This window comes from Poecilia formosa, unplaced genomic scaffold (assembly GCF_000485575.1).
Source record: "Poecilia formosa unplaced genomic scaffold, Poecilia_formosa-5.1.2 Scaffold43, whole genome shotgun sequence".
NCBI lineage: Eukaryota > Metazoa > Chordata > Actinopteri > Cyprinodontiformes > Poeciliidae > Poecilia > Poecilia formosa.
In genome coordinates this window covers 592305-662957 of record NW_006799982.1, presented here as the reverse complement: position 1 = coordinate 662957, position 70653 = coordinate 592305, and the positions used below count along the sequence as shown (strand labels likewise).

The window sequence follows — 70653 nt, the reverse complement described above, 5'->3', positions numbered from 1 at the left end:
TGTAACAACATTAACGTCAGAGTTGCTTTAATAGTAATTTCTTATTGTGTGAAACCTCTCAGAGACGTTGGCAATGTTTTATGCCATTTACTCTTCGTGAAATGGCATAAAACAGAACCAGACACCTGAGGAGGTGACGCGACGCATCGTCGTCAGGTGTGTCCCGTGATGTCCTCTGTGTCTGTGTCTGGGCCCCACCACCATGCAGGTTTAGTCATAAGCATTCCAGGACGGCATTGCTCACAACATATTGAAATAAACAATCAGTCACAAAAGAAATCAGCAGATGAGTCCTCTGTCTACCATTCCCTTTTACATACTCTGCGGTCTGTAATTATTCTGACTTGCTCACGTCATCTTTCTCTCTAAAAGGTAACACCTGCGACTTCAGTGCAACACTCCAAGTCTGCATGTTCACACTGGTTGACAAGCCTCTCTTGGTGTGTTTGCTTGTCAACATATATGACGAGAAAATGCCCCTACCATGACAATCCAATCATCAAAAATGCTAGATGTGAACAGATCAATGATAATGTTCAGAAAAACCTTCCTGTAAACACAGAATAAAGACATCATTCAAAAGAAAAAAGAGAAAAAAAATCTCATAAAAGACTATTTTTGCTGGAAGTCGAGCCGCAGGGCATCTAGCAAGTCACAAGTCTGTTTTGTTTTTGTTTTTTTTAACCAAAGTTCAGCTCGTAATCATTTTTTAAATTAATCTTGCAACACATTCAAGGTTTCTGTTATCACAAAGTGGTTGTGTACGTGACATGACTGCAGACTTGGGCCTGCTGACACAAAGATATACAGTTTAGACAAGTATAAGTAAGCCAGCATGAGGAAATTCCCGAGAAAGAGTTCCTCACTAATTACTAAGGATGTTCTCAATATATCAAAGCTTTCCCAGTAACTAAGCTACATTTCTCTCATTCAGTAACATTCTCCTATTTGAATGTGTGTTCATTTAAATTAGCTTTAACAAAGCCTTTTAAGGCTTTTCTTCTGAATTATTAACATATGTGGCCTGAAGATATTAGATATTTGACAACTGCCATTTGTGTGCTGTAACAGTTTAATGCTAACATGGCAGGTTTAATCTTTTATGGTAGATCGAGTGTCTTGAATGTGACACCTTGACTTGTCTTGATTTAAATGCGAGAGATCAGGAAACACATGGCAAACCAAAATAATCCAAATAAGAGTGAAAATCAAAAACAGAAGAGTGCTGTACACCCAGATCAAGTTAACTCAGTAAAGTTTTGGTCATTTTCATTAAAACTTTTTAACACTTAATCTATATAAACAAGTCAAAGCTCCAGACAGATCTTTTGTTTAGGTACATAAGATATTATGTTTCCTTGCTGTCAGCAGTTTGTAACTTTAAATTCTCCACATCAGACCTTTCCTGTGCAAATGTCAAAGGTCAGCATGCCAAAGAGGTGTCAGGCTGTTCCTCAAAGACATGAAGGTCAACTTAAGCATGTACGAGCAGATGTTTCGTTGAATGTTCACGGAATTAAACGAACAGTTCACTTTTATGGGCTGCTTTCTTCCCAGGAGGTCAGCTGAAATCGAAAAAGTTGATAAGTAGCTGCCGTACTACAAAATTTGTATTATGCTTCTCTGTTAAACTGTGAAGCCTTAAGAATTGGATGTAAGTGTGAAGAGTGTGGTTGGTCTAATTAAATTAAATGCCTCTTGATGATTAATGCGAAACCGTAGGCTGGGAGGATGTATGCCAGTTACACAGTCTGAACTCCCTCCTGACACCGTGACTCCCTTTCAGCTTATGATTATTCGTTTTCTCCTCCTTACTCCCATTCTGACGCCATGCTATTTATTGCTCTATGCAGGGACCTTTGCTGGAAAACCCCATTTAAGGAACAGGATTCCACATGTATCTGTAAAACGCTGCTATCATTTTTTATTTTTTTTGTTAATTGCAGATCTCCACTGCATGTATTTTTTTTTAGGTAGCTATAAAACTGATACCATATACAAATTTTTAACGACTTATTTCAAGCCTCCTCTGAACCTTTATAGAAATCCTCCTTCCCATATGTGCAAATCATTACATTTCTACGTGATGCTTGGTTGTTATCTCTCCCTGTAGATTCCTTAGCAGCTAAATTTGTATGCACCTCATAAAACAGTCAAATACACTTGGAAATACTTAATCTTCCCAGTGGTTCTTAAACATCTATATCAAGTCCCCACTAAGTAAATATAAATGTTTCAAAGCAGCACCATTTTAAAAACTGTAATACTTCTCGGCTTGTTATGTTTATGCAAAAACATGAAAAGAAGAGGAAAAAAATACAGTTATTGTTTATTAACTCAACTCTGCACATTAAGTTTTCCCTTGTAAGTCAAAATGTGCTTAGGTGGAAATATAGCTAGGAAATCTGCTGAAATCAAATTTGCATAGAAGAAACTCAGAGGATTCTCCCTAACATGGCCTTAAAATCCAATATGGCTGCCACATGTTTATAGAGTTAGTGCACATTTCATTAATTCTCAAACACACAGTGTGGTGGAACTTTTGTTAGTGAACATGTGCCAAATTTAGACTCCACAAAAGAAACATGACTCAATTTGAATCAAATGTAAGTAATTCTTGGTTTTCAGAAAATTTGTTGTTTTTTTTTTTAAGTTCCTTGAGCTTGTAAAAAAAATGACTCCTTATTAAACAGGCTCCATGTGTATGGAATGACTTCCAGGATAAACTTGTATTGAATTAATTACTGTAAGATATTAGCTTTAACCACCAGTTTAATTAAAGTTTTTGTTGAAAGCTTTCCGTCTTGAGCACCATATTTGTTTTCGATTATGGCAGTCACTGTGTTTGTATTTTGGCTTTGTGTATTTGTGCGTACAATTCTTTTTAACACTGATCTCAATGAGGACTCTCCAGTAGGGACATTCCTGGATAAATAAAGAAAGGAAAACAAACAGGTTTGAGAACCTTAGATGACTCAGGACAATTTGCGATTAAATTTGCCCAGAGAATGAAAGGAAACAGGAGATTTAGACTTTCTATGTGCTCACATAGAAAGTGTGTGGGTGACTATATCCATGTGTGGAGTTCAGTGGGTTCTGTCTGTGTGAGGTAAATCACTCTTAGGGGAGGAATCTTGCTGCCCCGCACCTACACACCACACCGCACTCTGGCTGACTAACACTCACACCGCGGCATGGGCCCGATGGTCTCCACACATCTTTGCTTCCTGTGTTTTCTTTCAGACTAGATCTCATTGTTCCTCCCAAACGTGAGCTTTGGCTGTACCTCGCATCCCAGAATGGTGAACGCCCAGCCCTGAGAAAGGGAGTAAAGGAAGCACAGACCAGAAGAAGACAGGGAATGCTCATAAAAAGTGGGAAAAAAACGAGAGCTGAGTGAAAGAGTTGGCCTCCGATTCTGTGACGCGTTGCACTCGCCAACCCAAAACCCACAAGGAATGAGATCGGAGGCAAAAGGGAGGAAGGGATAGAGAGGAAGGGGTAGAGGGGCTTATGAGACAGGCTACGGATGCAGGGAGTCTCTAATAAGCAGAAAGTTTGGGTTTCTGTGGTGCCTGTTATGGCTCCAGTTGTCTAGGAGGAGAACTGAACAACACTTTGTTTACACAGACGAACGGAGACTTAATGGCTTTGCAGCTTATAGCGTCTGTAATGACAGCTTGGCTCAGCGGTCAGCTGAATCTTTGCTTTCCCAGAGATGAGCTGACCTTCTGCTTCCAAACACTCGCCACGCAGTGAATCGCAAAAGTATTCACAGCCTTTAATTTATTTCACGTCTTGTCACAGTATAACCACTATGTATTCACGTATTTTGGTTACATTAGGAGTCTGCAACTTGCGCTTCTGGAGCCACAAGTGACATTTTAGACTTCCCACAGTGGTTCTTGATAATTTTGGCAAAACATGATAAAGAACAAACTAATATTTTTGGATATAGCTATAGTAGCAAATATAATTTCTATGGAATAACTACATTGGATTTCTACAACAGAACGGCACTAACCAATACTTTACGTAGGTTTTTCTCTTGTCATTAAATTATTAGCTATTTCCTTTTTTAAAATAATTTTTCACAAATATCAATAGCACATAAGAGAATTATGTATTTTTCTTTACCCTAAAATCAAGAAATAGACATAAAATAATGATTCTTTAAAAATACACAACAAATTTCCTACAGAAGATATTCATCAAAAGCTACCATTTTACCAAAGGTTATGTACGATTTGTGACTGAATTTTTATGTATTTGGACTGAGGTCAAAAACGGCTGTTTGAATTGTAAATATTGCAGAGTCCAACGTCAAGTGGTGCCTACTTATGAAGTGGAAGGAAAATGATATGTGGTTTTAAATTTCTTCACAACTAATTGTCTTACAAGTGTTGTGTGAAACTAAAGATAAAGACAGCTATTCTGTGGCTTTCAGGGTTTTTTTTTTAATTTATTTTTATTTTATTCTCTGCATCTGCAAATCTGGTAGAGTCATGCTGAGAGCAAAGTGGTTCTGTAAAGTACTGACTCAGAGACATTGATATGTATCAAGACTTCAAACTTATATTTATGAACAGTTAACTTTTTTTGGTCTATCACATTAAACTCCACCAAAATAATATGACTATATATTTAAAAGGTGTGAAAATAATAAAAAATATATATATTTTAGCAGTAAGTGTTAAAAACTAGACACATCTAACACCTGTTGCAGACATTGTTTAATATATTCAAGAAAAATAAGATTTCAATTAACATCTCCTCAGATATATGGCTTTGAAGTATTACGCAACTAAAGACAAAATTCTAGGGAAGTAACTGTCTCTGCAGCAAGAATGCAGGAAGTATTTTTGTTTTTTTTTAATAAAGAATTTATTAGCGGGTTGCATGACGTCACTGTAAGACCGTGCACTCACTTGTCTGTCCACCAGCAGTTTAGAAGACAGACAATAATTTGACGTAGCAGAAATAAACCAGAGATCATGGTAGAAATTTTTACAGCACCATCGCTCTGTGTTGTGTCCGAGACAGCCTCGGACGTACAGGACATAACATTCATGAGTTGTGTGACTCCCTAAACATTCAGCCTTAAAAATGTGCTGATCCATCCGGGAAAGGAGAAGTAACTCTGAGGGAGTCGAAGCTGAATATAAAGCTGTAGTATTTCAGGAAAGCTTCTGCCTGGACCGTTGTACTTCAGCACGGTCTCTGTTGTGTGTACACAGTCTGAGAGAGGTCCGTGTTAAACATGTCGCAGCAGACGAAAAGTCTTGTGTCACTTTGACAGATGGTGGAATGGAAAAAGGAGCGATCGTAAAAAAGCGTAGCAATCTTTGCGCTCCACTTTGTGTTTACACGAGTTCTTCATCAAACTGGATGGGTTTTGCTCTGAGCAAACAGATGTGTGCTACATCAGCATCGTTAAACACAAAAGCCACCCCGATGAATGCGTCATTAAAAAGAAAAAAAATCCCCTGATGCCAATTACCTTCTGCTCATTCTACGATGAGGAGAAACACCGCTCCAGATTCGAGATCTATGCAGAATTTACCATTTGTAGTTGAGTTTACTGCATAGGGAGCAGTTAGCTGTAGAGATCAGAACCACAGAGACCATAACCACAGGAGAAAACAAGTGTGTAAGTAAGCGCAGATGAGAAGAAGGACTTGTAAAACTCACATTGGCTGATGCTGGAGAGGCATTCACTCTGGGACACAAATATTTAATCAAACTTTCTGAAATCAGAGTTGTTGTATTTGTTTGCATTTGTGACTGCATGCCAGAGTTTGCAAGAATGTTGCTAACTTTTAAACTGTTCTGAGAAGCCTTTATGTTTAACTGTATAATCGTGTAAAGTACTGAAAATTGAAGATAACGTGTTTTGCTCCAATGACTGTGACAGTCCAACTGTGCGAATACTTATTTATTTGCCATAGTCATATCTCAGATGGCAAGATCTGTCTATAATCTAATGTTTATTTAATATCACATTTGATCTTTGTCCTTTTGGAAGTTCAACAGGACCAAGAAGACACAATTTCCGATGAAGCTGATTGCTTTTAGCAATAATGGTCTCAATTTTTCCCAATAAAACTAGAAAATGAAGCACTTCTGCACAAATTAGTTACAATTAATAGCATATGATTATAATGTGTCTGTTACACAACGGTTGTGAAACTTACTCAACACACTCATTGCAAAATCAAAGCCAGAGAGAAGAAAGTGACAATGAACAATCTAAGAAATTTTGAAGCAATGATTCATGGTAGTTTTTTAACCCTGTAATCATTTTGGGCACAATTATTTCTAAGGCAGTAATGGCATTAAGTTTTTTCTCTCATTAAAAAAATGTCAAAAACTGGGTTTTTGCTTTTAATTATATACACCTACAGAGTGAATATGTGTAAGTTGTTTGAAAGGTTTTTCTTTTCCACTTTCCTCAGCGGTGCAAAAAATGTTTCCATGCTTGCAGTCTCTCTACTCAGGCTTAGGAGTAAATGTTATGACTCCCTCAGTATGTTGGACTGAAGACTCGCCCAGGATATGGTTTGGAGTTAAAACAGTCAGATCATAAATTAGTTGAAAAGGTCCTGCTCCATTCAAATTGCCAAGTCAGAATCTCTTCCTGCGGCTTCAACACCTGAGCCCATTATTTGTTATGTAGAAGTATTTTTCAAGTTAAACAAGTGAGACATGGTTGGCATAACAAGAGAATATGTTGAAGTGCCAGTCACTGGTAAACCATAGGAGCCAAGCTCCGTGTGCATATAAATAAGCTTTCTGATAAAACCAACCTTCACCCACACAGTCGTGGCTTTATCTGTCATCATTGCCAGTAAAACACTTGCTGTTTCCTTTGATGTCTCTTGAATACGTCTGCTGGTTTGACATAATCTTGGGCAGTTATTTTCTGTATCAGTGTAATTTGCATTGTACACCAGTGCAAAAGATGTCAGTCTGGTGTAAATTACATCAGTAACAGGACGAATGTTAGTTGAATAAAAAGAAAATTACAGTTGAGACAAAGTCTTCATCTGCAGTTTGGCACGAGCCACACAGCAAACATGTAAAAGACGATGCTCTGGTAGATGAGAGCAAGATTAAGCTGTTCAGCATACATACAAGTCGATATACGTGGTGAACTAATACTGCGCATGTCTTTGGACACACCACCCTCACTGCGAGAGGTCAGTTAACCATACAGTCGGGATCGTGGACTGTAGGAGAAAGTAGGAGTGCCTGGAGAGAACCCATGCATGCAAACTCCATTCTAAAGACCCCTGGCTGGGATTTGAATCCAGGACCAATTGCTGCAATGTAACAGTCCTAGCTGGTCCACCATACAGAACAATCCTAGAAGAAAAACCACAGGAGGCTGCAAGTTTTGAGGCTGGGACTGGAGGATCGTGCATATGAATAACAGAAACATGGTATATACCCCATTCCAACTCCAGATCTAAATCCAATTTAAAAAGCTGAAGTGCTTTGCATACAGTCTAACTGAGCTTGAGGTATTTTGTAAAGAACAACAGTGAAAAGTCTTTAAATGTACAAAGCTGGCAGACAAACTCCTGAATGTTTTGCAACAGTGATTATGACAAAATATGGTTCTAAAAAATATTAACTTTGGTGCGATGAAAACAGATACATACAACACTGACAAAATAGCAAAAAGGTGTAAAGGAGTTGTAAATAGTTTTCAAAGGGACTCCGTGTAATGTTGTTCTAAATGCCTTGATGTTGATTATAAGTCAAGCAAATCAGAAATGAAATAAACCAGAAGCTTCAGAGCAGCTTTTAGGATCTCTTCTTTGCAATCAAGAAGAAGACATGAAGAAAAACACTCAGGCAGATGCTGACATGAGAAACTAAACACGTGAATGAGCATCTTCATCATGGCAGGGGCAGCTGGAAGCAAGAAAACTTGAGTCATGAGAAAAGAAGTTTTGAAAGCTTGATCCTACATGAATAGCCCAAAGACAGCAGCGACAGCAGCAAGTTCCCATTGAGAGTGCAGCTGTCTGGGTTGGAAAGCATTTCCTGGCAGTGCCATCTGAGACAATAATTTACATGTTATTAATCACAGGCCAGTTGCTATGAACAAGAAACATGCAAACCTTGCTCAAGTGTCGCAAACAAGCAAGCACAGAAATCCATTAAGTAATAAATCCTGGGTGGGGAATTTGCATTTGATTTTGTCTTAGTCACTCATAACCATTTGAATCATGTCACCACAAATTTGAGTTAATCAGCAGATTAACTCATAGTTTTTCCCAGAATCAAAACTTTGTCCCTGCGGTGTTATCATTTGGATGCCTTGGAATGGACATGATCACTCAGGAGGATTTGGCAAAAACAGACATGCTCTGATTTAACGAGCGAGTGGGCTCATTTTGGATCGTTAAAATCGCCAGGAACAATTATCCTTCATTTCTTGTGACAGAAACTTCACTATATCCTGTCTGCTGCTTCCTCTGCTGCTGTTATGAGGCCTCCTTTTTTTTTTTTTTTTTGTCTTGGCGCTGTAAAAAACAAAACATCTGGAGCCAGTCACATCACCACGGACTCACGGGTCCAGATCCTAATGGAACATGTGAATGTGTTTTAAAATCCGGCTCAAGCAGCTGCTGTTTGCTTCAATTACATATTTGGCTGGAGAGCAGCAACATGCCTGCTTTCCACACATTCTGGCTTAAATGGGTAAATTGATGTTAATGTGGCACTTAAGAGAACCAGAGAATGAACATGGAGATGTGAGGGTCAGATTGTGGGTGAAGCGCTGGTAGAAGAATGGCCTAAATGTAAAGAATGAAAATAAGCTCAGTTAGAAGCGTATAAGGTGACTGAGACCGCTGCTGAACTTTGTTTCCTGAGAATCGTCTTATCGGCTCTATTTGTCCTCATTGCTCCAAGCAGGGAATTACTTGTGCATTCCCTTCCTCTTCAGTTTCCTGTAGAAACTTGCACCGTCACTCGTTGCATATAGTGCATGTTTTTAAAGATGCGCGGTAAAAATTGCATGGGTTCTTGCTATTGAGCAAGAACCGAAACAAACAAGTATTCCCAGTTGGACAAATAAATAAACTGCCTTTCAGTGCAACCTGCTTTGCTGATCAGTCATCCGAGTCGTGACAGCAATGACAAGATTCACAGTAACTTATAACACTAAAATAAAGTCAGCTGGATGCATGATTATTATTTTGCAAGTTGTTTTTTTGTTGTTTGTTTGTTTGTTTGTTTTTACCATTAGCAAAATCCAAAAATTTATTTCGGAAACAGAATAATGTGATGCTACGGAAGCAAGAACATGGCATGAAATTGTCAGCTGTTCAGGAAGAAATGGACCTTTGGCCAGTAGCCCTCAAGAAAGACTTCATCTGAGCTCCTTGTGCTGCTCTTATTCCAAAATACTATTAATACAGAAGACTTAATCAGAGGAAACAAATGCTGCAACAGCTGGGTAAATGTCCAACTGTGTGTTCTCTTGGTTTATTGTTTTGTTCATGACCACTTAAACAAAATATACTTTGACTTAATGCTTGAAATACAATTTTCTTTTTGTTTTGGCATCTGACCAGTGTAGAACAACAATGTGGTTAGAGTTCTTTTACAAGGTCAAATATGCTGAAAAATTCCACATTCTTAATTAGTGCTACAATCAATAAAACAATTAATTCAAGTTTATTAACATGTTCAATGTTAGTTACCAACATCAAATGTCTTATTTCTTGTTATAACCTGAGCCAGTGGGAGCATGCAGATATTGAATAGGAGGGGTCCCGCAAATGAACCTTGGGGTTCCCCACATGTGACTTGTGTCCACTCTGGTGATCAATTGACACAAAGAAATCCCTGTTCTTTCGGTAAGATTCAAAACAAATGAGTACTGAACCAGATAATGCCATACCCATCTCTCCAGTCGCTTCAATAATATGTCATGGACAACAGTGTGAAATGTTGGGCTGAGCAGAACCAACGCCGTGGCTCTTCCGCAGTCTGTGTTTATGTTTATGTTTATGTCATTGAACACTTTGACGAGGGCAGTGTCAGTAAAGTGGTTCGCACAGAAACCGACTGAAAGACGTCGAAGCGGCTGAACTTTTTAAGGAAAGTTGTGGGTAGGATATCTAGACAGCAGGAGGAGGAGCTTATACGTTTTCATGGTTGAGTTGTTGAAATTCAGCCATTTTCTCTGCATTTTGTTATGGATGGGCATAGCATTGTTACCGGATTTGGTATTGGTGTGCAGATTAATCCTCTGATCTTTCGAATTTTCTTGGCAATTTCATTGCAGGCCCTGCTGGAGTTCAGATGCCACAGTTGCAGGAGGGTTCGACAACAAGTCAACTATGGTAAATAAAACTCAAGCATTGATAATGCTTTTGTTTTTGATATCCACAAAGAACATTTGCTTTGAATGTGTTAGTGTTGAGTTATAGCTTCGCAGTCTTTTGTTTGTAGATTTCATGATAAGTGTGAGTTTTGTGCCATTTATGTTCAACCCTCTGATTTAGGCTTATCCCATGCCGAACTAGTGGAGCAGTTCTCCACAGAGACTTCTTCCTTCCAGACGTGATCTTCACTTTCACAGGAATCAACTACGTCTGAAAATTTAGAATGGAAACCATGTACCAGCTCATCCAGTGAGTCACAGCAGAGAAGAACAACAAAACAAGCAGAGAAGTAAGAGAAGGTTTGATTAAAAGTTTATGTTCTATTGCCTGTAAAACAACATTTTGCAGGCAATAACAGAGAAATGATCAGACAGGGCAACATCAAATACAGAGACCTGGGAAATATTTTCATGCTTACTGGTTACTATAAAACAGCAGCAAACAAACATAAAATACAGCTTAAAACAGGACACATTTATTAAAAGGAAATCATTAAAAACAGTGAGTAGAAAGAAAGGTGTTTAGGCCTATTTAGAAGCATGTCACGCTCTGTGGAGCCCTCAGATGAAGAGCCAGGGTATTCCACAGCACAATAAAAGGCAGAGTCACCTATAGCGGTTTGTATTTGAGGAAAGGAGAGCGAGTGAGGGGTATTGAAGAGTGAGGAGATCTGTGCAGACAGTGAAAAGTGAGCAGAGACATTTTGGTATTTATCCCAGCAGAAACACCAGTGAAGTGAACGAAGAACAGGTGGAGTGTGTTCGCAATTGCAGGCCGACATCAGGATTCTGGCTTCGTCATTCTGAACCTGTTGTTCTTCACAGGAATTTTTACGAGGAGAGCATTGCAGTAAACAACGCTTCATCCCAGACCTTCCTTTTGGGTTTGAGACTGGAGAAGCCACAGGTGTCCAGGTGAAAGACACTGAGACAGAGTCATTATTTCAAACGTCGATGTTTCTTCTTACATCGAATGATGCGGCCCTTGTATCTTTTTGAAACCGCTGTGAGACGTTTGTTTCCCCTTTCTGATCTATTTATTACCAAATTTACTTTATTTTGGTTCAGGAAAGTTTATGAAAGTCATTCTCTACATTCTCAAGAAGCAAACCTATATTTTTTAGGTGAGAAACTTTGAGATCACAGCAATAAATCTATTGTTTCCACAAAAAAAAAAAAAACTAAGTGAAGTTGCAGCAATTTACTCTGCTTCCTGGTCTGGATTGGTCTTTTTCTTTCATACCATCCTGTCAAGAATATTGATGGTGTTTGTGCAAATAGTACGTCATGTTCTTTAGATTCTGTTTGATTCTTGGTTTCCCATTTAGGTTTAATTCCCTTCATTTCTCGATGTGTCACACTTGTTTCACATGGTCAATTTATTCTAGCTTTGCTTTCTTCTTTGCTTCTTGTCCTCAATTTGGTTCCTAGTTGTTGTTTTATTCGTTGGGATCAGAAGGTTATTCAGCAGACTTTGTGGGAAGAACATTCTTGCCTTTAAAACACAGAGTTCTGGTGTTGATGCTGGCATGATCAATTGTGAGTGAGCTGAGTGAAGTGGTTTGGCCAAAAAATAAAAAAAAAATAAAAAAATTGCCAAAGGAAGAAAAGATGAGAGGGCAGGGTGGGGGTAGGGGGGGTCACTGAGAAAACAGAGCAGAAAGGGGGAGGAGCAGCAGAAAAGTAAACTATGGGCAAGTTGAAAACCTTTTGTTAGAGACTCCTCTGAACAGGCTTTTTGAAGCAAATACAGAGTTAAAATGTGACAATTCAACAAAGTTGTGTTAGTCCTGTGGACAATTACTGTGGACAAAACACGGAGAGGATGAAAGGGCACTTGCATTTTTTTCCTCTTTTCTGAAACATTTAAATGTTTCAGATCATCAACCACACTTTAACATCAGGCAACCAAAACTCAAAGACGTGTAAAAAGCACTTCTAAACGGTTGAGTTCACTTATGAATGGAAAGTAGCTTTGTTTACCAGTCTGGACCTTTGAGGCACCAGTTGCCATCAAGAGTTTGGGATAAATGTGTCTTTTACATCGCTGTGGAGAAATCTTAGAGCGCTCTCATTTGCACTATTGTTTTAGTTCAGCCACATTGGAGGATCAAATTTCTTCAAGAATTTTAAGTCCAGACTTTGACCAGCATTCATTTTGATTCTGTACGAGCCGTGCCGATTTGGACTTGCTTGTTAGGCTTTGGATCATGATCCTTTTGCATAGCCCAGATAACAAGAGACTCTTCAACAACTTTTGATAGACAGCAGGTTTCATGGTTCCATTCATTATGGCAAGGTATCAGATGACATTTTCTCCAATTGCATCCTTAAGATGTTTTTTGGCAAAAGTGAAGTGTGTTCTTTTTGATCAGCAATTTTCACCTTGGAAATCTTCCATGGACGAGATGTCTGTTACTTACTGTTGAAGTCACGAATACAGAGCTTTACTCATGCAAGTCAGGCTTGCAGTGAAGAAGGAGTTCAGGGTTCTTCAGTAAACAGACTGGTCACTGTTTCACGTTTCTACATTTCTGCATAGGCTCTTATTGTGTTTCATTGACGTCCTAAAGCCTAATAATGACTCTTAACAATTTCTAGACTGATAGATGTCAATGGCTTTGTTGCTCATTGAGGCATGATGTGTTGCTTTTTGAAATCTTTTGGCCTGATTCAACAGACAAGGCAGTAATCAGACCTGGGAGTGACTGTGGAAACTGTACCAAAAAAACGAGGTCAATTATATTTTCACTGAGGGCGTTGGTTGGGTAGAATTTGTCCCTTAATAAATCACAATCAGTAAAAACCTGAATTTTCTATTCACTCATCTTTTAGTTATCGTTATCTGATATTTAGATTTACTTACTGTTGTGAAACAATTAAGTGTGACAAAGATACAACAAAGAAGAAATCTGTAGTCAGAGAAGTGCAATATTCAAGAGAGAGGCTTTTTTTGTTGTTTTGTTCTTTTTTTACTTGGGATAAAATCTTGATGATTTATGAACAATGCTCTTCTCTCTTGTCAAAACAAACCAGAAAGAAGGCTGCCAATGGGATTTTCCTGGATTTTGAAGACAGACATGGCCCTGCTTTTGAATATTTCCAATTGTGGGTCCAAAGACTTGTTTAATTTAGCATAAGTCATTTTCAATTATGCTTTATTTTTCAGCGAACTTCTTCATCAGCTTTCGTTTACATATGCTTCCCAGTCAAATCCTCCATCCCCCTGAAATGCTCCACTAATCCTACTTCTGGCCGAGGTCAGATGAAGGTTTCCACATGACAACTCCCAGAGGGAATGTCAGACGCCCAAAAGGAAACTTATAAAATCTGTCTCCACTGGCTGGTTGTTTTTTTTTTTTTTTTTTTTTTTTGTATGTGTGCGTGTGCTGCATGTGTGTGTCTGTGCCACATGTCAAAAATACATATGCATATAAAATTCCAATTATATACAAACTTTTAGCACGAGATGCCTCACAAAATACAGGCTATGCACAAAGTGTGCCGCGCTGCCCAGCAGTAAAAAGGTTTACAGCAGCGAGTGGAGACACCAGCTGGCCCTTTGCTAGGACTAAACGGTTAAACGTAAGCTGGCCGTTGGGGAGTCCCTGGGGACTCATTCAGAGTCAGTGCGCTACCAAGTTGCTCGTATAGTCGTGCTTCCGTAAACAGCGAGTCACATTGGTCACTGGGAAAACTAAAATACCCTCCCTCCTGAAAATCACCCAAACAAAACACCAAAATAAGATGTGGAGCTGAAACTTCTGAGTGGTCCCCTGGCCTCTGCAGTCCCACGGTGCTGATTGCTATGGACACACAACTACATGGATGCTAATTGTGGGAAATCCCCTTGTTTGGCTCCCAACATGCCCCTTCAAATATCCTCTACACAGCAACCTTTGATTTGATGAAACTGGTTTTCCTCAGTTGGATAAAATCACAAAAACATGCTCGAAATGCATGTCCCGGCATGCCGCTTAAGATGCAACGCAGAGGTGATATTTTGAAAATGTTTTATCTCGTTGGTCTTTTCTCTGTAATTTAGACTGATATATTTGATATTTTGGTGGAATAACACTGAAGCTTTTGTACAGACCTGCCAACAATCCCGTGGGAGCCAAGTGATGTCAGGATTACTTGTATCAAGTTAGCCTAGGGAATACCACCTGAATTAAAAGCCCTTTGTTGATGAACAGTGCCTTATGAAGTGTTCATACGCACTCATCTTTTCCACTTTATTGTTACAATGCACCTATAAAGTGTAAGCTATGCATTTTACTAGAATTTTATGTGATTGGCCAAGTAGTGGACAATTGTAAAGTGAAAGGAAAAAGATACAAGCAAGGTAATACTATATGGAGTCACCTTTGGTTCCAGTTGCAGCTGCAAGCCTCTTAGGCATGTCTATCAACTTTCCAGATATGAAACAGGATTTCTCATGGCTTTCTTTCTGCAACGCCCTTCTTCTTGTCACTTTTCCTTTAAGGTCACATTTGTGGATTGCATTTGTGGACTAAATGGCTAGTTCTGCTGCTAAGAGACTCTCACACCAGAGCTTCTGATCCTCCTTGCCTGGCCTGTCAGATCAGGTATCTCACTATGTTTGAAGTTGTGCCATCCTCTTTCCAATTTTTGAGTGATCGGTTGAGCAGTGCTCAAATAGATATTGATTTATAACCAAATCCTGTTTTGAAATTTTATGCATCTTTTTCCCTCATCTGTCTGTTGTGTTCTTTTTTTCCTTATAAAACACTGCTTGTTCACTAATGTTCTCTAACAAACCGATGAGGCCTTCACATTACAGCTGGTTTTATACTGAGATTAAGTAACACTCAATTAGACATGTTATGATATGTTATGTATCATGATCCATAACATAAACTCTAATAAAGTTTGTCTTTGTAACACCTCAAGATAGAAACAGTGAACATTTCACTGAAACTCTAGTTGAAACTGTGCGCTGTGGACAAACCCCCAACCTCTGGACTTCTCAAGAAATTAACCACAGTAATTTTGTCCCATAAGTGGCTATTGGTTGAAATAAAATGAAAACTCTTTACTCAGAACTCAAGAATTTGGAGGACTCATTTAAGGAGGGGGAATCAAGAAAACCACAGAAACAGAACAGTTTGACAGGGAGCTTTGTTACTTCTGAGACTTTTTCTGGATTTCTGTTTCTATCGAATCGCATTCTCCATTAGTTTTTCCGAAATAGGTTGAGTGAAGCATAGCTTAGGAGGAATGTACCCTCGTCCCCCCTGGGCATTCAGATGTATGCACATGCCTTTGCGTGAACTATGTGTGTGCAGGCTGGGGTAATCATCCCACAGCTCCTATTGGCTCAAAGCAAGAAAAGAAAACATCAAGATTACACTGAGAACCATTTCAAATCGATTAAAATTCCACTTGCTTTCTCTTTTTACCGATTCCCAAAGAGGCCAGCTGGTTTGTATCTGTGTACAGCCCACCGATAAACTCAGGATACCCACTTTACTAAAGCCTGCGCAGAACTTACACTTCAGCACAGTGAAACAGAACCCAGCTGCTGCCATGCGTGAGACCTGACATCTAATTGCTAGCGATGGAACAAGCAGCCTCGAGATATGGTTTCTCTGAAAGAGGGGGTGATGTGGGGGCAACAAAATGAGTGACTGACACATCCACTTGAATTCGCTGGAAATGAGGAAGACATTAAGGTTTCTGCTCTTAAATTTCTCCAAACCGCACATAATTGTTTGCAGAGGCTGAATGACATCAGAGAGCTGATTTTGCTAATGAGCTAAAGGAGAAACCAGACTACCAGAAATCATGCATGCAGCCTTTTACACCCGATGACTATGTTTCTGTTCTATTCTGCTTCGTTTTGTTTTGTTTTAATGGCTCCATTAGAAATGATCTCAGTCTGTGCCGGAGTTGCCTCTGCAGACCCTTCGTTTGCATGCAAGGCGTCTTCAGATGTCATCGACATTTTTTCTTTTTTTCTTTTTAAGTGTGATCGCTTTGATATGTTAAAACATCTCACAGTGAAACTGGACGAGACAGTTTCACTAGAAAATAGAGTAAAACAATCTATCTTTAATAACACTTTTCAGATGGCTGAATGTCAAATGTAATTACACCAGATGTAGGACATATGTTTGACTTGCATTCTGCTGCTTTGATTCTGGAAAACATGTGAGCAGCAATGCATTGAAGTAACTTTGGCATGTACTTGTGTTCTTTACAAGCCTCCTTAAGTAAAAGCAGAACTGTACATGAAGATCAATCTATTCAATGAATCCAGCATACTGGAGGATATCGTGTCAAGAGATCCTAATTGTCCCTTTGCAAGAATAATTTGACATTTTGCAAACTTTTGGGCCAAGTTTGATGACAAAATTACAGACATTCAGGCTTTTATCTTATCATCATGTTTGCAATGGAGTCCAATGTAGGTCATTATTTACAAAATGATCTCTTGAGTACACTATGTTAAACAAAAATTGTCACACCACAATGCAATAATTTAATGTTCCAAATGTGTGTCAGTTTGTTTTGTTTTAGAAAACCATCCCAGCTTGGTTTGGAATATTCCTCTTGGAAAATATTTTTGTTTCCCTATAAAGTTTCTCAACGTTTTTTGCACTTATTTGTCAGAATGAGAACATTTTACTAAGTTCCTGTATCAAGTTAAAATTTTTGTTACTGAGTTAAAGTTCCCAGACAATAATCGGAGTTTCCTGCTGTATGAAGGCTTTCCATGTGTTGCTGCAAAGTGCTTGGAGAAAGGAGTTTGCTACTTGTCTGTCTGTAAATTATCTGGGTGCAAAGCCATGGTGCAGAGAGTAAAAAAGCACCAACAAGAAAATTTCACTTTTTAAAACCACAGCTGAAAACATAAGCAACATGTATGCTAAGAAACCAATAGCAGGTTTGCTACTTGAGCAGACGGCCTGACTGATTAACACTATCCTCTTCTTTCGCTATAAAAAGCAAAGGCAAGGCTTGTTTATTCTGCACAACGTACACTTGAAAACTACAGCTAAATTTGCTCTTTATTTTTGCTTAAGTTGATTAAAAATTGTTCTAATCAGCATGTTTTGCCTCCAGCACCAACCTGAGTCATTTAAGAATATGCTAAACTGAGGTCCTATTTGACACGTCATTGCATTCATTAAAAACAATACCACGCATTTGCCCTGAAACTTTGACTTTAAAGTGCAGCAAGATAACACTTTGCATTTTTTTTATAACTCACTCACCAATTATATTCCAGATGCTGAATCCAATCATGTATTTTCTCCCATTTCTTGACACTATAAAACATCTGGTCCGAAAAGGATTTTCAGAAGGTCTCCTTCAGTACATTGCTCCAACACGGGGCAATGATAGCTTTAAGGAAGCCACCATGATGTTCTGACAAGTCACCTATACTGATGACTCAAATCTATCGTTTGTTAAAAAAAATGTTTACCTGACTTGACACTAAAGCTACAGTCTTGCATAAAATCCTACTGTCTATCTGTTAGGCAGTTAGCTTTAGCATCATCCTGCTTCCCTTCTGTTTTTATATGAGTCATTCATAAATAACATTTTCTGCTTCTTGGACAGGACTTCCTTAAAAAAATGGGTTCTTAATTTCAATTAAACTTTCCTGTTTTCTGTCTGGAGTAACTTTACAGAAAATTTTCATTTGTTTAGAATGTGTTTGCAACGTCAAAACAGGAGTTTTCTCGCCCTACATCATGATATGACTGTGGAAGCGATTTTTGCCGTCACACCATATTTACGTATTTTATTTCCAACATTTTCAAATAGTATAGTCACTTTAAAGCAGTAGGAAAACCTTTGAGTTAAGCATAACTTAAAAGAAATAATTCAATATCGTTGTTTTTTGCTGCTGGCATCGTCAGACTAATATTTTCACTGGGATCAGAGTACAGATGGGCACAGTTGCGTTCTGCCTTTGTGTCCTGTTATGATAGGGATTTGCTTCAGCGTGTGCAAACCCTTGAGTTAGAATTTCAAAAGTTATCTGAAAAGAAGTTTTTATGCCTTCTTACGCTGCCTCAGATTTCATGTGCCTATGTAAAAGTTATTTTTATAAAGTGAACACACTGGCAACAGCACATCAATAACATGGCAAAAGTTTACTTTCTTATTGACTTTTGTTTGAAGAAAAGAGGAAGGAGAGATTTGTGGACTTCCTGTTCTGATAAAGGAAGAAAAGCTCTTTTTATATTGAATTTCTCACAAATGTCCAGATTGTTATTGCTATAGTTGTTGCATATTTATAAAAGAAAAAAGTTCTGCTGACTAGAATCCTGTCGGCTAAATGTCTCAGCCTCTCTTTATTCTGAGATGTGGAAGTTGAGTCTTGCACCTTAGTTGGTAACACTTTATTTGAAGGGGTCTGCATAAGACTGACATGACACTATCAAAAACATGAGATAACATCTGTCATGATCATAAAGAAGTCTTTATGAATGTTTATGACAGTTGTCATGAAGTGTCATTTGGTAAATAATGACACTTTTAATGCAAAGTTGCTCTAAAAGTTGCATTGAAAGTCCATTAAAAATGCCAACTTTGCATTAAATTATCATCATTTACAAAATCGTGCAAAGTTGGCACTTTAAATGGACTTTTAATGCAACTTTTAGAGCAATTTTGCATTAAAAGTGTCATTATTTACCGAATGACACTTCATGACAACTGTCATAAACATTCATAAAGACTTCTTTATGTCCATGACAGGTGTTATGTTATGTTTATGACAGTATCATGTCAGTCTTACATCCTTTCAAATAAAGTGTTACCTATTGAGATAAATATTGACCACATAATGAAGTTATAAATGTGCCACATAGCTGAGACTGATGCATGCATTAATACAAACAGCTATGTCTTCACTGGGAGCTCAAGTGTTATATTTTATGAAGGTAATTTTGATACTCACTGGCACAACTCCATGTCGTCGTCTGACCCCAGATCTCACTGCAAGTTTCTGGATTTCTAAGCGTAGAGAGCAGAGTAAGTCCCAAAAATAACCTGCAGATAGGGATCCTCTGGAGCCTCTCTTAATGTCAGCGTCATTGCAAAGGGCGGGAAAACCTTTGATCTTAGGCATAAATCCCAAAACATAATTTGCGCTAACTATAATGCAATTCATGCACCCAGAATAAGGTCTCGACTGTAAAAACTGAATCCCACAAAATGCTGCACCATGTCTCTCTGGTGGTGCAACTGATTTAATTGCAAAAATAGATCGACAAAAGGTATTAGGAGTTGAGTTTGCTCAGTAACTCCAATACTGAATCTTGTGGTCTGAAATGTTGGTTAGTCATATTTAAAATAAAATTTTAAAAACTAATAATCAACCAATATTATAATGAAAACAATGAACCTGTTGCAGTATCTTAGTTGTAGCTGGCAGGACTGCTTGCGAAAACTGGAACAATGTTTTAGATTATTAAATTAAATTAGGGCCTCATATTTCTCGCATAAAACTTGCGATGGCGGTTTCTAATTTCCACTGTATCTAAGAATGTCACAATCCAGGGTGTCAGTAATTGAGTTTTTTCAGAGTCTCCTACGCCATCCGTACTTTATTTACTTGTCTCCTAAATTCCCTTTCTGTAAAATTGCACTAGTGCAAATGTAGAAGAGTTACAGTTTTTCATGAGAAGAAAGGGTGCTGTTACTCACCTTAGGTGACAAGTGTTTTTGGCACTGTTGTAATCCAAACAAGACTGTACAACCTGATGGTTCTGGCTCAGTTAAAGCGGAATCAACATTTTAATCTTTCTCTGGAAAGGGACAAAATACTTTTCACACAGTGTCTAATTCGGTCATCTGTTTTATCTGATACGGCATATCTGCTACAAATCTTAGCTTCGTGAAACTGACAACAGTAATTGGGAAAAGTCATCCAACACTTATTGCTGACATTCTCGTTTTGATTTGGTTTAAAAAGATTTGAGGGGCTAGTGGTAAATCTGACCGCCAAAATTTCAACACTGACAGAAAGTGGGAAAAACTCAAATTCTAGTCACACTAGGCTTTTTGTCTGCCTGACTGAGTGAGAGCTACGCCCAAGTTCCCTCAGATTGCTCTAAAAGTTGTTGATTGAATGAAACGAAGTAGAGCATATAAAACTGAAAATGACAACGATACGTTGACAGGTCTAAGCTTGTCTTGGGCCTTTCTCAATGCTTATCAGTGGCTCTACATTTCAACAAATTATTCTGGGAAGAAGAGGGGGCGGTGTATCTTGCAGATCTGACTCTAGCTTGTATTGTTACCTGACTCAGCCTCTCCCTTCTGTTTCTTTCTCAGTTAACAAAGTTAAATTTCAATAACGTGAAAGGCGTAAAAAGAACTGAAGTTCATGCAGCCTAAATAACACGATGAACATTTCACATGGAACTTTATGGCTTTATATTTGTGCTCATAATGTCATTGATTGCCATCGGGGTTTTGCGGAAAATCTATGAGATCAGAGTTTATGTGCTTAGATGTGATTAAAAGAATATGTATGGACAAGTTTGTGTTCAGTTTTATAATTCCTCTGCATTTAAGGTGTAACTTTGAAATCTGTTTGGAAAGTTTTGGTCAAATCAAAAGCAGATCATCTTTAAATAATAGTAAACTAATAATGTGGCCTCAAAGTAATCAGAATCGAAAAATTACTTCTTTTTTTTGCTAAACTACAACACATTTTACTTTCTCCACTCCTTTCTTTTCAACATATCCAACCTTTTGATTCATTGATGCAGTAAAGTAGAATAATTTCAGTTTTTTATCATAAAATAAAATGTTGAGATTGTTGTTCTAGTATCTCTTCCCAAATGCAAAAAAGAATTTAACAAGTCCTGGTTCCAGTTCCAGTGTTAGACCAGTTTAGATGCCAGAACTTGTTTTTAACTTGTAAAAAAAAACAAAAAAAAACTACCAGTTTAGTTTTCTACAATCACAGAGCCAACATGGAGCCATGTCAATGAGTCGATTAAAAGTCCTCTTCCAGATTGTGGTATATATCGTAGATTTTTTGTTAATGGTTCCACCTCAGGAAAACAATTTACCTGCCAAAGTCACAAAATATGTCTTGCTATGGACAACATATCCCATCAAATCCAGAGTCAGATTTTCAAATGCTGCTTCAAACAATGGATTTTGTGTGGGAACGTTCTGTGCCAGGATAACCAATATTTTTGTTTTCTGATTGAAGCTTAGAGCATTTATGTCACACAAGCCGTTTTGGCCAGGATGCATAAGCCTCAGCTGGTGACAGTGCTTATAAAAAGGGATGCAAACTAAATTTTATACATGTAATAGAATAGCTCTTAGTGCATCAATCTAGATTCACAAGATCATGTAGAATAAAGTAAGCTGCCAGAAGGTAAACAATTTTGTGTTATTTTCATTTTTTACCAGGGTAATTTCAAAAGTATGTCACTGAATTGACTCTGTATTAATAATACTGATTAGATTATTTATTTCTGTATCTAAATTTGACCTTTTAATCGTGTAACATGCCTTAAGACAACATTTGTTGTGAATTAGAGCCATGAATTAGAGCCTGAATTTGATTTAATCCAAATTTATGTAAATTATCAAAAGCTAAGCTTTGAGAAGATATAAGTTTTAATCATGGCTCTCACCACAGTCTCGAGAGTTACTCTCCCACCTTTGTCTCCATGAGCAGCAGTCCTCTGGGTGGTGTCTTTGCTGGAGCAAAGAGAAAGAGCTAATGCTACGCAAGCCCTGACCCAAGCTTAGCGCTTGAACCACTTTGGTGGGAAAATAACACAAAAGAGATGGTTTGTTACTGACTCCAATTTGTTAAAATTGAAAATGCTGAGAAGTTATCTTAGTATGACATCAATCGGTGTTAAATTTGCATTGTTATTTGAATAAAGAACAAAACTACTTTTAGTTTTGATTTGGCTTCTCTGTATTTCTGCTGATCTTGTTTAGCCTGGTGATCCACAGGGCTTCGGATGGAATTTGCTATGTAAGGGGCTCAGCTTTGGTGGCTCTGTAGGAGGAGGAATGATGGGAGTTCAAGACAAACAACCACAGTCAGGTAAGTTCTCATCAGCAGCTCTAAAGTCTTTTATTTACTTGCCCATATAATAGAACACTAAAGAATTAATTTTCTCTGAACTAAATAATCTATTTTTAATAACCTAATTTGTTATAAAAACCAAATGTTCCAGTTGAAAAGATCCACCAGTACTTTTAGCTAGAGCTTTCTGTTCAGATCAAACTTCCACTGGATGAATTAAATATTTAACTTTGGGTTTGGCAGTCTCATCAAAGTTATTATTCTTTCTCCCAGAGATATGCATGTGTGTGTGTGCGTGCGTGCGTGTGTGTGTGTGTATTCTTGTGTGAAAGTGTAAGAATATGCAAAGTCTAGCTGACAAAAGCTATAACAGATGCACATTAGCCCTCGGCAGGCAGATCTCATTGGGTGTCAGGAGTTACTTCTGGCTCTGCAGGAATGAACACATCATCTTGATGGTTGTGTGATATGGTTACAGCCCCGTGGAGCCGAGAGGGGTGTCAGTGTCACACTTTAAACCCGGAATGTTCTCAGACCTGGATCTCATTAGGCCATGCCAATCCTGAACACATCCAGACGGCAGACACAGACCCCCTAATGGATCGGCGCGCACACACAGAGAAAAATATTCCATCAACGATCGAGTAAAACAGCCATGGAGTTGAAAATAGAAACCACTGAATAGATGTTGGATATGGGTTCAAGTGTCTGCTTTCAGAGGGAAAAAAAGAGATTCCAATGAAAACAGATATAAAGACTTGCATGTAGGTCCTAACACACACTGGAGCAATCTCTGACTTCTCTTTCCTCCAAGGAGCTATCTAGTCTTATCACTCTAATTGGAGAAATAGGTGGCCATTTCCTGGGCTTCATGACTCAGTGCTCTCCTCTGCGTCTTTGAGAACACATCCAGCTGTTTCACAAAGCAAGACCGGATCACTTGTAGCCACTTTCCAGAATCGACTCCCGCTCACTCTCTTCTTTGAACTCATTCCCGAACTCATCCATCCTTCTGAGGCCAATACAATCTTGAAGCAAAGAAAAGCAGCTTTTTATGAATTGCCCTATCTTGGCCACCAAACCGCTGCACGTTGGCTGGAAAACCCACATAAACAATACGCTGATGAGTGGGATAGTCTGTCTTAGGTCATGCAAAGAAACTGTCATGCAATTGGAGGAAATATTCCGGTGTGTATGAGAAGGACTGAGGAGAGACATTTAAAAGGCGCCACCAGACTAGGAGGACTGAGAAGAATTTTATTTATTTTTTTTATGTTTATGGAAACCCGCCCGGTACAACATTGAACTAATAAACTCCACTGTGATATAATCTTTAATCCATGTACTGATGTATAATTATCTTAATTATTCCAGACATCATGGCTGCTGTTCATATGCTGATGTAAAACGTTTTAGTTTGGACAACTCGTTTCCCATCTACTCCATTTGGGTTTGTGTTCCTCACTTTTACAAACATTCAACAGAGTGACATTGAATGCTCCATTTGTACTGGCTAACTTAAAGAAATATCTTTAGAATCAGTCACATGGGATTGTGCTCACTGGGTCATGTTTGAGTTTTTGGTTTTTTTGTGTGTGTGTGACCTAAATCTTATAGTCACATTTGAGCTGCAAAGTAATGTTGAAGCAGACTTATTGTAAAATTTTAAAATCTAATGACGACTTCAGCTGGGGATTTCTCTGGAAGACGAGGGAATATGATTAGTTGGACTCAGGAGAAATTTCAGAGAATGTAAGATAATTAGAGTATTATTTATAATACATAGATTAATGGACCAGGGGGGTTGGGTCCTGAAATGGCTAAACCAGATGTTGAACAGCCAGGTGCCGAGGCGTTTAAGTCCCTAGCCTCTTTCACGAGACGGTTCTGTCATAATCTCTCAAAGACAAGCCGCTTTCCTGTGGTTCATTCATAAATCACAAGTAAAGCTGGTGATATCCTGCTCAAACATGAGCCTTCAGAAATCAAACTGGTTGACCCACCCTTGCCACCGCAGTACTTTCACTAAGCACAAAAGCATATTGAAGTGGTGTCTTAATCCTGCCTGGAAGTGTTGTGTTACTCCTTGGCTGGTTAAGAAATCTCCTGATGATGTTTGTAGACGAGGGGATGCAATCACAGGTAACCGTTAATTGATTTGCCATGTTTTTCCTTTGCGCACAAGCTGATCTCCAGATTGTCTTTGGGAGCCAGAGCAGATAGGTAGGAGAATACTGTAAAGGTAAGCTGACTGCGCTGATATAAATGAATGTAGATCTCCAGGCCACTGTAGAAGTGGTCTGAACCAGGAAGAGACGTAAGGATTTTGAGTTTGAACGACATGCACAGTAAGGAACAAGGTATTGCTGTGCTTCTAAGTATTCATCCAGGAGGAGTCCTGCTGTTCGTCATATACTCCGAAAGTAACAACAGGATTATTTGCACGTGAGCATGAAGTCCTGCAGACACAGCCGCACCCATGGCAGTTTCTGAAGGACTTCATGTAGATTGCAAAAGTGTTGCCAGGTTTCCGATCAGGAAAGCTGGCAACGCAACATTACAAGCCCACATGTCAGGCAAGGTAAGAGTGAAGCTGGTCCATTGTTTTCACTGTCCACACCATATGCAAAAGAAAGTATCACAAACCACTGACATAAAAACATGTACAAATGACGATATGTGCACCTGAAGAAGATTGGAATATTGTGAAAAGGTTCATTTTTTTGTTCCTCATTTTAAAAAGTATAACTTGTACATTACATTGATCCATTACACATAGAGTGAAATCTTCCATGCCTTTATTTCTTGAGATTCTCATGAAAATCTCAGAAAGTTTTTGTCAACATTAATTTGCTTACAGATGTCCACTAAGTATTTGATATACTTCTACCTGAGTCCCCTGTGACAGGAAGCACAGACATTTTTAGCATTAACTAGACTACTTGACTCCAAGGTGTTACTTCCAGGAGGTATTTCAAGTCAGTCGCCTTTTTGCTTCCTTCATTGAGCCAATTACTTCCTTTAAAATCTAATGCATTTTTAGACTGTGCCACTGTTTCTGTCTGGCAAGCTCCGTTCACACTGTCTGCAACAACCTCACAAAGATGGAGGTGTGTACGACCAGCTGAAGTGGTGTGATGTTGAACACACCCACTTCCTGACAAAGTTAACACCACAATCTGTGTCAAAGGATGCTGTTCACCAAGACATTGGTGGTGATTATAAGTTAAACTTTATTCCAACTTTTTCAGACACAGTTAAACCACTGACATCCACTCACCAATAAACAGTTTTCACCACAGTCTCACAGGCGGTAACAATCTGCTGGTCTGTAAATTGTTTACAGCACTCAAAAGAGAACAAGAAGAAGTAAAGATTTGAGTGGGTTCTATTTATTTACCTAAAGAAATCAATGTAATCTTTCTGACCTTGATGTCCCTGAGAGAAAAAATATTGAATTAAGACGGAAAACTGTGGGCCACCCACTTTATTGCTTTAAAACAGTGTTTGCAGATAAAAGTTAACAGGCAGGGGAAAGCGTGTAGGTGGCAGGGAGCTCTTATCTCCAGATCGATTTTGTGAGAGTGGTCATGCATGCACGAGGATCCAAGGTTGATTTTGTACTTTTAGACCAGCAGTGAGCTTCTGTAAATTAAAGTAGGTTTTCCAGGTTAGTTGTTTTAAAGTGGGGAGAACTAGAAAGTGATTTTATGAGCCTACTGATCATCTAAAAGAAGCTCAAGGAACTGAGACAGTATGCATCTAAGAGGCTTGATTGCTGCATCCAAAAATGCAGCGGGGAGAGTTTCTGTTCCTCTTGTCCTCTGAGAGTAAATATGTGAAGAGATGATGATCTGCATCTGGAGCAACCTCTCCCGAGGAGGAAATCAGCTTCACAAGAATTTACAGACACAAAACGTCAGATAGCCACACCACGATCATAGGGAATATCCATATCTTTTCTCAGGCTTCCTTTGAGCTTGACTACAGTTTCCTACACAGAATCAGTTTTCAGGATAGATCAACACGGATTAGTTTTTACTTTGGGCATCTTTGTTTAGGACTGTCCAGAAACATAGCTGTAAACTACAGTCCCAACAGTGCAGTCTGCAGCTGCTCCGCGTTCATGCCTTCAACATGAAAGCAAGTACAAAGAAGAGGATGAGCTGTAATTAAAAGCGGAGAGGAATGTTTTCTTATCATCACAGACGTGGTCTGGACGTTCTGATTTCAGGACCTTATCAGGGGGAGTAAGCCTGAGGACTGACTGGTGATAGATTGCAGGGGGTCCACAGTGAGCTGGTCTCAGAGAAAAGTTTGGAGAACTTGGCAAACAAAGACCCTTTAGAAGATATTTCAAAGCTCTGTGTTTATGTGTCTCCCTCTTAGGTGTTCAATTCTCTAATGAATGTCTGACAGGCTGAAGCTGTGACATCTGGAGTATTTTAAACTGTGACTGCACTGAGGGGAAGTACTGGTCTGGTTCAAGTGAGAGCCAAAACGAATCCTTAAAAAGTAAAGACAGCAAAATAAAACCATAACGTATATGTTCTCTTTTTAACTAGGAAGTTTGATTGGGGAGTTTTCTGTAGTTTTATAATGGATGCCTACTTTTGAGAGATATGTCTTGCCCAAGCAGATTTTAATAATTCATAGATTTTTGTAGGTTAAATAGGTCACATGTACAGCCGGGACAGTTTGGCGAGAGCTTTCACTATCTTGCTAGAATCACACAAGAACGGTGATTTAGGACCCCAAAATAAACCTCCGTTAACCACAATCATATATAGTGTGTCACAAATAGTCCAACAAGGTCAGCATTACATCTACGCCCAAGAGGAACCAGCTAAGCTGAAAGCAGCTATAGTATTACAGCAGAGTGTGTGTGTGGCCATAAACATGTTCTAGTTGGAGACCCATGTTTTCCATCTTCAGGGCTGGCCTACGTCGACTTGCGAAAGTATTTACACTCCGAAATTTTTTCACATTACAACCATAAGCTGCAGTGCTGCATTGAAACTCGCACATAAACTAACATGTCATCTTGAAAAAAATTGCTCTGCACAGAAATAACATGATGGTGGCAACATCATGCTGTAGGGATGCTTTTCTTCCTCTAGAGGGAAGCTGATTAGTTAAATTCAGAGCAATACTTACTCCAGACCGCAAAGGACTTCAGGCTGGAGTCGAGGTTCACTTTCCAACACTGAACATGCAGCCAGGGCTAAAACGTAATTGTTTATATTGAAGAATCTATTTCAGAATCTTTTACAAAACTTCAAAATAGCTAACACTCTTCAACCAATCTGACTTTGAACTATTTTTCATAGAAAAAAGGACCGTCGTGTGTAAATCAGAGACATACCCCAACCATATGACCTGCTTTTACTGCAGTGAAAGGTTATTGGGTAAACTGTTGATTTAGAGTGTTTAAATACAAACATACACCACCTTTTTTTTTTATTTCCAAAATGTTTTGAAAACCATTTTTCCTTTTCCTTCACTTTACAACTAAGCCCAACTTCTCATAAAACCCATGTAAAATATATTGAAGTTTGTGGTTGTGATTCTAAGAAACATGATAAAGGTCATGGCGCATAAATACTTTTTCTCCTGTTCATGCTAAAAAGTCCTATCTGTCTGTTAGACTATTCATCTGTATTCTCAGACTTCTGTTTCTTCTCTTCAGACTCTGATGTGAGGCCTCTGCTTTTGTCACTCCAGGATATTAGACTATAATTCTAATTACTCTTTTTTTTAAGAATCTCCTCCTACGTGCTCTGTTTCACATCCGGGAATGTACGAAGGTGGAAAGCATACATACATGGCCTCGAAAATACTCAGAAAGACAACAAATAGATTCTGAAAAAAGAAATTAATTGAAAAGCAATGTTATGTCTTCAGTGATTATTTGGAGTTCACTCTCGATTATGTTGAGTTCCCATTTTATTGTAAGCCCCTGGCACAAAAATTGAGAAAACAGACCAACAGCATTTCTGAACCAGTACTTGACAGTGAGTTAGTGCTAAGTGTTTGTTCTGATGTCCATTCATTCATTGTCTATACCCGCTTGTCCTGGTGGATTGGTTCCTATCTCCGGCTGTTATTAGGCAACAGACAGGGGACTCCGTGGACAGGTCACCAGTTGTGGTGGAAGTATGCTTAAAAAGTTTATCTGTAATGGAAAAATAAGCATTCAGTATTGAAGAAGTGAAGAAGTGTTATGGTTCCACCCGAGCCAGCTCCAATCAGATTCATCTCCAGTTTCCCCATTTAGCCGTTTTTTGGAACCATCTCAGGAGAGATACAAGCCAAACTTATCCAGGTATCACGCACAAGCGATTTGATTCTCAACAGGTTGCATTCACTGACTGGTCCATGGATTTGAATCAACAACAGCATCTCAACTACTATTTTCAGTCTGCGATCAGATTACAGATTTGGTGAGATGACGAATTCCATGTTCAGACCTTGAATTCAAAACCTTTTTATCTGTTGAAGCACATTCAGCATTAATAAACATATATACAGAGAATTAAAATAAAAAGAAAAAAAAAAAACTGGCTCCCCAAGGCTTCAAACGCAAAATAGCATAATCAGAGTGTCGACCAGCTCCTGAGCTCTCATGACGTTCCTGCCCATCTTTGTGCCCACATAGTAAGGAACAAACTGTCAATGGAGAAACACCCAACTTGGCAAGAACTGAACCAGGGATTAGTGAGACTTCACAATGGACAAGCAGCTTCTGACCTTTTAATCATGGGTAGATAACTTTGAGAGAATGTGATTTAATCAAGGGGACAATGTGTTCTCAGAGCAGCAAAGAGAAAGTTACTAAGGTATCAGTTTAATTTGTGTTTTGAGCTTCCAAAGTGTTTTAAATTGATGTTTTTTGAGTGTTGTGCGACTTTGTGGATGTGTTCAGAACACTTTAAGAAGACTATGAAGTGCTTAAAGTACATGAGAATCTGATGTAGAGAGTTTATTGCAGCAAGCAATGAAGCTCAGGACTCAGAAAAACTGCTTCAACCATCTTTGTTAAAAGGTTGTCCATTTCCCCATTCCATCACAGGGCAACACAGACACACAGAACTTGTTCTGCGTATTCTTTAAATATTCGTTTTCATTAAGTTTTCTGCTGATGTATTTACGGACTGTGTTGTCAGTAACTGTCAAAGCAGTCCGCACATTTTATCAGCCGAGAAAGCAGCCAGTTGACTCTGTCATGATGCTGGCTGTGGGTGAAAAGCATGGGAGATATTGAAATTCAGATAAGGTGTGACCATAATACAAAACAATGAAAATCCTTTGTTTAGGTACTGTTCAGTCTCAAAGAAGACAGATGATCCCTCAGTTGAAACTAGGTAAAATCCCAACAAACCAGTTCAGGAGAAGGAAACCACTGTTTTAATAAGGCATTGCTGCGGTGTAATGTGTCAGAAAAGCATCCGGATTTCAGAGCAGGATTCCCAACTGAGAAAACACTCAGCGCAAGGAACGTTGTTTAAGTCACAGCTGTTTCACATTTATGTATTTATATACAGGATCATGTTGAATGATGAGGGCACCATGTGTATCCTAAGGAACCTGAGTTTAGAAATCTGAAGCAAGTTATAAAAAAGAAATACCTTTTTTTTTTGGCTTCTCCAGCATTACTGTCACCTCTCACCTGTTTTACTTTGTCCTGATGAATCTTGTTCAGAGCTGACAGGCAAAGTTTCACAGGTGAACCAAGGAGGCGTGTCAAAACATGCCAAAATCTTGCTGACGGGTTGTGGGAATTTGGATTTCAAAATGGCCGTGTAATTGTTGCCAAAAAAATTATATGTTTCTTATATAAGCTTGTATGCAATAAATATAAAGAAAGGAAGGAGAAAATGTTGCTTTTAACAGGGAGGGTTGCTGAGCCATTTGTGTTTTTCCAGCTTTAATGAAAGTCTGTTCCCTTTAGAAAACGCTGTATATAAAAAAGCATACTTAGTTATGTGTTATCCAAGTATAAACAGCTGTCAGTTTTATCTCTGATTTTAGATCTTCATTTGGACAGATCTTCATCTGTGCTATTTAGTAAGCATGGTTTAGACAAAGACTATCAAAGGCTGTGTGGGACCCTGGAATGAATTTGATTTATGGAAGCCTTCCCACCAACTTCAAGCACCATTAGTCAACAAATATCTCATTGACACCATCTATGTTCAGACTTTTATTATAGATCTTACAGAACCATTGATAAAGTTCACTAGGCAAAGCAATATATACCATCCCAACAGTTTAGAGTGCTTTAACTGAAGGAACAGAGATAAGGTGTATCACTTGTACACAAAACAGCATTTGAAAACCTGACTTGTGCCACAATTTAATTCTATAGGTTCTGGAGCCGCTCGGTTCACTTTGAGCCTGCTCTGGATTTAAAATGAGAGAAGCTTTAATTTCTTCTGCCAAGACGTGCTCTTATCTCGGGAGGAAGTCTCACTTGATATGAAGACGTCTGCCAGTCAGTGTTGCCCTTTATCGTCTGTTCCTGTTTGGCAGCAGGTGAGTAATATCTTTTCAGTTTTCACATCGTGTATATAGGTCACACACACCTACAAGTGTCGCATGAAAGAGTCCAGAAAAAACAAGTGGCATCAAAGTCTAAGGAAGCAAAAGCTGCTTGTGAAGTGCAGTATAATGCAACACTGAGTGAGAGCTAGTCTGAGGGAACGTAAGGGGCAGAGACTGTTTGAGTTAAGACCAACCCCCAGAGCCGTTGCATGTTTCAACTGAAGACTTCACTCCCTCTGCCTTGTCAGTTTGACGGTGACTAACTTGCTGCACATGTTTGGATTCTCTTGAGTGAAATTGTCAGATGAATGGCAGGATAAGCTCAGCACGACATCTCTTCCCAGGTAATATTTACTGCAATGCTTTTCCAGTTGGATTAAATATGTTAAAGGCTTTATTGTCGAAAACATTTACTTTAGATATCTTTGTTGTAGATGCATGCTGTTTGTAGAACGAGTTAAGTGGAAGAAAGCTATGGTTATTCTGTGAGCATAAGTTTTGGTATGAGTATATAGAAATTTATTGTGATACTTTTGCATGTGAAGGCAACATCTATTTCACTAAAGTAAGTTAATAATAGGGTCAATTGAAACACGAATATTACATTTTAGTTATACTGTAACGCAAAAGTTAAAAAAAAAAAACATTATTATATATTTTCAGTGCTGTAAAGTCTTTAGAGACACATTCACTTTCTATAATTATTTTAGGTACACAAACAAATCATTTAACGATTAAATGTTTAAATTTTAATCGCTGATGAAAATCTAGTCTGTTTTCTTGGATTTTTTTTTCAATGGCAAATTTATAGCATTTTTCCAGCACACTGCATGATAAAGTAGTCAGATTGAAAAATAGGATATTAACTTTTTATAAAAACCAAGAGAAATGCAACAGTGTTTACAAATGATCGTTAAACTCATTTTGAATTAACTTTAAATAGTTTTAGAAATATTTGATTCTCTCTTAAAAGCCTATTTTTGTGTCATACGTTTGTTTTTTCTGCAACACGAGAACCAGCTGCAAATGTTATAGATTATATGTTGAAGTGGTTTCTGTCTAACAATTTTACTGGGGCACACAAACCTCAACCATAGCTGAAATGATTATAGCAATAGTTGTACATCATCTTTTTTATCTTTTAATATGAAAATATACCTTATTAAACCAAATAGAGTTCACATTTCATCTGCTTATGAATTAATATGCAATGTAATTTAATGTTTTGCTTACGGTGACATATTTACATGTTCCTCTTTTTTTTTTTTTCAAAATGCATGTGTCTTTGACTCAGCTTTGTAAACTTTTATGAGTTAATGATTTAGTCCCACTACATTGAACTTTTTTATGTTTCCATAGTAATTGGAGCCCACAGCCAACCAGAGCTCAAGAGCACCGTCTGCTGGCCTTAAAGAAAACATCTGCATCATTTTCATCAAACTTCTCCATTTACTGAAGGCTCTTCCTGTTAATTTGATGTTTCCTGCTCTTGCTGTCAGCTGCATGTCAACGGAATGACTTCTTAATCCCAGCTGCAAGAAGAGAAGGTAAAAAGCAGCGTCCTACATGGGTGCGTCATGTTCTGACCTTGAAGGTGCTAACGCTACAACGATGGCCTCCACCGCCTCACCTTCTTCTTCTGCCGGCTACTTTGAGTTCTTCTGGGATTACCACAATAAGTCTGTCATTTGTAAGCATTACAACTACACCGGCAAGCTCAAGAATCGTCAGGATCTGAAACCTGAGAGCATTGTATTCCTGGTGGTGTGTCTCCTCATCATCCTGGAGAATGCAGTGGTGCTCATTGCCATTTGGAAGAACAAGAAGTTCCACCTGCCCATGTACTACCTGCTGGGAAACTTGACTCTGTCAGACCTGCTGGCGGGTATCGCCTACATGGCCAACATCCTGATGTCAGGACACAATACTTTGAAACTGACACCGTTGTTATGGTTCCTCAGGGAAGGAGGGGTCTTCATCACTCTGGCCGCGTCCATCATTAGCCTGCTGGCCATTGCAATTGAACGTCACGTCACTATGGTGACAATGCGTCCATACCACGGTGCAAAACGGGGTCGGATGATTGCACTGATTGGTGGAAGTTGGGCCCTGTCAGCATTACTGGGGATTCTCCCTATTTTGGGATGGAACTGCATACACAGATTGGACCAATGTTCAACAGTGCTCCCACTTTACGCCAAAAGCTACATCCTTTTCAGTGTGTCTGTGTTCAGCACGGTGCTTTTGTCCATTGTGGTCCTCTATGCTCGGGTTTTCCGTATTGTCCGCACCAACACGAGGCGGCAGCGGCTGAGCCTGAAATCCAGCATGAGAAACAGCCTCGCCAGGGTGACGCAGAAGTATATCGCCCTCCTCAAGACTGTCACCATTGTGGTGGGAGTCTTCATTGCTTGTTGGCTGCCCCTCTTCATCCTCCTTCTCTTGGACTTTTTCTGCCCCACGGGCCAGTGCCAGATGCTCAAAAAGGCAGACTACTTCCTGGGAGTAGCCATCCTCAATTCATTCCTCAACCCAATCATCTATACTTTGACCAGCAAGGACATGAGGAGAGCCATTCTGAGGCTACTGTGTCAGTCGTGTCTGATGACCAAAGATGGACAGGTCAAGAAGATTGGGATGCCATTTATAGAATGCAGTTTCAGCAAAACTGAGGTGCCTTCTCAAAAACTGGATCATGGACTGGATACAACCATTTCCTCGGGGAATGCAATAACCTCTCCATCCACGATTAAATCTCTTTATCCTAAACTGTTTAAGTCATAAAGACTGAAACTCTTGGATGCAGAGTCCAAAAGACTGTGAAAGAACCCCACACTGCACAAAGAAAATATTCCAATAATGGAAAGAAAGAGGTCAGTGGGGTAAACCTGAAAACTGAATAGTTGGAATGAACTACAAATGGAGGCACAGAAAGAAGACATTAAGACTTTATCCTCCAAGCAGAATTTAGCTTAAAAGACTGAAAAGACAACATTTCCTTCTGTCTAAGCAATGTTAAAGTGCGGTTGAAGGTGGATTGAGTAAATTAAATTAACTAACTTTATAAACCATGTTAAAAATGTCCGTGGATATAGTTCTTGAAGTTTAATACCTCCTCTTTCACTAGTAAAAAGGAGTTTGGTCAAATTGATAGCCTACACATACCAAAGATTATAAAACAGTCATAAAATAAAACTGGTATTATTCTCTGTATTTGAATTCTTAAGGACTTTTTAAGACAGCACTTGCAGTCTATGATGCCTGCTTTTGCTGATGCTTGGGCTTCCGCTGGTTCGGAAACCCGAGGCGCATCAATTTTGCTCAGATAAGATTCTTTTGCAAACACTTGCCTGTCTGTGTTGCATAAAGAGTTAAGAGAAGTCTGAGAGATAACAGGAAAGAGGTGTCTCACTTCTCAGTGAGACTGAGAAGTGAGATACACACAATGCAGTGGAGAACGTTGCGGTCTTATTGAGGGAGGAAAGGTGCAAACCAAAAGCCCCCCACATAACATTTTGAAATGACTGAGTGCTAAAGTCTGATGGAGAAATAGTTGGTCTTTGGGTGGGTGTGCTATTCTTGTAAAATGTCACCCAATTACCCTCAGTTCAACTGCTACACTGAAAGACAAAGAGAAATGAACATGGCAAAAAGTCAATACACCTGTACTATGACTAGTGTGCACTTGTAAAAATATTATTGCTTTTTTTTCTGTTGCTACATGCTGACAGCTTAACCATGACTGAACCTGAATCAGCTGGCTGGTGAGTGAGCACATCATGATCTGTAAATGGTTTATTTTTTTAATCAGGTGCGTCAGAACTTTATTTGACAAAAGTGTGTGCTCGTTTAATTATTTAGGGTGTGGACATATTCACTCTCAGATCCCTTATTTTACTGTTCACCTGGAACATTTCTGCTTCTAATGTGAGGTATGCTTTTTTTAGAATAAAACCAGCCTGAGAACCACTTTTGTAGCTTGAATGTTGAATGTTATTTTTTTTATATACTGAGATCTGTGTGGTGGACTTTCTGGGTTTCAGAACACATTTTTGTAACATCTGTACTATAAATTATACCTTTTTTGTAACAGTCTAAATCCAACATAACCTTTCTTTTCATAAAAGAAATAATAATAAAAATGCATTTTAAGCGATGCCAAAGAGTTTGTGATCTATTTTCATTCTCTGTAACAGATCTAAATGAGGCTGGGTGTATTTTGTCTCGAGCAACTGAAATTGTAAGTACCACAGGAAGTCAGCCCCCCGTCTCACATCTGTTAATGACATTGGGCAGCACACATCAAGGTCTGCTGGTCTCAGACTGGCTTGAACACAATACAACACTTCTCTTATGAAACAGTGAACTTTGTTATTCTGCTTTTTCTTGAAAAAAAGCATAGGTAAAATTTACTATCACCTTACATTAATGTCAGTAATTTCTACATTTGTGATGAAGAAAACGTTATAGTAGAAATATACCTCTTGATGCATTGAAAATCCTTTGTAACTTAAAAATTTGGCATTTCACTCATAAAGGTTACCACACGTTTCACACATTGGGAGAATGTGAAATGAGTGAATCTTTCCAATTTTTAGGTTTCATCTAAGAAGGAAGTGTTTTTATTGTTCAGTGTTTCCACAGACCAGTCACAAAGTAAATGTAAAATTCACTTAACAAAAACAAAATAACTTTAACTTAAACATTTGCTTTGTTGACATGAACAAAGTCCTGCAAGAAGGGATCTCTAACAAACCACTTAAGACCTTCACAGAACGGCACTTTTTATACAAAGGGATTGGCTTTCTCTACAAATCAGATGATTTGTTTGAGGGCACATGGTTGAAAAGATTTTATTTAGGGGTAAGAAATTGAAGTTTAGTTGTAGATTTGCAGTGTTGTTGTATGATAAAGAGGATGCTCAGGGCTGTCTGTGATGATCTTCATTTTATGACGAATCTTTCTTTGCACACTAATCTCCAGATGGTCCACAACATCCACTTTGTTTGCCAAAAATTGCACATTGCCTTTTGTGGTCAAAGAGATGGTTTGAATTTCCTCCTACTCTCTATCCTCTGATGAATCCAAATGAATTCAACCCTTCCCCAAACTGTAAAACTACAAAAATAGCTTCCCTCCCACATCAAAATTATGCCCTACTTTTTGTTTGTTTACGACATTGAAGTTTGAGGTTGTAACATGACATGGCATAGTGCAGAAGCTATCATTTCGTGTTCAATGTGAACAAAATTAAAGAAATGGTTATATAAACAGGTAAATGGCAGTGAAACTGCATTTCTTGTTTAAGTCTACTGAGGAGAGTGGGGTTTCTTCTGTCCTCAGTAGAGTTTGCAGCAACAGAGACAGTGAATTGGAAATATGAACAAGCTCATAAAGAAGGCTGGTTCTGTTCTTGGGTCTGCACTGCAGCCTGAGGAGATGATTGTGCAAAAAAGGCTGCTTTATGAAATTAAGATCATAATGGACAACCCCTAAAATCCTTTTCACAAGACAGCTACAAGGTGTTTTCAGGAAGAGACGACTCGTTCAGATCTCTAGAATATCGTTTCTCTTAAAAGAGTTCACAATCTGTAACGACTCTGAAGGAACTTACTTAGTACATTAAATATCCCTGTGTGATTAACAAAGGGCTTTTAAATCAAACTGAGCTCAACAGATACATTAAGGCATACATAGATTCGCAAGACCCTGCAGTTTTCCCCATGTGTTGTGACCTAAAGATATTGTTGTCTAGAAACTTGGCTCTGTTACAATGAAGCACCTTTGTTTTGATATGATTTTCACCAGTGCAGATGTTCTCCCAGATGTTGACTGTATCCACCAGAAACGTACCTACTGATAGAGGTCAAGCAGTCAGGACTTCCTTCCTGCTGTTGAAATCATACAATAAACTGCGTTGGTCGGTAAAAGCCGTAGGTCATTTGTCAGTGTTGACAAGGGACACATGCTTAGTTCACTGAGACATCTAACGTGACACACCTCATGTTAGAGCAGCAACTCGTAGGACCTACAAACTCTAAATGTTAAGCTTTGGCGCCACCTATTGCTTGAAAAGGAAATGTTGCTCCACGAGACCTTATTGACCTGAACTAGATTATATATTTTGAAAGAGGGACGAACTGATGCGTCAGCACCAGCCTGGGGCAAACTGACTTCTTTCATGCTGCGACACTGGGAGATGTTCACAAACATATTTACTGTAAAGAAAAACACCTGAGAGGCACGTTTGAGGTAAACAATTCTTACATAACAGAAACGGTGTGTGTTATGAAATTAGCTATTTATTCAAAATATTGTTTAGTTGGGTTATTGACGCAATTAATTTCTTGTTAGAACTGCAGAGTTTGCTTTGCCATAAATTTGCTATATACATTTGTTTTTCATTGTTAATTTTCTTGAATCAATCAATAACAGTGTGTTTTCTACAACTGGACGGGATTCAATCAACTCCCAAATCTCTGTACTGCAGAGTTTATTTTACATTGAACAGTAAAGTTGAATGGGCTGCATGTCTTGGCACTGCTTATAGTTCTGGCTTGCTTTTCCGTCATTCTGAGAATCTCTTCGCAATAAAAGCCCCCGGGGTTGTGACGCGCTCGCTCTCCTTTACACGTCAACGGAGGCGGTCCTCGCGCGCTGGGGGAAGCTTTTATTGTGAAGGCCCACGGGAGGCTCGGCACAATGCTTAGTCACGGTGAGTTACAGCTTCCCCACCCCTCCTCCTTCCGATGTGGCCACAGATCAGTACCATGATGGAGGAATTGAGCCAGACTACGTGAGTTTCCTTTCTTTCTGAGAAATATATCGTCTCAGTGACAGTTGATACTTTTATGGATCACTTTGATAAACGAGCAGGTGGTTCGTAGCAGAAATAGTTTGAGGCATGGTTTTGTTAGCATGTTTGTGCGGCTGTTGTCGCCTTACAGCCTTCTATTATTAGGGTCCTCTATGGGTCCCGCTGTCAGCTCTATTTCCCATTTTCTTTAATTTATTGTCCGTGATGTCGCGTTTTATCGCGACACTGGCGTCCCTTGCAAACTCCCAGCCGACTGTGTCGCGCCTGTTTCGGGTTTTCCACGCCAGCTCCCTGTGATATTTGGGTGAAAACAAACCAGGAGATGGTGACCTTTTTCAGTGCCAGGAGCGAAGCGGGGGTGAGCGGCGATTTGTGTGAAGGAGGGCAGGTAGATGGCGCGGAAATCTAATTCCGTTCGGGCTTATGTAAGGACTAGCTCCACTTCTGGGTCATGTTTTGGTACATCCAGTTCCACTGTTGGCTCGGGGAGAACTTCACGATGACTCACTGAGCGGGGACGCTCTTCTGTGGGTTATACAATGCTCAGTCGTGTGCGTTTGTTTCTCTTTCGGCTCGTCACTATAAGCTCGAGAGAAACGCAGGTGGTGGGTCGTTTCCTGCTGAAAAGCACTCGTTTGATTCAGCTCTGCAGGGGCTACGGGGTCAAAGTTGAAACTCATGATCATCACACATTTGGTTATGGACTTTGACTCTGTCATTCCTACGGAACAAAATGCTTTAATCTAGTCTCCCAGAGTGTAACAGGGTTGCTTTGTGTTAAGTTTCATCCAGCTTCCGATCGGCTCTGACCAGCATCCTGGTTCCTGCTGATGTAAATAAACCCCACAGCATGATGCTGCCAGCACCACCATGATTCAGCATTTCGCAGCTCAATCTAAGTGCTTTTATGGCTTTTAGTTCACAGCTCCTCTGTGCATTGTGTTGGAGCAGAACTTTTATTTATGCAGATTTATTAAGCCTGTCACAATAACACATTTTGCTAGACAATAAATTGTCCCAGAAGTTATCGGGTCAAGTTAACGATGCTGCTGTTTTGAGTCCAATTTCAAGTAACATAATAAGACAAATACAGACTCTCACAGATCATTTTTACACTGGAACTGGAAGACATTTTAAATATCCAAAATAAATAAAGAAAAACACCTGAAATAACATATTAAGTGGATTCTGAAGTCTCGGTATACAAATTGGCCTTAAAAATAGTTGAGACCAGGTTGAAGCATTTTGTTGTCCAGTCTCTATAGGAAGAGGCGCGTGAGAAAAACAATGGCTTATTGCAATAGGCTTAATAGTGATCAAAATTTCTAACCTGTTAAAGTTGGAGATTGATTTGTTCATCAAGCCTGGCTGGAACTGCAAATGGAGACTTTGCATATTAAACATTAAAGACTCTCTGCTTGCTTCGCTCTAGTTGGGTGGTTCTGATAAGACTGATTTTCTCTTAGTAAAACTGAGGTAAAATATTTGTAGCCATTCCTCAACGCTTGTACTTTTCCCTTGTGAAACTATTAGTAAAGCATGAGAGATTGTCAGCAGATCCAGGGTCATGCATGAGAAGCCCATTTGTCATTCAGAAGTTTTTGTGCCTTGCACACAGGGAGACAGAGCGAGGCAGCAGGAGTTGAGCAATATGTTCTGCTCTGAAAATGTTTTACTCGGAACTTTGCAGGGGGAAAAGCTCTGCGGTAAATCTGAATCACAGCACGCTTCATATTACAGCTTTCTAACTGGCTGACTAACTTATGACAGGCCCTGCGTTGACCTTGCCGCACGTCATTAATTGTTGGCGGCAGAAGCTGCTCAGAGAAAACAAGCTAGTCTGTGAAAAGTGCATAGACATGCAGCTTATGGATATACCTGTGTGCAACGGTGCCGTGTTGTATAACTGAACTCTCACTGCCTCATTGTTGCTTTGATTCTTCCTTTTCAGCGATCACCAGACTGTTACTGTTAGTTCACTATTGCATGCAGGTCATGATCTGGAAGGAAGAAGTTAGAATCACACAGTGGTGCGAGGCGATGATTTAAATGAATCTCTTCACAGCTCAAACCCTCGCCTGTTAACTTCCACGAGTTTCATTTTTCATTCACTTTTAAAGCTGATTTCAACCAACGTTTTCCACCCAACCAATCAGCAGGGTACACCCACTACCATAGGTCATGGTTGAATTGTTACAATGTGTGAATTAAGCTTTGTTGGGGTTGTTAAACGTCCTTTCAGACATCATTGTGGTTGTGTTTTTGTGCGAAACGTTCCTTCTGTGCCAGCCCCAGATAGACGGGTCACAGGACAGAGTAAAAACCAAGTCATGCCGACCGGCTGGACTAAAGCCCAGTTTAACCCGAGCAGGACTCCCCTCTTCCTCCTCATACTCTGTTTGCAGTCATAGGGCTATCACAGCTGGATAGTTTTGTTTCCAATTAATATTTTTCTTTTTTTTTATTGTTGTGTTGGTGCTTGAGTCAGTGGGTGAATCCAGTTATTTATAAACTTTGTGATTGTTTTAGAACAGACTTGTTAATTATAAATTAAGGTCGGTGTTTACACAAAGTTTGTCACAGAAAAGTCTTCCTAAACCTTTGAATCTTTTCTGATTTTGTTATGTTTAGTTTATTGACATTTTGTGTGATAGCTCAACACAAAGTAGGTAAAAATATGTCAAGCACAGTCAGATTGAATAGTAAATTGCTATGAACATAATTTTTCACGTCTTTTCACTCATTATAAAGTGGAATTAGGTCTACAGTTTTATAACATAGCCATGCGACAAAGCCCCTCCGAGAACAGCTGGATTTTAAACTGATATTACCAATTAGGTGATGTCTAAAGGCAACTGTTTGTCTTAATTTTATTTGGGGGTGTCAAAGTTAACGGGGCTGGATATGAAAGCATGTCACACTTGTCCAATTTTTTTCCATATGAATGAATTAGAAAGCCTCCACTCATTTGTTTAAATCTCGTCTTCTTCTCTTCTCAGTTGAATTCCAGAATTGGGCAACTCCAAGGAAAAGCAGCGCTGTCAGCTGTCCCTGCTCGGGTCCAAGGGACACCAAGTGACGCGTGTAACACATTTGGCATCTGACCCATTTGTTGCTGTTCAGCGTCAACAACCTAACTGCCTAATCTCACTATCTGCCTCATCTTCTCTCAGCCAAGTGTTAATATCTTGATTTTTATAAATATATATATTTCTTTTTTTTTTCCCTTTGAAAGTGGGCCGCCACCTCCTCTTTTTTTTGCCTTTAAGGAATGACTAAGAAGTTTATAATGAGCGCTGTGAGAAGTGGAAAGAAAAGCATCAGTGCAGCCAAAACTAACAGTTGAACTGAACGGGATCACTCTGAGTCATAGTACCAAGTTATCTGCAAAGTTACAAGAAGATTTCTTCATTTGAAAAACTTTTACCATGTTGGAGCTCTGCATAACCCCATATCCAGCACTGAGGAAAAACTTGGATCCAAATATCGTGATGACTTAATGAACGATTGAAAGACTTTACTCTGGGGGAAAAAAAAAAAGAAAATCAGGCAAATCTGGTCTCGTTTTCTGTCGTCGCCGTCTCGCCCCCTGCCTTTTAAATCCTTTCTTTATTTTTACCCGTGTCTGCATGAGGTGCAGGGATGCCGCATCACGTCGACCGCAGTTCATGAGAGAGAGGTTTACGGTGGAGCAGAGTGGGAAGACAGGAAATGACAGAGTGCCTGACAGAATGCAAGGCGCTGGTGACTCCATCCACGCGCAACGGTCACCGCGTCTTCAGCTACACGTTGGAGAGCCACACCTCGGCCGCCTTCGCCATCATGAACGAGCTGCGCCTGGAGAAGCAGCTGTGCGACGTCACCCTACGCGTGCGCTACAAGGACCTGGAGGCGGTGGACTTCGTGGCTCACAAGGTGGTGCTGGCCTCGTCGTCGCCCGTCTTCCGCGCCATGTTCACCAACGGCCTGAAGGAGTGCGGCATGGAGCTGGTCCCCATTGAAGGGATTCATCCCAGAGTAAGCCAGAGTTTAATAGCACTGCTCTCTGTTTCAGCATTAACCGGTCACATTTGCAGTAACAACATAGGGATTTTATGATAAATGCTGTGGTAAAAGCACATCAACTATCCCACTTAGTTGGTTTGACTCTGAGGTTTCAGCGTGTGAATTATCTCTCTTGATTGATCTACAGATAACATCAGACGGTAACACTGTGTGTCACAGGGCGGTTATTCTATAGAAAGAATGTAGGTCTGATCAGATGAGGTAAACATAGAAGCTAAAAAGTAAAAAGTCAGCTTTTGTTTCACCTAGAGGTATACTAAGTTAGCATTGCATAAGTCTTATCTGAATGAGTCATAAAACCACTTTAACTTTTCCTCATTTTGTCACATAAGGTCCACAAACCTCAGTGTACTTTATGTGAGAGACCAATGGAAAGTAGTAAATAGTTTTGGGCAAAATGATTTCAATGTTTTTTACAATTAAAAATCTTAAAAATGCAGAGTGCATTTGTATTCAGCCATCATACATCAATCCTTTGGAGAACCATCTTTCACTACAGCTACACTAGCAGGTCTTTGGGGTATGTCTGTGCCAGTTTTGTACCTCTGTAGATGGAAATATTTGCCTGTTCTTCTGTGGAAAACATCTGTGAACAGATCAGTTTTTGCTCTGTTACTTGGTCTTCACAAGGCTGTTTAAATCCAGAACAGCTGGATTTATACTGAGACTTACTCTATTTACCACCCAGCAGAGGTCTAAAAGAAATAGGTTACTCTTGAGTTTATTTACGGGTATCTGATTACTGTGGGTTGCATGATGCACTTTGCAACACTTTTATTTGTAAAAATATAAAACTAGGGCTGATACTTTAACTTAATAATTTGGAAAATTACAAGTTTTAATGCAATTAATGGCTTTATATACAAAGGTTGCAGACAGAACTTTTGTATCCACATGTTTTTAGTCACCTTAAATCTGACACACAAGCAGCATCCACAAACACAAAACTTTTTTTTCTTTCCCAAAAATAAATTCACTTGTGCTTAAAAAAAACAATCTGATAGGACACCGGAAAAGACTACCGTTGTGCTAAAATTAATTGGCCTACCACAGAAGCTACTCAAACCTGAAATCCAATCTCAATGCAAAACATGTTGCAGCAAGCACTGACGTCCCCAACGCTAATGTCAATTTCCGCATTTCAAAAGAAGTATATTTTCAAACAATGTACTGGAAAGCTGCATGGTCATTACAGCATTTTTACACATTAACCTAAACAATAAATTTAAAATCAATAAATATCTTTGTTGTTGAACTTGTATATCTATTTATTCAATAAATAAAACTTTTTTTTTTAATTGAAAACATTGCTTATTTTGTTGAACACGTGGGTTTCTATTAGAATCTTATTGCAATTGTTATTTACGGACCCTGAAATTAACTCTGAACTTTTAATCAACTCCCACCACAAATAAAAACATGTATCTATTTTCTTCTGAATCACATTTCCATACTATATGTGTGGGGCTGTCACAAAAGGAATCCAAATAGTTTGTGGTTGCAGAGTTCAGTGGGTGAGAATAGTATTTTTTTTTCGAGGCACTGTACGTGTGGTGGCTCACATACAAACAAGGGCACTGTGTGTGACTCATCAAAGCTAATCTCTGTTCCCCGTTGGCAGAAATGAAAGGATTTAAGCAGCTTTATTTTTCATTTCTTTTCCCTTCTTTGACCCTAACCCTGCCCCACTTCCCCGCTCAGGTTATGGACCGATTGATTGAGTTTGCCTACACTGCCAGCATCTCTGTGGGGGAGAAGTGCGTCATCCATGTGATGAACGGCGCCGTCATGTATCAGATAGACAGTGTGGTCAAGGCCTGCTGTGACTTCCTCGTCCAGCAGCTCGACCCCAGCAACGCCATCGGCATCGCCAGCTTTGCTGAGCAGATCGGTTGCACGGAGCTCCACCAGAAGGCCAGAGAATACATCTACATGAACTTCAGCCAGGTACGGCCAGAAGAGGGATATTTCAGAAACAAAACCAAGGAGGTTCCCTTTCGGAACTGAAACATAGATGAAATGAAGAACTGCTGAGGTTAAAGTTTAATACACCTACTTAGGATAAGCTTCGTACTGAAACGGTGGAAGTGCTGTGTGGTAAACAAGTTCGTACAGCTTTCAGTTTGTCCATAATTTCTGTTTGAGTGCCTGCACACCTGCATATTCTGAGAATGCAGTGAGTCATGATTTTCCTTAACAGGGTTTACTTGAGGTTGGAGCACCACTTATTGCAAAAGACCTGTTTACGCTTGAAAATAAAGGAAACAAGAGCGCACTTTTAGGGTGCATTTACACCAGACTTGTTGACTCTGCTTTAATCGAACTCAAGTTCATTTTCCTAGAAAGTTCAATTCGTTTGGAGAGGTGTGAATGCACAGTGGAACTGTGACGCAGACCTAAAAAAGCTAACTCTGGTCCACCTACAAACTTAAGTCTAAGTTCAGTTTAAGTGAACTCTGGTGCGGTTCGAATGCTTATGTGGATCGAAGACCGCTCCAAAAGCAGAAAGCAAACTGTGGCGCACAACATTTTGGGCAAATAGAACGAAAACAAACACGAGAGTCTTAAAACTAAAGGGTGAAATGGCTCATGGTCTTTTACCAAAGGGAAATTCTACAACTGCTAAAATCTGCCAATACTCGTTTTTTGTTTACATTTTGTGAAGAAGGAAGTTGCGTCAGTTTCTTGTTCGGAGGTTTTTGTGACGTTTTCTTCAGTGGTTCTTGGTGCAGCGGCACCAAAGTTGAGGGTGTTTTGTTTCGAGTTTGTTAAACATGGGCCCCACTCGAACCAAGTCTACCGGACTGTCGGGTGTGAAAACACTCTTGGTGTTTGTTCAGAGAGATACAGCTCATGTTTCAACTATCTCTGCATTGCTTTGTGTCTGATTTGCCAAAGGCAATGGGGTGTCATGAAAGAATACTTCATCAAGTCTTAATACGTCAGTACTTAAATTACAAAGACATTCCTGTAAGCACTGGTATGACAAAAATAATGTATTTCCACTTCCTCGCCCAGGTTGCAACCCAGGAGGAGTTTTTCAACTTGTCCCAGTGCCAGCTGGTCAACCTCATCAGCCGCGATGAGCTCAACGTGCGCTGCGAGTCAGAGGTCTTCCAGGCGTGCGTGGCCTGGGTCCGCTACGACCAGGAGAACCGGCGACCGTACGTCCAGGCCTTACTCCAGGCTGTCCGCTGCCATTCCCTCACTCCCAACTTCCTGCAGGCGCAGCTCCAGTCTTTGGACTGGGACCCTCAGTGTAAAGACTACTTAGCTCAGATCTTCCAGGACCTCACACTCCACAAACCCACCAAAGCCGTTCCTTGCCGAACTCCCAAGGTACCGCAGCTCATCTACACCGCAGGGGGATATTTCCGCCAGTCTCTGAGCTACCTGGAGGCCTACAACCCCTGTACAGGTGCCTGGCTTAGGCTGGCTGACCTGCAGGTTCCCCGCAGTGGGCTGGCAGCCTGCGTCATCAGCGGACTCTTCTACGCCGTCGGCGGCAGAAACAACGCCCCTGACGGGAACATGGACTCCAACGCGTTGGACTGCTACAACCCTATGAACAACTGCTGGCACCCGTGTGCGCCAATGAGTGTTCCAAGGAACCGAATTGGGGTCGGCGTCATCGATGGCATGATTTATGCGGTTGGCGGTTCACATGGGTGCATCCATCACAACAGCGTGGAAAGGTAAGTAAGCTGAGCTTGGCCGATTGAAGTTGATACCAACAGGTGCAATTTGCTTTACAAGTGTCTTTTGATGTGAAGCTTCCTGGCCCAATGGGATTTAATGTCATTATGTTTGAGTTTCTGTGGGTTGCCTCTGCCCAGAACCTGATATTAATAGCATGGACTTAAGTTTTTGGTATGTAGTCTGCATACATACTAACTGTAAGTAAAAGAAACTTCCTGGAATTTATCTGGTGATGTTTCACTTCCTGTAATCTTTTTTTTTTTTTTTTTTTTTGCTCAAGACTTTTTATATGTCTTACTTCTGCAACACTGAATAGTGTTGCTACGTATTTTCTTTAATGCAGTATTTTGCAAGTTGACACATTATTTAAAAAGAAAAAAAAAAGAGTAATGTTGTTTTTCTCGATTTCTTCGCTTGAGGCAAAACACCTGCACTGAGATTACATTACCAGAGCCCGAAAAACCCAGCTACAATCCTGTCCTGCAGACATTACTCCAACCTTTTGATGAAAAGTCTTTCAAAATTACTCAACTGAACATTTTCACACAGTGTCACATTATACATTACAGCTACACACTCATGTTTATTTATGGGAATTTTATATGTCAGAGCAACATAAAGTATCATGTAATTATAAAATAGAAAAGAATGGTACATGGTGCTGAATAAACAGAGCAGTCATGAATGGCAGCCTGCTAAAAGCTGCAGCGTTGGGCTGCATCATATTAGGAAAACATGTGACGTGCTATAATTTTTGGTGAGTGTCACATTAATGATATATTTTCCATTAAATAATCAAACGGCAAGTTGTCTGTCCAGCTGCTGGAAAGACATATTGTTGAGATATTTCCATCTCAACAAGGTTTTATTGAAAACATTGCTTTTTGTCTGTTCCCTCGACAAAGCAGTAACTAAGTTATTTCTTAATAAATTTACCACTTCTTCACCTCTGGAAACTTTAAAGTTTCATTAAACAACAAGTATCACTGAATGTATTACAGAAGTAGAGTTCCCGAATGTATGGTACTAAAACTATCTGATAACCATGATTGTAGATTAGTCAGCTCTTCACAATAATAAATTTACTATAATTTACCTATAAGCAAGACAGTGTAAACACAGAGCCAGAGCTACAACGGAATAGTTTACAAAAAAGTATATACGTTTTGTCATTTGCAAAAAGTGTGCATATATTTTTTGCTGGTCTATCGCATAAAATCCCAACAAAAAAAAAACAAAAAAAAGTCTGTGGTTGTAACTTGATATGGTATGAAAAAAAATCATGTGCATGACTAGATCTACAAGGCACTTTTGTTCCTAAATTTATTTCTGCTTCTTTCATGAACAATAGTTCAGTTTGTGAATGGTCCATTATGACAGAAAAACAGAAATCAAACTTTTAACTCAGTTTTGTCTCACTGTAAGTGTCTGTTGTCGGTATTTTAGCTGGAATGTGACCCAGAAGCAGCTGTGGACATGTGGTACAATCTTTAACCTCGTTAAGTTAAATATTCAACAGTGGATTTCAAATATAGCTGGGTTTAAGGATGAAATAGATCCAAACTCTGGCAATAATCCAAACATAATTCACAGGAAGCCAGTATTGCTTTGAAAGAGGAACATGCCCAACCTGTCTTAATTGCTAGGTAGGGACATTTGTGGAACAAACATGTTCATTGCACCAAACTGCCAGTGATGGGGGGAAAGGAATCTGTGCCCAAAACGATGCACATTCTGCTTCATCTTCATTCTTTACATTAAATTGTTAGGAGGAAAGAATAGTTATGTCTTAGAATTTTGAGCTCATTTCTGAGAAAGAGCAGAAAACTATATATAAAAACAGCACTGGAATTTCAATTGTTTACTGAAATAAAGTATGTTCACTTTTTGTGACTTCTCAGAAATCTCAGTGCACAAACAGTTTGCCCGAGTTACAACGGCAACGCCAAACACAGTCATGTGTTCACAGGTATGATCCGGAGCGGGACCAGTGGCAGCTGGTGGCCCCAATGTTAACGCGGCGTATTGGTGTGGGTGTCGCCGTGATCAACCGACTGCTTTACGCCGTCGGGGGTTTCGACGGCGCCAACCGGCTCAGCTCCTGTGAGTGCTACTATCCAGAGAAGGACGAGTGGAGGACCATGGCCCCCATGAACACTGTGCGGTCTGGAGCTGGTAAGGAAGGAGGAGGAGGGGAAAAACTGCTTTGTAGCTTTGCTTTGTGAACTGGGAGTCTGGAAAGTTACTCAACTGGTTGTGCAATTTTCCCCACTTTGTTTTTAAAGTCTAGAAACATCTGCCTGTCCAGCACCTTTGGTCTATGCTAACATAAACATGACTGGGGTGTTTGATTCAGACCAGAATGAGGCTGGTGATGCAGCACATTAAACTTTCCTGTCAGACTAAGTTCCTTCTTGAAATGTATTTTTAGTCTTGAAGTCAGACCAGTTCAGTGTCACCTCTGCTTTGAGCAGTGGAAACTGGCTGTGTCCATTCCTACAGGGCCTGGCATCACTTTTGAGTTTCATGAAGAATCCACACGTTATCTACTGAACTTATACCTTTAGAAAACAGATTTTAACATGCAGTATGTTGAGATATTTACCTTTCATATAAAAGTGAAGCATAAACGGTGCTATTTGACTGTTTATATTTTAGATGATGTAATTTAAACTGATAAGAAACTATATTTTTCTCTTTTAGGTGTGTGTGCGCTGGGTAATCAAATTTTTGTGATGGGTGGATACGACGGCACCAACCAGCTGAACACAGTGGAGCGCTACGACGTGGAAACGGATACGTGGAGCTCTGCCGCCTCCATGAGGCACAGGCGCAGTGCGCTGGGAGTCACTGCTTTACACGGACGTATTTATGTGTTAGGTGAGTTGAGGCTTGACCAAAGATTAATATCTGCCTGGAGCATATTATAGAAGTAACATTGTTAAGACAATAATTATTATTATTATTATTAAAATTTTGTTTACATGGACCGTGACTCCTTAAAATGTGAGCAAAACTTTAACAGAATCCTCCAAAACGTTGTTGGATATTGCAATATAGCCTCAAGAAAAAAGTGCGTAACTGTGAAGTAGAAGCAAAAAAAATAAATAAATATTATTTTAATCTGAAGAGAGGTGGGTATATTTGTAGACAATCTTTGTAGGACAATCGTTTAGCTCCATCCGTCTTACAATAAACTGTGACCATCTTTCCTGTCCTGGCAAAAGAAAAACTTCCCCGCAGCATGATCCGGTCATCACCGTGTTTCACAGTGTATTAAGGCGATCTGCCAATTTAATTTTACTGAACCAATCTTCCAAAATTAAGGATGCACCAGATTATACCTAATCTGGTGCGTCCTTAAATTTGGAGTAAAGGGGGAAGAATACGAATGAATGGCTCAGCTAAAGTCACAATAAAATAGATTAATCTTGTGGTTGTTAGGTGAAAACATTGGAAAAAAAAAACAACAAAACAAGTGTTTTGGTCTAAAGTATTACACACTAGAGTCTTAAATCATTTTGTAATAAACTCAAACTAAAACACCAACATCATCTTTACAGGAGGCTACGACGGCAACACTTTCCTGGACAGTGTGGAGAGCTATGACCCAGAGACAGACAGCTGGTCAGAGGTCACCCACATAACATCGGGGCGGAGCGGCGTGGGCGTGGCCGTCACCATGGAGCCGTGCCAAAAGGGTCTGTCTCGGAGTCAGAAGACCGAGAGCTTCGAAGGCTCGATCGTCCAGTCCGTCAGCTCCGATTTTAGCCAGTGTGAACCGTTTAGCTAAGGCACATGAATGTTTCCACACGCCCTCACACGTTGTTGAGCCGCCCTAATGTTTGGCTCTGCTCTGCATAAAGTAAGGGCAGACGTGTGCGGAACACCACATCCTGCCTCATTGACTTAAGGTGAATCAACACGAGTCGTATCTTATTGTCCAGGCGCTGCTGATTCTCTTCTATAAGGTGGAAATTAGCAGCACTGAGCACATGACCCCTCAGTGCATCTGTTCTACAGCCAACAGACCATTTTCAACCAGAAAAGGGCTGGAAATTGAAATGTATTTTATTGGCTCAAAAAACTCATCAGGTTATTTTTTTAACTGATTGAATCTGATAGGGAAACTACAATAGGACTAAAAGTAGCAGGCCGTAATATTTAAAGTGCCATTACAGTGCCTGGGGGGGCTTTATTATTACTATTGTTAGTATAACGTGTCCTTGGAAAGGAGCATACCTCTTAACATGAAGTCCATGCATGACAATGGGCCTCATGCAAGAATGTTTTAGAGCTTTCCACAAAACATTTATGACTTTTTTTTTCATTCCCAATATTTGATTAAGAAGTTGCCGTTTCCAGACGGAAATGCAAAATCTGCATCGAGTGTAGCAGAAACATTTGGATCAGATGGTGAAACATGGCAAACAGTATCTTCTAGTGGTTTTAGTCTGCTGTAAATGGTAGAGAATTTTGTTTACTAGCTCCCCTGCTTGTAAAGATGTGTAAAAAGTCTTTAAATAAATTCATGCTTTATTATAGCAGCACATTAAAGATGTTCTAAAAACACAACATTTGCATAACGTACAAAAAACACATTAAGAATGTAATTTACACTGCAGAAACTCCCTGCCAAATATGTGTAGCTAAAGAATTTGTTTTAATCATTCTTTTTTAGGTTGATCTTAGTTTATAAAAACTTGTGATTATTAATTTGAGCTGTACCAGAGGCACAAGTGTTTTAGTCAATACCAGTATAAGAATTCCCATTTGTTTTGCCACAATTCCCAGTGAGCAGAGTAAAAAAAAAAACACTCCTGAAACAATGACAATAAGTTGAATTTCTTTTAAAATCAATCAGTTTTTAGATTATGCCGTTGGAATAAAAGAGGAATTTATTCAAAAGCTTTTCCCACATTTCTAATTTTGATGCCCCAAAAGTTCCCCTGTCTTTGTCTGCACAGTGGGACTAAGGAACACCAGCTGCTCCTTAGCCATTAAACTCAGTTAATAAAAACAAGAAGCGGCATCACCATAGGAACAGTTCAACATCACCAATATGAGTCTCATTTTTTCTTTGCTGTCAGTTCAAACAGGAATCAAACATCAATGCCTTAATAAAAGCAGGACAGTTGGATTAAACTGTTGTTATTGTATCTGGGAATACATCAACAGGCTACTAAACACCGTAAGTTACACTCATCTTGTTACAACGACGACCTTCAGGGGAAACCAGAATCCCGGCACTCGCATGACTGTTACTTTGACACCTGCCTCCTGCCTGCGCACCTTTTACAGCCTAAATCACACATCAGCAGCACTTTCGCTTTTCCTCTCAAGGCCCTGCAACAACTGCTTTGAAATGATCATGAACTAAACTGACGCAATCCATGGATGCTGTTCCAGTCCTGGTTATGAGACTCTCCACTGACCGGGCAGTTTCTGCGTGTGATGGCTAAAATGTGCAACGTAACCAGCTGGGGCTGTAATTGACACTATCCACTTTAATTCTATAATGTTTTTCCGTGGAGCTGGTGGATTGTATAGTGTCTTTTCTTTTATGTAGCTGTAAATTCTCAGTTAATATCAACCTGGTGAATCTCACTCAGGAGAAGTTCTTGCATGGAGCCCATTGTCTCAGTTTGATGCTGGTTCAGAAAAATCAGGGTGGTGAAGAAACTGTACAGCAGCAAATGCGGCCTTTTCTCTGTCGAGCCACTGGCAGGGTGATAAAATGTGAAATTTCAGAGAGGACTCGGGAACGATTGTTGCGTAAACCGTGATTAGATTAAAAAGCAAGTCCTGACTTTGATTTGGGAAAAACGGAAAGAAAAGAAAAGAAAAAACAAACATAGCATTTTGAAAGCCTGGATTCAAACATTTTGATGAATGTGTTTTTTATATGTTGAAAACAAGAAACACTAACCACTGACAGGACTGAAAAACCTCCTCTGCAGACATCACAAACGGAAGCGCCTATGTTTGAGCACTGCTGTGGACCTGTTGTATACTAATGACAAGGACTTGCTCCAAGAAGCGTATTTGTAACAGCTATCTAAGCTATGGACATTTTTTTTTTTTTTAGAAATGTTTTGTACATTGAAAATCTGAATCGCTTTGTACAGAATTCCAGAGTTGATATGTTTTTATTTATTTGTTCAGATCCTATTCTTTGATTTTCTGCTTGCTTTTCAACTGACATCAGCTTTGTATTAAATCAGACTCTTGATGTAGTATTTTGAATAACTAGCATGTATTGTAACTCAGTGGGGATGTCTGTTAGTGCTAAGTTTGGGTGTTCAAAAAAAAATCTTCACATTGAAAGGGACTGCTTTTTGTTGTCCACTCAGTAGTTTGAATTCAAATTAGGATATTCATCTGCTTTGTAAGTTTCTTTTTCTGCCAAAACACCCATAAATATATTTCTTGTACTGCTGCGCTCCTTATTTGTCTTTTTTCCTGGTGCTTGAGATCACTTATACCACATAATATAAAGCTAATTATTCAAGAAGTTTACCAAAAAGTACTCCAGAAAAGTTTGTAATGTATATGCTCTTACTTTTTTTGTTGTTTTACATTTTACAATTCAGATCCAAGAAGCAATTCTGCAGTTTTCCAAGAAAGGTTAATGCTATATTACAACAAACACTAAAGGGGATGAAACGTTTTTTTTTTTTTTACTTATGTTGGATGGTTAAAATGCTTAAGTGAATTGACGTTTGCAATGCCAAATGTACATTTACGTGCAATGAAAACATCATCTGGAATGATGACTCCTAAATCCTGTCTGACTTCAAAGTAAGACATGAGTTTGAAGCAGCAGGAGACACTAGAGGGGGCCAAATCTCTTTGAAACAGAGCCAACTCTTTTCTTTTTAATTTAAACGTAGATACAAATATAGACTACTGTTGTTGGAAAATAGGTGTTTATCTTCTATTTAATGTGACTTAGTCAATGTTCACTTGAACGCAACGTGCTGTAAAATCGACCACCCATGATCGCTAGGAAAAAAAAGCTTCCTGCCCAAATCTGGCAGGTGGAAACTGTAGACCATTATTACATAATCCAAAAGGAAGCATCCCACACTCTGTGCATTCACAAGAGTCTTAGGCTGTAATCTCACCAAATAAAGGAGCCCGGAGCAATGCATCCTTGTAGAAGTAGCTACTCGACGGAAATGGTGGTATGAATTATTTGCAAGGTAAATATATACAAATGACAAGACAATGAAGAGGAAGAGCTTGAAACAGAAGCAAGAGCTGTTCATGCTGTGTTCAGTGTAACAAGGATCTGGGAATTGTAATATCAGCCAACCTTGTTTCAAATTCAAACTGCAGTGGAATTTATTAAGTTCACAGTGACTGTGTTACCTTGGCAATATGTGTATTTATTTTATTTTATTTTATTTTACTTCCCAACACTTTGGCAGCATATTATTTACTGCAGCTATCACTAAGTTTTATGTGAAAGGAAGCCCTTCACATAAAAGGGCTGCCTTTGAAGTCATGACCAATAAAAACTTCAGACTTTAACTCGTGGAATCTGCCCCCTAATTCCAACATCAAAGAAACAACCGAAACAGTCCACGCAACTATGTGGATATGATAGTACGGTGAACAATTAAAATTAACTGATGTGCTAGTTGTTATTAAAAGCTGAAGAAACTAGCATGCTTCACAGATCACAAAGTGTGTTTCAAAGACTATTCGTTGTGGACAGGAATGTCTGGAGAAAAATATATTAAGACAAAGGCTGGGAGGTCAGGGAATGAACCTGAACTAAGTCAGTGGATGTGGCAGAAAAAGAAAGGTTTGTGTTGCCTTTTCTATAAAGTTCAAAAGTATCAGCAGTGTTTTAAAGAATCTGTTCTGACTGTAGAGTAGTCCATGGGGTTGAACAGTTACAAGTAAGCTATTGATATTTTCAGTCACACTTACACCAAAGAAAACAAAGAAATCACATAAGAAATGTAAAAACGTGTTTAACAGTGTAGGAAGTGTGTAGCGATTCAAATTGAGATTATTCAACACGTTCTAGATTTTAATTAGATCAGATTAATTATTTTAATCTGATCATTAAACAGATGCAAAGTAAAACTTTACTGTTGACTGATTCGACACGAATTCAATCTCCGCACTGAATTGGATTTTAAGATTAACTTTATTATATTTCTCTTTAAAAATTAAGACTATTTTTCCCATTAAACAAATGTACGTCTTTTTTTTAACACAACACTAAAGTGTTGGGAAGGAAGAGTGGGGTTTCAGGAGACTATCACATAAACTGCAGCTAGTGAGAAGGCACGCACATCAAGCAAAACTGGCCTGGAGGAAACAAAAAGTCTGTTTCCGGTCTAGATCTTATCTTTCAGGTGTGTTGATGTGGGAGTTTTAGCGAACTGGAGTTTACTTTGAAAGTCTGACCGGAACTCTCCTGTGACTTCTCCCTCACTTCACACCGGTGCGCTCCCATGAAGTGATGGAAAAAATAAAAAATCAAGCGCTCCAACTATCACCGGACACCGACGGGGAGTATACTCTCCGGACGCAGGTAAGGCGGACTCACTTGGCTGAGTCACCGTTTGCTTTTACTTTACTTTGTGAACCCATAACGCGAAACTAATGTGAAAACTTTAGAAATAACGCAGCTCGGGTTACGTTACGAGCTCCCGTTAATAGCCCCTTAGGGTGAATTGCTGAATAACTCATCGAAAGACAGCTTGTATCTACTGTTAATGGGATTGGATAAAATGTACTGTCATAGGTGCATTATCTTTATTAACATCACTGGGGACTTGTAAACACATTTAAACCAAATTCCTTATGACATATTTAACTGTCTCCTATCTGAGTTCTTGTCTGACTAGTTTTTCCATTTTAGGTCAACATTCATTCAGTCATTATAAGCAAGGTGTGGAGGTAGGCACACCTTGCCTACCCTATAAACGTATAAACGTTCAGATTTCAGCATTATGAGATATGAGAATGCTTGTTTCAATAGGTTGCAGCATTTATTTATGATCTGTCAACTAAATGGAGTGCTACTGTCAAAATATTTATCACCCATTCCCAGTTCTGTATGTGGCAATATTTACATCTACATATGTAAACAGCAATAGAAAAAATTCTGAAATTCTGTTGTGTTTTTTTTTTTTGGTTTTGTTGTGCCAAGCCTAAGATTGTCACTGGCCCACTTTGAAAAACTTTCTAGCAGCACCCCTGGTCCCTACTTTATTTATTCCAAGGCACAGACACTTAGCCTTGAGTTTTAACACACGTTTTTCTCTGTCATTTCTCTTGTGATATCGACCAAACCTTGAAACTGTCTTGGCAGATGGTATTAATTTAAAGCCATGTTGACCTCCACTGTCCTTCCATCACCAGGGCGCAGCAGCATGATCCCAGTGGGTGAATTCAAAAGCCTCGGGATTGAGCAGAACTCCCAGTTCCGGGTGCTGAAACCATGGTGGGACGTTCTGTCAGAGTACCTGTGCGTTGCAATGCTCATGATTGGTGTCTTTGGCTGCACCCTGCAGGTGAGGTATCTGCCATTATGAAAGGTATTTTACTGCATGTTACCTAATTTCTACAACTTAACATTCCTGGGGAGGTTAATTATTAGCTTCTTTTGCCGTGTTGTTGCACCCCGGAATGACATATCACAATATTAAATTCCCCACACACCCTTTTTTTCTGGCTCAGTGCAAAGCATAAAACATATGTACAGTTTGAAACACACCAAGAATAACTTAGCAACTCTGTTCTAATAAGCTACAGACATACAAATTGACTTAAAGATCTGTTTATAACCTAAGTCATCTTTTATTATCTCACAGTCACACTAAATACTTAAGAAAAATCCAGCCTTTAATCGTAGTGCAATCGTAGTGCATCCCACTGGATAAACATCCAGTGGGAAATAATAAAAATAAAAAAAATCATGTTAAGACAAAATTGCTTGTGGCACAATTGACACCCCAAACAATCCTTTCGAACAGTGCGGGGTTGCCAGGAAAGAAAATCTATCTTACCATTACACTCTTCTGGGATCTTAACTGGAACCATGCGCTTTGGTCAGATGACAGAAAGTATAGTGGAGGTTCTATGATGCCGTGGGCCTGTTAATCCTCAGAAGATCCTGGATAGATTGCTAAAGAGACTTTTTTTTTTCATATAGTGACTTACATTATGTTACATATGTTTATTTAATTGCCATAATTTTGTAGAAATAAGTTTTAATGTGGACATTAAAAAGTTTTATTTTATTTTATTTTTATTTTTTTTGTGGGAAAAAAAAAGCCAGGATTGCTCTTGATTGATTTTTAAAAGCAATAAAATTGTTAAAACATCCAGGGGTGGGGGTGGTTATTTTTTCTATGTACTATATGTGTATGTTGATCAAAAGATAACGGTTAAAACTCCTACAAAAGCAGGGCCTCATGAATATTTATACAACATACAGAAGTTTGCAGGTTTGCTGCAGTTAAAAGAAAGGAAGTGCAGAAAACCACAATCCCAACACTGAAACTGTGAAAATGTGGTTTATTTCACATTATTAATAATTTGGGGGTTTTATCAGAATGCATTGCCACACATTATTTATTTGAAGTCTTTATGCTTTTGTTTGTAGCTAATTTACATAAAAATTTTCTATTTAATTTCCACAGCTAACCCAGGACAAGATCGCATGTCTGCCCAGCCATATCACCAGCCCAAAGAATGAGGCAGTAGACTGCAACTACATCATTGACTACAGCAATAACAACAGTGACAGCTCCATCGTCACAGAGCTGTTCGGTCGCAAGAATAACCTGGACATTCACCAATACTTGTTTGTTAACCACTATTGCTATGAGAGGTTTGTGCACTGGTATGCGAAGTACTTCCCATACCTTGTGGTGATCCACTCTATGATCTTCATGGTAGCAAGCAGCTTCTGGTTCAAATTCCCTGGGACATCTTCTAAAATTGACCTTTTTGTCAACATTCTGGGGAAGTGCTTTGACTCACCCTGGACCACGAGGGCCCTGAGTGAAGTTTCAGAGGAAAGAGGAGAGGAGAAGCTGGTCAGTTTGAGGAGGAGCACCATGTCGAAGGATTTCAAAGACCACAGGTCAGACGAGGAGGAGAATATAGGACTTCTTCGCTCCACCTCTGTCAAGTCTAATTCGGAAAAGAAAGTCCAGGACCCCCAGCCTACTCCTTCTGTGTTGGACAAAAAGGAGGGAGAGCAGGCCAAAGCTCTCTTTGAAAAGGTGAAGAAGTTTCGAACCCATGTAGAGGAGGCAGACATCTTGTACCTTATGTATGTGCTACAAACATCTCTCAAAGTCTTCAAGTTCCTTATTATCATTGTATACACTGCAGTCCTGGTACAAAATATTGAAGTAATTGTGCGCTGTGATGTTCCTCCTGACCTGACTGGGTTTCATGTCTTTTGCTGTACCCACACCAAAGCCCATCTTTTCTCCAAGCTTGCTTACTGCTACTTCTGCTTCGTAGGAGTGTATGGACTTATGTGCATCTACACCCTATATTGGGTGTTCCACCGACCTTTGAAGGAGTACTCCTTTGAGCACGTCAGACTGGAAACGGGTGTGATTGACATACCGGATGTAAAGAACGACTTTGCTTTCTTGTTTCATCTGGTGGACCAGTATGATGCTCTTTATCCTAAAAGGTTTGCCGTCTTTCTTTCTGAGGTAAGCGAGAGTCACCTCCATCAACTCAACCTGAACTACGAGTGGACCAACAGGAAGCTGCGCGCCCACCTTTCTAAGAACTCCAAAGATAACTTGGAACTCTGTCTTATGGGACTCCCAGGCCTTCCAGACACTGTCTTTGAAATCACAGAAATTGAATCACTCAGACTGGAGCAAGTTAAAAATGTTACAATTCCAGCTGGTGTGGCAAAGCTGGATTCTTTGCAGGAGTTGTCTTTGATCTACTGTCCAGCTAAGCTGCAACTGCTTGCCCTGAACCACCTTAAAGAACAATTAAAGGTTCTACGTCTTGCTTTTGAAAGTTCAGAGGAGATCCCTTTGTGGATGTATACCCTACATTCTCTGGAGGAGTTATATCTGACTGGTCCTTTAACTAATGAGGTGTCGAAAAGTGGCAACTTGGAATCTTTGCGAGATCTCAGTAATTTGAGACTCCTCAGTCTACGGTCCAACCTACGAAAAATACCACCCAGTGTTGGTGACCTGGCGTCACAGTTGAAGGCATTGTGCATCCACAACGAAGGGGTCAAGCTCCAGGCATTTAGCACCCTGAAGAAGCTAACAAACTTGGTTTCATTAGAGCTATCGGGCTGTGAGCTGGAGCGGATCCCAAGCGCTGTTTTCAGCCTGAACAATCTACAGGAGCTAGACCTGAAGGAAAATAAGCTTTGCACCGTGGAAGAGATCCTGAGTCTGCAGCATTGCCGGCGTTTGGTGACGCTCCGTCTGTGGCACAATAAAATCACATACATTCCTGATCACATCGCTAAGCTGCACACACTGGAGACGCTGGACATAAGCTGGAACAAGTTGAAAAAGCTTCCGTCTCGGCTGTTCTACTGCACCCGGCTACGGCACCTCGACATCTCCCACAATCAGATCACATCCATTCCTTCAGAAGTGAACATACTATCGGGTCTTCAGTTCTTTTCTGCTGCCTTTAACTCTCTAGAGTCTCTGCCAGAGGAGCTCTTCTCCTGTAAACGAATAAAAACTCTGGTTCTGAGTAACAACTGTCTTTCGTATCTTAGCCCGAAAGTGGGCAACCTGGCCCAGCTTGTGCGACTGGATATTAAGGGAAATCGGTTGGACTCACTGCCTTTGGAGATAGGGGAGTGTTCTCTTCTGAGATGCACTGGACTGATAGTAGAGGACAGCCTGTTCGACTTGCTGCCATCAGACTTACGAAAGAAGCTGAGTCAAGGCCGAGACTGAAAGCTGAGGATAGTCGCAAACGAAGAAAATCATGGTGGCCAGTTGTGTTCTGGCTTGCTTTGAGGAAAGAGTTTTGATTGTGGACAAACATGTGTATTACATGTGTGTTTTAGAAAAACACATATGCAAGTGTCTACTTTTATTAAAATATCTTTTTTACAGAGCTAGTTTCTTGTTTGTTTTTGTTTTTGTTTTGGTTTTTTTTGGGATGGTTGGGTGGTGTGTGGGCGAGAGGGAGGCTGGCCCAGCTCAAACAATAGTTCTCAAAAGGTTTACAAGGTTTACCTTATTTTGCACAAAATAAGGACTCAGACAGACCTATGTTGTTTTTGACTGGGGAGGTTTGTGCTGTATCCTGCAGAACAGGTTTTTACTACCCAGAGAGGAGTGTCCTTCTCTGTGTCGAGTCATGTTGCCCTCATTTAGGAGACACAGAGAAAAGGTTGATCTTTGAGACAAACACCAATACACTTAAGTTTTAATTTAATCATATATTATTTCTTTAATTGTAGGTAAGTGTTGTTGCATTAGAAAGACTATTCTGACTGTTACTAATCTGAAGATCATAATACTAAAAGATTAAATACAAAGTTTTTTTTTTATTACATTCTTTCTCCATTAATTAATCCATGATTTTCCCTCTAAGTGTATTGAAGGTCAAACTCAGCAACCTGAAAAACAGTGAATTTTTCTGCTTCTGCTTTGTACCTTCAAGTCTATTATTCGTGTTCTGGCTTGCAGAGCATGACTAGAAAACAAGATCCTTGCAGTCAAATGAACAGAAATACCTCTGCTGTAAAATGCAAGGTAAGGTAATTTTAGTTATGTAGCACATTTTCAGCAGCAAGGCAATTCAAAATGCTTTACATGAATTTAAAGGAAATACAAACTAAATAACAAACCAAAGGAAAGAAGAAGAAGAAAAATAATCTAATGCAACACTGACCCGCCCTCATGGCATTATATCATAGATGGTTATCTGGGTGTATCTGAGGAGTTTTGTAGTAGTTTGAACAACAGTAGCATGTGCCAAATGCCACCATACCAGGTAAATCATTACCGTGTCTTTTCTGTTGTCATTAAGGGGGTGACGAAGTGTGTCACCAGTATTAGACAGAAAGTTGTGGAAACGTTTCAAGCAGTTTTAGATTAAAAATCTATTTCCACATCTCGCAGGGAACTGTTCATTCTATAATCCACAAAATAAATATTCCATAACTTCAAACTACAAACGCATGAGCACTCACTTAAACTGATAGGTCTAGAAAGGTGATTTAAAGCTAGGAATACAACACAATTCCCCCCCGATTTTATCATCTGGTCAGATGAGACAAAAACGCTTTAGTCTACATGTCAGACTGTCTGTCAGAAAACCAGAACTGCCTATCACCCTGAATACTCTGTTCCCCACAATAAAACATGATGGTGGCAACATCATGCTGTGGAGATGCTGTTCTTCTGTGGGGTTGACAAAGCTGGTCAGATCTGAGGGGGAAAATGAATGGAGCTAAAAACAGTGGAATTCTGGGAGAAAATATGTTAGAGACTGAAGCACAGTTTTTAGTTTCATTTTCCACAGAAGTCTAAGCACTAGGTGGTTTTGACAGTCATGTTTTTGACATGCCCATTCTTGTAACCCTTCTGAGGATCTAGAAGCAGGATTTCTTTAATAAGCTTAATTTGCTTTACAAAAAATAAGAAAATGTACCTTATAAGTGTAGATGTTAACTTTTCACCGTTATCTGCAGAACATGCCAACAATTTGACTCTGGAAGTATTTGCACACACAGCACACCCACCTTCAAACCAGTTGAGCAACTGAGCTCTACCCAGTGTCTGGTTGAGTGTCTCAATCTGACTCTTTCACTAATCAAGTTAAATGTATTTGTATTGCACAAAAAACAGCAACCAATTAATAAACAAGCAGTACACATTGAATTTTGTCAAATGCCACCATCAAAGTCATTAAGACTAATCATACAAATATACAAATATATTGATCACTGTTCCAGTTATGAATCAAATGCAATTCTAAACAGCTTTAGATTTGATCTAAAGGAGCTCATTGTTTCAGCTGTTTTATGGCGCATACAAATTAAATGCCGTTTCTCAATGTGTGGGTGCCTTTCTACCATTAGCACTCAGAAATATTACAATTTTAGCTGGTTTAGTTATAAACTTCAAGTCATCAGAAGTTGAAGAATTAGAAATGCCTTTATACCACTTGAGTTTGATTTATTCTACCATGTAATCATTTTAATTCAGATTTTTAAGCAATAGACCAATACGAAATAGCACAAAACTGTGAGGTGATGCAAACCTGAAAATCGTGGTGTACATTTGTATTCCGTTCTCCTGAGTCAATGCGTTGTAGTTACCGTTCACTGCAGTTACAGCTGCAGGTCTGAATACTTTTGGAAGGCGCTGTAAGTGACCTGTGAATACGGACTTCAACACAAAGAACACAGCAGCACAGTAGCTGAACTGTATCTGCTCTCTCTTGTGGTGAAGAAGGAGGCGCACAGGCAAACAAAATAGCCATTGTGCCGTGAGAGTCCTGAGAACAAACAGCAGCAAACTGTGCCTCGGTTACCTAGGGTCTGTAACAAAAACAGGGCTCTCATTCATTTTTAGCTGCAGAGCAGTTATCTTTGTGACCTTTAACAGGGTTTTCTGGTTCTGTGCATTCCATTTTGGACTTTTCAGCTTCGTCATTGAGGAAGTGTTAAAACACAAAAAAATATTTAAAAAGAAAAAGAATATGGATCAAAACCTCTGATTATCTGGGTGCTCGCAGATACAAGAAAGACACTAAAGAATCTGTTTTGTCATTTTATTTTTAAATACCAAAAGTAGAGCGAGCTCAAGATAGATTACATTTTTTAAAAAAGACAATGAGAGACAATAAGACTTAAAGTTCATAACTTTATTTTGTGCTTTCTTCAAATATTAAAGTGAATAATCTCACTTTTGTCTTAAAGGTATTTATATAAATAACATTTCAACAAATCACATCAAATGTTGCTATTTACAAAGTCACAGGAATATTAATTCCTCTTCCAACAATAAATAAGAGTAAATTCAAAGTCCATCTAATTAAGAGAAACACAACTATGCAAAGCAATCAGGGTGCACCATTTCATTTTTGTAAATAAAAAAAAAAAACATACATGTGTAGAAACTGTTACAATTCATACATACAATGGAAATAATGTAAAAAAAAAAAATCACATAACACTGGAGGACAACTATCTACAAATGTGCACTCCCAATTAACAGGGAAAGAATGTAAATATAAGGTGCCTAAACTGCACTGTGCAAAAGGTGTCTACAGTATATAGCCACCAATCCACTGAAAAGAAGCTGCCAAGACATCACGTCCCGTCACATTTTAATGCTCAGCTACCAAAAACCAAATTCATGTATTCAAGTTACCAGGTACAAAGCAAAAAAATTGAAAAAACACAAAAGAAAAAAAAGTGAGGTTTGAGTTATGCAGAGGATTAATTCTTACTATTCTTACTAACTGTGAATGTGAGCAAAAAGTGAGTTCATCATATCCAGCTCACCCAGAGATCGGGCAACGTCTATTGCTGTTTGACCACTGACGTTGGCATGTTTGAGGTCGGATCGTGGGGCCAAGAACTCCACGACATCCCGGTGGCCTTCTCGTATGGCGATGTGGATGGGGAGGGCGCCGTTCTGGTCCTGGATGTTCACTGAAGCCCCGTGCTCCACCAGGACCTGCAGGGTCTCCAGGAAGCCCGTCTGTGCTGCATCGTGGACAGGCGTTATGCCGTGTTTGTCCTGGACGTTGGGCTCAGCTCCTTTTTCCAGCAACAACCTTGCTACTTTGGAATTCCCCATCATCATCACCTGAAAAGAGATGTTAAATAAGATGAATGTAGATCACATAATCATTTTAAAACACCTTTGTGTAAATTGGTAAGCTATACAGTCAAAGACCTCTTATTTTCTCAGCTTTATGTCAGTAAGTACCCAACTCTATTCAGTGCATTTACTACAAATATCAACATGTCTTTTTTCACAAAACTTTTGAAATTTGTAAGTACATTTTCTAAATGTTTGTTCTTAATGATTGTATCTAAAAAAAATTTGCAGCATTATAAGTTTATGTTAAACTAAACCTTTATGTATAGTCGTTCCAATATTTAAAATCTCAAGATGTTCCCCAATAACAATAATAATAATAATAATAATAATAGATAACTCTGAACTAAAACTTTTATATTTGGAAATCCAAATACCTTAGCCGAAATATTAGTACCACTACTACTTCTACTAACAATAAAGATAAAGATCCTGAAAGCTCCAAACAATTTCACTTCTATTTAAATTTATAAACCCAATTCATACCGATGCGTTTCCATTTTGTCCCTTTCTAAATCAATCAATATCAAAACTTCAAGCAACTCATTCAATAATAATGTACTTGTACCTTTGCTCATTACTTCCAAATTTTAATGAATTGCAAAAATAATCTGATAAATATGCTCAAATACAGGTGTCGCATTTTATTTTCTGAAAAGAATTACATTGAAATCTACCTTGTCAAACCAAATTTACGGATATGCCAAAAACAATTTCTTTTTGGAAGTCAAAAACATATTTTGTGATAGACTATGACTATGCTTTATATGGACATCAAAGTGAAAAGTGGAGGCGGAGCATAATGCTCATTTACCATGTCATGCTTTTGTAGTTTTCATTTGTAGCTACAGAATGTTTCAAGGTAGGAATTAAAGATGTTTGCACATGATGTTTCAGAACATGACGAGTCCAGCATGTATGGAAAATATGATTTTTTTTTTTTTTCTGGGGTATTTTGGACATACAAACAGCTTTCAGCAGTATGTGTGTACAGGGGATGCTTTGAATTCTAAGTACGTTCCTGCTACAAACAAAAATAAACTGATATGCCATCATTTAACTACGCAGTATCCAACAACAGACGACGCCTTTTCGTAGCCGAAAAACTCGGATCCCAAGAACCAAAGCTACAAAAATACGAAATGATCAGCGGCAATAATTCTGTAAATTGGGGATTAAACGGTAAATCCAAAAGAAAAAAAATGGCATTGGTAATAAAGAACCCACTCAAAATAAATGCAAAAATATAAAATGTGAAGTAGGAATTATGTAATTTCCGTTAACATAACAGGGCGGACATAGGAAACTATTCATAAACACAGCGACCAAATGAATTTATCCTCGGCTCATATTCAGAAGGTAATAGTTCTGAAACTGATTCATGATATGTGAACATAAATAACGGTGTTTACCTGCAGCGCGGTCCGACCGAACTCGTTGGGAGTATCGGGATGCACTCTGCATTCCTCCAGGATCCTCTGCACCTCATCGGCATTCCCTTTGGCTGCTGCCGCCGTCAAAGCTTTCCCCGCGTCCATCTGACTCAGGACCATTATACTCTGGGTTTCTGCTGCTGGATAAGACACGGAGCAGAGTCGCATCAAAACTCAAACTGAAATATTTCATTAAGATGGAGGAATTGACAGGTTATTTCGAAAAGCCGGGATGATAATGTCGGCTACCCCTAGCTAACCTTACTACAGCATCCGGCTAACGTAACTTGTAGTTCTCCGCTGACGCCATATTACTGGGTTGTTGCGTACAGCTGCAACGCCGGGGTGTTTTAACAAAATATACGGTTAAACCGCACTGGTGAAGGGAAATATTTGCCATTTCTACAGAGATAATTCATATAGACTGAATGTTAATAACAAGTAGCATCCGAGCTAAAGGCTAACGGTTTATCAACCATAAAGGTTTCTGTGCCTACCTTATTCAGTCCGTTGAGATACCAAGCGTCGTCAAGTCTCCACAACCCGTTGCTTCTAGTGCCCAGTTATTTTTAAATACAATTCAAACGAGAAAAGTTTATCAACCTTTAAAAAATACATTTGCGCGCTGAGATCCAAACTGCGGTGTCCCCCTAGTCTAAAATTTACAAACATTGGAAAGAGAATACGCTAGCCAATCACAACTCTCCCAGTAGGCGTTGTTCGTCCATATATGGTAAAATAGGAGGAGCTATAACTCTGTTACTACGCTCTCGCAGTGGCAACATCAACATCTGACCAATCAGCGCTAGAAGCGAATAAAGCGGGCGATTTGTAAACGTTGGCGTCTTCAAAGGGCAGTTCATTCAGATTTCCATCCTTTGCTTGTACTTCTGCAGGTCGGAGTGACGGAAAAAAGGCGGGTGCGCGTTTGTAATTTTGGGCGGAATTTATCGACTGTGATTACACAATGCGTGCCTGCAGGTGTGATAGAAATATCACCAGTTAAAGTTTGACACATGCAAAACGAAAAACGAAATGCACTAAAGCCACTCATAAACTGCTCTAAAGAAATATGATTTAAATAATTTTAATGTATGAGTACATGTTAAATTCTGAATAAACACTTCATAAAAACTTCTTAAAACAAGGAAATTAACATTAAAGCAGGTGATATTTTAAAACATGTTTTTTTTTTCTCAGTGCTGTTAAAAGTGATCATTTTGCTCCTCGGAAAGTCATGAAGAATATACAATGGAGCATCCCTCAGTCTTTACACGTTGGTCCTCAGCTGGTAATCTGAATATGAAGAGACCAAATGTAAGGGCCAAAAACATTTTAAAAATCATGTCAAATATATTTCAAAGTGTATGACAATTTATTTATTTATAAGGGGTGTTGCAACTCTACCTCCACTCTGTGTGATGTAGCGCACCCAGGGTAAAGCCTGGTACCCGCTTTTTTCAATAATCTTCATATACCGAACCTAGCACAAAAGAGAGAATGTTATAACGTGCTGTGGCAAGACTGCAGTGCATCATAAAAGCAAATAAACTGAATTGAGTCACATCAGCTCCTACATGATCTAACTTGACTGTCAAAAGTCTACTATAACATGCCTAGACGCAAAAGAAAGAGCTGAGTAACAGAGCAGCAGAGTAATACGAAAACCAAACTCTGCAAAAAAAGAGCAAAAGAACAAACATTTTCCATCTCCAGTTTAACTTGATGCCCATGTCCACATAATGCTAGATTACCTCATCATAAACACAATAACCAGTGTTCAAACATACCTGAATGCCAGAGACTGTGAAATAGGGGATTTCAAATTTGACTGTAATGGGTGGTTTCCCCTCTGCTTCATCATTCTCTACACTGGGCAAACCAAAGTGAGCTCTCATAAGAAACTCCTTTCCTCCCTGTATCGACAGATGAACACACAGGCAAATTAATCAAAGAGACAGATAACACTGGTAGTTTTAAAGTGAAGCACTCTGCAGTGAGTTCCTTACAGGGAACGACTTGATAGTCCACACCACCATGTTCTTCTCAGGTACATATTTAGCACTGCCTGTGCTGGTTTTGAACTTGGGTGAATCAGCGTCACTGGGGACCGGGACCCTCACCTCCACATTATTGGCCACGGACTGCTTTTTAAACTGTCCCTTTGCCTAAAAACAGAACAATAAAGAAAGAATAATAATTTTGTCCAATGTGAAACTGTCTCTAAGCAAGGACAGGTTCAGCTGCAGAGTGTGTGAAGGTACATCATCACAAGAACCCTGTTTAAATGATTAATTTAATGAATTGTCATTTATTATACATTTCCAACTTATAGGAAGCACACATGAGAAATAAAGAACAGAAAAAATGTGGCTGATATTGTTGCAATATTTGCCAATATCACCAAAAGATTTTCTAATATCACACAGCTCTCATACCTAAATCTTTTTGGATACTGGGTGTTGTCTAACCAACTGCGGCTTCACAGTAATTGTATGGAACTGAAATTCCAATAGTTCTCTATTTGCCTCAAGGCAAATGTTTTCACAGAACTGAATTTAGGCGTATTGCCATGAGGGAGCCTGAATAAATACACATCACATAGTTTGATTTAAAACCCTACAACAACACATACATGTGCATTTAGGAAAATCTTTGTGTGGATGTGTAAAAATCACATCCACACAAAGGAGGTTTGTTGGTCCTTCAAAGTTTTTGAATGAAATGTGACATAATGTAAAAAAATAAATAAAAATAAAGTAGAAGCACAAGACTTTCCAAAATACCTTAACCATGATCTCAACTCTGCTGTGAGAAAATTTCTCAATGACTGACTCAATCCATATCAGAGGTTTCACCTGTAAGACAAAAATAGTATTTGGTGAAACAAAGTTAGAATTTTCGTATAGCATATCTTTGCATATATAGCAAAGTTGATACTGAAGTGCGTCATACATGCGTATTGATGCGATAGGACATGAGTTCAGACTCTCCATCTGGAGGAATGAAAGAGATTGTCCGATCGCTTTCAAAACGGGAGAGACGGACACACTGATGAAATTTCACGTCCTCCATCACCACCGTCTTCCCCTTATCACCTGAAAAACAACAGCCAAGGCACTTCCTCAGGGTGTTCTGATTTAATAGTTATATGACACATGTGGATATATCGCAGGGTGCATTCATACGTCCAGTGAGCGCAAAAAGAACACGATCATTGAGGCCGAGGCGCAGTTCAGGCATTCCAGACAGCATGGTCTTCAGTTTAATGCTCCCCACAATGTCACTGCTCATTACGCTCCCATTGGCATTTACCTGTTAAAATAATATGGTGTGAATAGAACATTTAACTTTCATTTGATTTATTTTGCCAGTTGCACCAACTATTTAGTAAAGTAAACTAAAACACACTTTAGGGTGTAAACTGGCATGCAAATGTTTTTGGATCCTTAGGTGAAATACTATTTGCATATGAATGGCAAAAGCAGATCATCTGATTTTAAAAATGAAGTGACGCTAAACTGGAAAGACTTTATTTGAAGCCAATAGATTTATTTTAATGTTCTACACTATAAAAAAAAGACCTCAAAAAGCCTTAAAATATATGGGAGTCCTTTGTAATACTAGTGTGTAAAGTACTGGAAGTTTGTCTGTCTTTAGTTCAACTAGTAATAGTAAAATACAGAATCCCTCTCTCACATCTACACTAAACATCCATTTCAAGACAGCTTTACAATATTTTTTTCTGTTTTATTAGCTTAAGAATAACTAATTTAAACAAAAAGTTTCCCCAGGTCACTCCTCACTGACCTCTATAGCAGACCAGACGAGACAAACCAATAAATATCTGAAAAGCTTCGTTTATCTAAGACCAGAGGAATTTGGATTCAGTTTGAAGGAATTTTGATTAATTTTTCAGTAAAAGATAACTGCACTTCATTCTTCATCTTACCAGTACATTGATGGACTCAATGACGTCAATGAAAACCTCATTCTTTTTGTATTTGATGCCCTCTGACCGCCAGGAAACAGCGTTGGTGACAGTGGTGGGGACCTTGCTCTTTGCCACCTCCAGCTTTGCACCTTCCTGGGTTATGTATCTGTAAAACAAAAATCAGTAGACAGTATGATACAAAATCCTTTTGTTCTAGTTATTTTATGTATGAGACCTTTGAATATGCACGAGAGTCTCACTCTTGCAGGATCTTGCTTTCGGTAGTCTGAGGGAAACCAAAGTCCATCAGCTCATCGAGCAGCTCATAAACAACAACAAAATTATCCTGAATGCTCTCCTCTTCCAGCTCTTTGAAGTATTCTGTGAACACCTGTGGAAATCACACAACACATAAATGCAATGTTTGAAAGAATGTGAAGAACCAGGTTTGGACATCATGTCTGAAAACTGTGCTCGTTTGCCAACTTTACCAACTTTCCAAAAGAAAACTGTATTTTTTAATAACTTATTGGAGTTTTAATAAAACACTGCGTATGTCTCACTTACCTCAACTATTTTGTAAAGGAATGAGTAAACGAGCGAGGCGTTTGAGTTCTTATTGGTGGTGGCCACAACTGTAAGTAGTGCAAGTCAAGGATTATGCCAAAATGTCACTGTTGAAGTTGGGAATGTTCAAACCATATACTTCCATATTTAAGTAGAATTTGTACTGGTCTCCCAAAAGTTAAAATGAATTATGCCCCACATCAGCCAAGTATGCTTTAAATTATGTGTATTACAATCCGGGCAAGGATACGGTAAAGATTGCTGTGCTTGATCCACATGAAGTGAACATTGCCGTGGGACAGCACAGGACTGAGCAGCCCTTCCTCTTCATGCTGCATGAGTAAAGGCATAAAGTGGTCGATCTCTGCCATGTCCACGTCGCCTTTGTAGTTACGACAAATCAGCACCTGAGCAGAAAGAACAGAAAAACAAAGTTTGGACACAAGTGGGCTACTATTTTATAACAAAAGTATTTAAGAATTAACTTATCTGTGTTGTTGTTTTTTTTTCAGCTTTACAAAGCTATTTAATTCCCAACAAGTCTGAAGTATCTTTCTGTTGAATTATTGAAACTAATTATTTTACTGAATACATTGTAAGAAAGAATGTATTGATTTGTAATTCATAGAATAACAATGTGCTAAATTGTAACAGAATTTTACAGAGTCCTACATTTGGCCAGTTGTTTGATGTAAGATTTTTTCATACTAATTAATTTCTCACTATCCAAGTTTCACCTCTGTTTTGATGTAGAGCATCTTGCTGCACTTTATGTTTAATTTATTTACTAATCTAACTCTCTTTCGTTTATTGAAGCATGAAAAGTAATTGAGTTGGTCAAGATTAAAAGACCAGAGTATGTACCTAAAAACTGCAAAATGTTAAAATAAATAATAATAACAAAAAACAACAAAGAAAGACAGACCTACAATTTCATAAAATTAAACATGCTGCCTGTTCACAAAATGGCACCATTACTGTTAACAATGACCCAACACGCTGCAGGGAACAGTTTCAAATATGAGCAAAGCTGATACTCATCATAAAACTGTCTCAGCTAAATTTATCAGATCAAATGTTATATACATAGTATTTTCAGCATACAAGAAAAGGAACAGTAAGTCGCTCTGTTATTAAGAGGCGTGTGTCATGTTACATGAAAAAACCGTGATGCCAATGCATCTCCAGTTGCCGAGGGGCAACAGGTGCAGCACGTTAGGTTTTTGACTGAATCCGGAAGTAGCGAGAAACGGCCACTAAATAGATCTGTCGCAAGATTTTCATTAATTTTTAACCACGCCATTAATGTTTTACAGTAAAAGCAACAGCAAAACAGGAGTAATTTTAAGGTAAGCTTTTTAAAATTCGTGCTGAAAACACGAACCTGCAGTAGAAACGACCATTAAATGTAACCAACTTTATCAGTCACAACAGTTATCTTACCTTCCCTTTCAAATCCAACACAAATATTGCGGAGGCAGACATTCTGCTTGGTACACGACTTTACAGATATCAACAAACTCAGAGTAAAGTTCAGTTCGGCCCGTCAGACTTCAGTTTCACCATAAAAACACGGAGAAAAGCATCAGTCCAGTGGGATCACAGATTCCACCGTGGCTTTTTCCTTAAGCTAACGTGACGTGGTCTCGCGCAGGTGAAACATTAACCGCCTCACCTGAGCGGAGGACAACTGGCAGAGGTGGCGGTAACGCTCGTCAAAACCACTAGAGGGCGGCACCGGCACACATATTACACTGGAGGACAAGGTTGCTGCTGACTTCAAGATACCTGGCCCAGGTTTGTCAAGTATCTGATAAATATCTGTCTGTTCAAAGTTGAAAGAAGAATTAGGTTCTAAAACAAAATCACAAGAATAAATATCATGGAGCACTGTTGAATCCTTCGAAAATGGAAAGAGTATCACAAAAATGCAAACTGAAAAGTATGAAGTTAGACATCCCATTTACTGTTTGCCACAAATAATATTGGAGATATAGTGAACAAGTGAAAGAAGGCTTGGATTAAATGACATTCATTGAATGTTTGGGTCTTCATGCAAAAGATTGTGTGTGCTCAACTTAACACTGCACATCACTCTCAGCACATCATCCCCATAGTGAAACATGGTTTTGGGAACATCATTCTGTCTGGATGCTTTTCTTTAGCAGGAACTGGGAACGTAGTGTATTAGTGGATGCAAAAGACTTGAGACATTGGATCGTCATCAAGCAGGACAACAAGTCGATTCAAACTCCAGTCTTTACAATAATGCTCATGTTCATATACTTTCTAAAATCAATTTTTAAAA

The 70653-nt window shown here is 39.2% G+C and overlaps 5 protein-coding genes across 11 annotated transcripts; 3 read left to right on the top strand and 2 right to left on the bottom strand.

The window, feature by feature from the left end:
* The first annotated feature begins 31171 nt into the window (after positions 1-31171).
* On the top strand, positions 31172-35161 carry s1pr5b (sphingosine-1-phosphate receptor 5b). Its single transcript, XM_007551594.2, has 2 exons — positions 31172-31342; positions 32358-35161. The coding sequence occupies exon 2, from the start codon at positions 32565-32567 to the stop codon at positions 33780-33782; it is 1218 nt and encodes a 405-aa protein (XP_007551656.1). The 5' UTR covers positions 31172-31342; positions 32358-32564; the 3' UTR covers positions 33783-35161.
* A 2530-nt stretch (positions 35162-37691) lies between these two features.
* On the top strand, positions 37692-52019 carry keap1b (kelch-like ECH-associated protein 1b). Of its 2 annotated transcripts, none has more exons than XM_007551593.2 (7): positions 37692-37794; positions 40815-41832; positions 43582-43827; positions 44899-45575; positions 47549-47754; positions 48283-48459; positions 49143-52019. In XM_007551593.2, the coding sequence occupies exons 2-7, from the start codon at positions 41527-41529 to the stop codon at positions 49370-49372; spliced, it is 1842 nt and encodes a 613-aa protein (XP_007551655.1). In that variant the 5' UTR covers positions 37692-37794; positions 40815-41526; the 3' UTR covers positions 49373-52019. The 2 variants fall into 2 exon arrangements, with proteins under 2 accessions (XP_007551655.1, XP_016526816.1); XM_016671330.1 differs by lacking the exon at positions 37692-37794 and adding an exon at positions 37844-38203.
* A 2011-nt stretch (positions 52020-54030) lies between these two features.
* On the top strand, positions 54031-58683 carry LOC103137720 (volume-regulated anion channel subunit LRRC8C). Of its 3 annotated transcripts, XM_016671223.1 has the most exons (4): positions 54031-54133; positions 54464-54501; positions 54967-55118; positions 56250-58683. In XM_016671223.1, exons 3-4 carry the CDS (start codon positions 54978-54980, stop codon positions 58518-58520), a joined length of 2412 nt encoding a protein of 803 aa, XP_016526709.1. In that variant the 5' UTR covers positions 54031-54133; positions 54464-54501; positions 54967-54977; the 3' UTR covers positions 58521-58683. The 3 variants fall into 3 exon arrangements, with proteins under 3 accessions (XP_016526709.1, XP_007551654.1, XP_016526710.1); XM_007551592.2 differs by lacking the exon at positions 54464-54501 and having other exon boundaries at positions 54036-54133; XM_016671224.1 differs by lacking the exon at positions 54031-54133 and having other exon boundaries at positions 54265-54501.
* A 2748-nt stretch (positions 58684-61431) lies between these two features.
* On the bottom strand, positions 61432-64813 carry cdkn2d (cyclin-dependent kinase inhibitor 2D (p19, inhibits CDK4)). Of its 3 annotated transcripts, none has more exons than XM_007551589.2 (3): positions 64342-64813; positions 63824-63984; positions 61432-62396 (listed from the first exon to the last, which is right to left on the bottom strand). In XM_007551589.2, the coding sequence occupies exons 2-3, from the start codon at positions 63962-63964 to the stop codon at positions 62043-62045; spliced, it is 495 nt and encodes a 164-aa protein (XP_007551651.1). In that variant the 5' UTR covers positions 63965-63984; positions 64342-64813; the 3' UTR covers positions 61432-62042. The 3 variants fall into 3 exon arrangements, with proteins under 3 accessions (XP_007551651.1, XP_007551650.1, XP_016526706.1); XM_007551588.2 differs by having other exon boundaries at positions 63824-63981; XM_016671220.1 differs by lacking the exon at positions 64342-64813 and adding an exon at positions 64105-64303 and having other exon boundaries at positions 63824-63981.
* A 104-nt stretch (positions 64814-64917) lies between these two features.
* On the bottom strand, positions 64918-70014 carry ap1m2 (adaptor related protein complex 1 subunit mu 2). Of its 2 annotated transcripts, none has more exons than XM_007551587.2 (12): positions 69789-70014; positions 68596-68752; positions 68346-68413; positions 68039-68169; positions 67797-67944; positions 67033-67159; positions 66800-66942; positions 66631-66702; positions 65854-66012; positions 65635-65760; positions 65252-65327; positions 64918-65140 (listed from the first exon to the last, which is right to left on the bottom strand). In XM_007551587.2, exons 1-12 carry the CDS (start codon positions 69828-69830, stop codon positions 65115-65117), a joined length of 1275 nt encoding a protein of 424 aa, XP_007551649.1. In that variant the 5' UTR covers positions 69831-70014; the 3' UTR covers positions 64918-65114. The 2 variants fall into 2 exon arrangements, with proteins under 2 accessions (XP_007551649.1, XP_016526705.1); XM_016671219.1 differs by lacking the exon at positions 69789-70014 and adding an exon at positions 69387-69497.
* Between the last annotated feature and the right edge of the window lie 639 nt (positions 70015-70653).

Excerpts from the sequence above, each read along its gene's own strand:
- s1pr5b (XM_007551594.2), top strand. The coding sequence starts at position 32,565 with ATGGGTGCGTCATGTTCTGACCTTGAAGGTGCTAACGCTACAACGATG.
- keap1b (XM_007551593.2), top strand. The coding sequence starts at position 41,527 with ATGACAGAGTGCCTGACAGAATGCAAGGCGCTGGTGACTCCATCCACG. Across the intron at positions 43,828-44,898 it reads TCTACATGAACTTCAGCCAG|GTTGCAACCCAGGAGGAGTT; the intron begins GTACGGCCAGAA and ends TTCCTCGCCCAG. Across the intron at positions 47,755-48,282 it reads CACTGTGCGGTCTGGAGCTG|GTGTGTGTGCGCTGGGTAAT; the intron begins GTAAGGAAGGAG and ends TTTCTCTTTTAG.
- LOC103137720 (XM_016671223.1), top strand. The coding sequence starts at position 54,978 with ATGATCCCAGTGGGTGAATTCAAAAGCCTCGGGATTGAGCAGAACTCC. Across the intron at positions 55,119-56,249 it reads TCTTTGGCTGCACCCTGCAG|CTAACCCAGGACAAGATCGC; the intron begins GTGAGGTATCTG and ends TAATTTCCACAG.
- ap1m2 (XM_007551587.2), bottom strand. The coding sequence starts at position 69,830 with ATGTCTGCCTCCGCAATATTTGTGTTGGATTTGAAAGGGAAG. Across the intron at positions 68,753-69,788 it reads TGTTGGATTTGAAAGGGAAG|GTGCTGATTTGTCGTAACTA; the intron begins GTAAGATAACTG and ends CTTTCTGCTCAG. Across the intron at positions 68,414-68,595 it reads CAAGCACAGCAATCTTTACC|TTGTGGCCACCACCAATAAG; the intron begins GTATCCTTGCCC and ends CACTACTTACAG.
- cdkn2d (XM_007551589.2), bottom strand. The coding sequence starts at position 63,964 with ATGGTCCTGAGTCAGATGGACGCGGGGAAAGCTTTGACGGCGGCAGCA. Across the intron at positions 62,397-63,823 it reads TCGGTCGGACCGCGCTGCAG|GTGATGATGATGGGGAATTC; the intron begins GTAAACACCGTT and ends ATCTCTTTTCAG.